Source organism: Chrysemys picta, chromosome 12, assembly GCF_011386835.1.
Source record: "Chrysemys picta bellii isolate R12L10 chromosome 12, ASM1138683v2, whole genome shotgun sequence".
Classification (NCBI taxonomy): domain Eukaryota; kingdom Metazoa; phylum Chordata; order Testudines; family Emydidae; genus Chrysemys; species Chrysemys picta.
The window spans coordinates 25,743,552-25,814,291 of NC_088802.1; the positions used below are offsets into that span (position 1 = coordinate 25,743,552).

Genomic DNA, 70,740 nt, shown 5'->3' on the forward strand with positions numbered 1-70,740 from the left:
AGGAGCCAGACACCTGGTGGGAAGCAAACGCCTAGGATGGAGTCCAGCCAGGATGTTTGAGAGCCCTTTAGCTGCTCTGTGTCCTCGGGGAATTGTCAAGATTCTGCCCAGGAGGAACTGGATTCCTCACTGAGCTGAAAGAGAGAATAGACACTGGAGATGCTGCTGGTGAGGAGACAAGCTGCTACCCCTCTGGAGGTGTCTGTGTATCCAGTCTTGTGCTAAGCTCCAGAACTGAGGAAATTCCCCAGGATGCCCAGGGAGATGAAGGGTTTGCAACAAATCTTTTATTCAGAAAAGCAGAAACCAATGTTGAAAAAACTTCAGTGTGAAATAAAGACTCAATCAAAATCTAAATGTCCAGAAACACAAGACCTCACCCCCACCATCCAGAGGCAAGGTGAATTCCCTCCCAGGGCAGTCATTTCAGGAATAATCATAATGTGTTCTGAGTCTCTGCTTGAAATCAGGGACAAGGGAATCCAGCTAAAACCCTTCAGCTCAGTAAAACACTCCCCTGACAGAGAGAGCTAGGGAAGAATGAGACAGTGGCAGAATAATAAAATACAGTAATAATAAAGAAACTTTCTAACTAAAGATGCCAATATTCATAAAAAGTAACAGAGTCCTGTGGCACCTTTAAGACTAACAGATGTATTGGAGCATAAGCTTTCGTGAGTGAATACGTGCATCTGACGAAGTGGGTATTCACCCATGAAAGCTTATGCTCCAATACATCTGTTAGTCTTAAAGGTGCCATAGGACTCTCTGTTGCTTTTTACAGATCCAGACTAACACGCTACCCCTCTGATACTTGACAATATTCATAGAATCACAGAACTGAAAGGGACCTCGAGAGGTCATCTAGTCCAGTCTCCTGCACTCAAGGCAGGACTAAGTATTATCTAGACCATTCCTGGCAGGTGTTTGTCTAACTTGCTCTTAAAAATCTCCAATGATGGAGATTTCACAACCTCCCTAGGCAATTTATTCCAGTGCTTAATCACCCTGACAGTTAGGAAGTTTTTCCTAATGTCCAACCTAAACCTCCCTTGCTGCAATTTAAGCCCATTGCTTCTTGTCCTATCCTCAGAGGTTTAGAAATGTTTTCTTCTTCCTCCTCCTTGTAACCTTTTACGTATTTGAAAACTGTTATCATGTCCCCTCTCAGTCTTCGCTTTTCCAGACTAAACAAACCCAGTTTTTTCAGTCTTCCCTCATAGGCCACGTTTTCTAGACCTTTCATCATTTTTATCACTTTTCTCTGGAATCTCTCCAATTTGTCCACATCCTTCCTGAAACGTGGTGCCCAAAACTGTACACAATACTCCAGTTGAGGCCTAATCAGCATGGAGTACAGTGGAAGAATTACTTCTTGTGTCTTGCTTACAACACTCCTGCTAATACATCCCAGAAGGATGTTCACTTTTTTTGCAACAGTGTTACACTGTTGACTCATATTTAGCTTGTGCTCCACTATGACCCACAGATCTCTTTCCGCAGTACTTCTGCCTACGCAGTCACTTCCCATTTTATATTATTGTCATGAGACACTTGATACTGTGTTGCTATTAGTGAAATCTGATGGGATGATGCACATGAATGGAATGCTAAAATCAATGGTTTTCACCTAGTCAGGAAAGATCAAGTGGACAAAAGGAAGGGGGAGTGGCACTCTGTCAAAATAGCATTACTTGTTTCTAAGTTACTGGTAACTAGGAATAAAATGATCTTGAATGCTTATGGATCAAGGTACTAACAGATAAAGCACAAGCTGGGGTACTAGTTGGTGTCTGCTACAGACCACCAAATCACACTAGGGAACAACAGGATGACTGACTCCTTAAGTATCTACCTTTAATATGTGTATGGAAAAAGCTACATGATCGGGAGACTTCAGTCTGAGTGACATATGTGGGAGGTCTCATGCAGCCACTAATAAAACATCCTTGGAGTGTCTAAATATTATAAATGACAACTTCCTAACTCAAAGTTTTGCATCCAACACAGGGGAATTCTATATTAGATCTTGTCATGACATACAAGGAGGAATTGATCACAGAACTAAAAATTTGTGATAGCTTAGGCACAAGTGATCATGACTCAATCACATGTGTTACATGCAAACATCATAAGTCCCAACCAATACTGTATATATTTGATGTTTTGAAAGGACAAATTTCACAAAGCTGAAAACAATGATGAGATAAATCAGCTGCGAGGAAGAATTTAAACAGAAAAATGTAAATGGTAACCAGGAATAAGAATACTTTACTAGATGTCCAAAATTCAACAACTGGTTAAAAAGCAACAACTTGGCTTCGAGGAGAAGTGAAGACAGCTATAAAAATAAGAAAACAATATATTAACAAATGGAAGAAATGGAAAGTTAATAATAATGAACATAAATCAGAAGCTAGAAATTGTTGAAAATTGAGAAGGGAATCAAAAAGACACAAGCAGAACTCCATGGCCAAACAAATTAAGGACAATAAGAAAGAGGTTTTTTTAAGTATATTAAGAACTAAGAGTCTTAACAATAGTACTAGTTCCTGACTAGATGGAAATAGCAGTATTATCAATAATAATGCAGAAAAGCAGATGTATTCAATAATTTCCGTTCTGTATGTGGGAACAAAAATGAAATAGATGATGTAGTTATATCGTATGACGGCAACACTCATAGACTCATAGACTTTAAGGTCAGAAGGGACCATTATGATCATCTGGTCTGACCCCCTGCATGCTGCAGGCCACAAAACCGTCCCTACCCTTTCCTTGACTCTGCTGATGAAGTCCCCAAATCCTGTTTTAGTGACTTCAATTGGCAGAGAACCCTCCTGCTAGAGATCCCTGCCCCATGCTGCGGAGGAAGGCGAAAAACCTCCAGGGCCTCAGCCAATCTACCCTGGAGGAAAATTCCTTCCCGACCCCAAATATGGCGATCAGTAAGACCCCGAGCATGTAGGCAAGAGTCTCCAGCCTGACCCTTGTTAGCCATTATACTATTTACCTACCATTGCTCGGTATTCCTCAGCTAATATGTTTTACCATTAAACCATTCCCTCCATAAACTTGTCTAACTTAATCTTAAAACCAGACAGGTCCCTCGCCCCCACCGTTTCCCTCGGAAGGCCGTTCCAATATTTCACCCCTCTGACGGTCAGAAACCTTCGTCTAATTTCAAGCCTAAACTCTTTCCATTCCAATTGTATCTTGTGCGGATATTAAATGGCAGCTACTAAAGTTAAGCAGTTTTACATCTGCATGTCCAGATAACTTGCATCCAAGAGTTTTAAAAGAATTAGCTGAGGAACTCTCTAGACCATTAATGTTGATTTTAAAGTAACTCTTGAAACACTGAGGAAGTTCCAAAAGACTGTAAGAAACCTAATGTTGTGCTTTGAAGGTTAATGGGATGACTTAGGCAATAGTAGGACTGCCAGCCTTACAGATCCTGGGAAAATTAATGGAGTAGCTGATATGGGACTTGATTAATAAAGAATTAAAGGAGGGTAATATAATGAATCCCCATTAACATGGGTTTATAGAAGACAGATCCTGTCAAACTAGCTTGATTTATTTTTAATGAAATTACAAGTCTGGTTGATAAAGGTAATAGTACTAATTGAATATACTTAGACTTCTGTAAGACATTCGACTTGGTACTGAATGATACTTTGATTAAAAAACTAGACTGATACATGGCTCACATTAAATGGGTTTAAATCAACATGGCACACATGAATGGATTTAAAACTGATTAACTGACAGGTCGCAAAATATAATTATAAACTGGGAATCATCAAGTGGGTGTTTCTCAGGGGGTCCTGCAGGGATCAGTTTTTTGTGGTATCCTTTTTAACCTTTTCATCAGTAACCTAGAGGAAAACATAAAATCATCACTGATAAAGTTTGCAGGTGACACACAGATTGGGGACTGTTATAAAGTTGGGTGCCAGCAAACCATACGCATTTCAGTATGGCCAAATATAAACTAACATAATTAGGAACAAAAAATGCAGGCCTTAGTTACAGGGATGAAGGACGGTATCCTGGGAAGCAGTGATTCCGAAAAAGACTTGGGGGTCATGATAGATAATCAGCTGAACGTGAGCTGCCAATAGCCCAAAGGGCAAATGTGCTCCTTGGATGTCTAAACAGGGAAATATTGAGTAGGAGTAGAGAGGTTTTATTACCCTCCATATTTGGCAATGGTGTGACAGCTACTTGAATACTGTGTCGAGTTCTGGTGTCCACAATTCAAGAAGGTTGTTGATAAACTGGAGATGGTTCAGAGAGGATCCACAAGAATGATTAAAGCCTTGGGAAACATGCCTTATAGTGAAAGACTCCAGGACCTTGATCTATTTACTTTAGCAAAGAGAAGATTAGGAGGTGACTTGATCACAGTCTCTAAGTAAGTATCTTGGTAACAAATATTTGACAATTGGCTCTTCAGTCTAGCAGACAAAGATCTAACAAGAGCCAATGGCTGGAATTTAAAGCTGGACAAATTCAGCCTAGAAATACTGCACAAACTTTTCAACGGTGGGACAACTTACCAAGGGTTGTGGTGGATTCTCCATCAGTGGCAATTGTTAAATCAAGACTGGATGTTTTTTAAAAAAAGTTCTGCTCTGGTTCAAACAGGAATTAATTCACAGAAGGCCTATGGCCTGCGCTATGCATGAGGTCAGGCTAGGGGAACACAGTGGTCCCTTGTGGCCTTAGACTCGAACACACAGTGATTAGTGACACCCCACAACTCTCCAGGGAGGTGGACGACTATTACTATCCCCAGGGCAGAGACGGAGGAACGGCACCACAGAGGGGGGAAGCGACTGATACGGGGTCACACAAAGAGAGTTGGCTACTGAACCGAGAAGTCCTAACTCCCACTTCCTTCACCCTGCTCTAGCCACCTGACCACACTCTCTTCTCAGAGCCAGGAGCCAAACCCAGGAGTGCTATGTCCCAAGTCCCCAGCTCTCACAGGGCAATCAAACCTCTCTGGGGAATCTCCCCCCTGGATTCCCCAATGTCCAGTGCATCTCTCTCCCCTCCTTCCCCCCAACGTCTACAGGGATGTTCAATACACCGAGACTTGCTCTGAAATCCTGTTACTTCAGAGCAGTAGCTCTCGGCTGCCTTATAACTACAGCCCCATACGGCTACTTGGTGCTGCCCTACAGAACATCCCAGCGCATCTGTTCTCAAGGCCTTAGGAGCTGCAAGGATGACTGGATGGCAACGGGAAATTTTTACCTCCCTGCTAAATTGGAACTTGCACAAATGTCTCCCCACTAATTCCATCGCCTGCTCCCCCAGACCCTGAAATGACTCATCTCCCCAATGCCCAGCATTTCCCCCTCCTCTGGCCCCACCAGCCGCCCTCACTGAAATCCAAACCATCCACCTGCCTGCTGCCCGCACTCAGCCCATCCTCAATTGCAGCAGGTTTACATTTTGCTTCAGGGGAGCACCGACCCATTGCCCCACAGGGAGAGCTCCCACTGCCTTCTATCCTGTGTGGAGTTTCTGGTGGGACATGAGGGAGACCTTTGCCTTGTAGCTTTTCCCACAGACAGAACATTTATAGGGTGTCTCTCCATTGTGCATTCTCTGGTGTCTAATAAGGTGCCATTTCTGAGCAAAACTTTTCCTGCACTCGGGGCAGTTATAGGGCCTCAGGCCAGTGTGGATTCTCCTGTGTCTAATAAAGGCCGAGCTGTGACCAAAGCTTTTCCCGCAATCTGAGCATTTATAGGGCTTCTCTCCTGTGTGGATTCTCCGATGCACAATAAGGTCAGAGCTATTACTGAAGCTTTTCTTGCAGTCGGGGCAGTTATAAGGTCTCTCTCCTGTGTGGATTCTCTGATGTGAAATAAGTTCTGAGCTCTGCTTGAAACTTTTCCCACAGACGGAACATTTATAGGGTGTCTCTCCTGTGTGGATTCTTTTATGTATAGTGAGGTCTGAGCTCCGAATGAAGCTTTTCCCGCACTCAGGACATCTAAAGGGTCTCTCTCCCGTGTGGGTTTTCTGGTGTGTAATGACATGAGCCTTCCGATTGAACCCCTTCCCACACTCAGGGCAGTAGAAGGGCCGCTCTCCCGTGTGGATTCTCTGATGAGTGATAAGGTGTGAACGCCGACTGAAGCTCTTCCCGCACTCAGGGCAGTTATAGAGTTTCTGTCCCGTGTGGATTCTCTGATGCTTAATGAGGTTTGAGCCATCACTGAAGGTTTTCCCACAGTCGGGGCAGTTATGGGGTTTCTCTCCCGTGTGGGTTCGTCGATGTGACAGAAGTTCTGAGCTGCGCTTGAAGCTCTTCCCACAGTCATGACACTCGTAGGGTTTTTCTCCCGTGTGGACTCTCTGATGTATAATCAGGGTAGAGCTCCGACTGAAGCTTTTCCCGCACTCGGGGCAGTTATAGGGTCTCTCCCCCGTGTGGTTTCTCTGATGTACAATAAGATGTGATCTCCAACTGAAGCTTTTCCCACACTCAGCACAATCATACGTTTTTTCTTTAGTGCAGATTCCTGGCTGGATCATGTCTTTGGGAAGGTCTTTCAAAACTCCTCCACGGTGAGTGGATTTACCCCGTGTCTTCCCTCGGTGGTTTCCCAGCTGCTTCTCTGGCCTGAGCTGACTCTTGCAGGTTGCTTCCTGGAGTCCTGAGCAGGGACTGTTCCCTTCAGCTCTTCCTGATCGCATCCCATGCAGTTCCACTTGCTCGAGACCTTCCTGCTGAGAATTCTCCGCCTCCTTCTCAGTCACCGTCCCACCACCTCCTGGGACAGAGGGAAAATTCAGACATGAATATCAACTTGATCTTGGATGAAAGGGAACCTCAGAAAGGAGAGTGCAAAGTGGGGAGCAAACCAAAATAACTGCTGGGAAGATTGAAAAAAGCAGGAGCTGAATGTCCCCTCCTCCAAAACCAATTCTGCCTCCACATCCATCCAATAACTCCAGGTGAAGGGAGCTACAGTCAGGTATCAGGCAGGGCGGGCGGGAAGCCATGAATCACATGACACCTCGTGGGAACAATCCTGACCTGGGTGAGATGGGGCAGAACTGGGGTAGCTCGTGGGGCCTTTGTGGGAATCCCAGCTGTTGACATCAATGGCGGGTGGTTTCTGCATCCATTTAACCAATTCCTCACCTATGTGGATGTTTTTCAGGATCTCTTTTTCCTTAGAGCCCTGGAGATCCAGGACCCATGGCTCTTTCCCCCGTTCCAGCTGGGAGATCACATCCGGTTTGGGAATGCGAAAACCTGCTCCAGGGAAAAGAAAACAGAAGAGAGAAGAATTTTACAGTTTCAGACATGCATCCGATGAAGTGAGCTGTAGCCCACGGAAGCTTATGCTACAATAAATTTGTTAGTCTCTAAGGTGCCACAAGTACTCCTGTTCTTTTTAAGAATTTTACAGTTATTCTGACCCAGAGATGGGTTGGGTAGGTGTCCTTGTATAAATTCAAAACATGGAAAAATGTTCCTGGAGATCCTTTGGGATGGTCAGATGGTTCCTGGGAGACCTGCAGTTCCTCCTGCAGGAAATTCAAGGATTTCCACCCCCTGGGGATTATATGACTCTGGCAAAGCACAGTTGTGCAACCTCTAACCCTTTTGTAACCCTGGTGAGACCAGAGACCTTTCCGGGTATAGAGCCAGTCCTGGGAAGGGAGGGACACACAACATCTTTCTGCGTACCAGTGTGTGCTCATATTTAAAAACACAGATAGGAACATACCACCCATCCTCTCTCTTGGACATGCTGGGGATGGGGATGTATTAGCACTCTACTGTGTCTCCATATCTCCTCTCCCATAGGAGGGGTCATAGAGGATGCAGATGCTTCCCCATGGGTTCTGGGGACAATGGGGCTGATCCTCCTGAAATCTAAGGGACCAGGGAAGAACCCTGAGCAGAACCCAACCCAGAATCTTCAGAGACTCCCCAGCTTCTAATAACCAAGGAGACAGGAATCCTTACCTAGAGATATCACAGTCTCATAGTTCTCCTGCATGATGTCCCTGTAGAGGGCTCTCTGACTGGGGTCCAGCAGAGCCCACTCCTCCTTGGTGAAATACACAGCCACCTCCTCGAAGGTCACCGGCCCCTGAAACAGCCAGAGTCCTCTACTCAGGACCTGTTCCCCCAAGCATAATCCCACCAGCTCAGTTGTGGGTAGGGCTGGAAAATCCCCCTCCCCACAGAGAGCATGGAACTGCCCTGGGGAAGGGGAAATTTCTCAAAGCTGTCATTAAAAACACAGTTTCTGTGGTGAAACCATGATGCCCAGAGCTTCCAACTCTGGTGATTTTATCATGAGTCTCACAATATTTAGTTGGAAGTTTTGGACATTCCCATGCTCTCCTAGGAATCTCATGATTCCTGGTACAGAACTCACACATGTTTGAACCCTTGTTCAACATGGTCCCATTACTTTGTAGGGGAGGGGGCTGGAGTCAAACTACCCTGATTCAAGATGGCCACCAATTCCCTGCAGTTTTGGCATGCGGAAGAGAGAGTGAGGCTGCCCTTGGTAAAGACAGCCACCAATTCACATTGAAAACAATTAGACTCAAGCCCTGCTCTCCTCAGGCACGGCTGTGACTCTGTGGTTAGGAGTCTGGACAGGAAACTATGAAGATAAATGGAAATGTGTGGGGGTCAGAAGGAAGCTGAGGGGGATTCAAGGGGATTTGTGGGGCCAGAGAGGCTGAGGAGCTGCAGGGGCATATGGGTTGCAGGTGTGAGAAACAGGAGACTGCAAAGGGAAAGATAGATGAATATAGGGCAGGTGGGGAAGAGACTGGAGACAGTGCGGGAAGACATTGGTTGGGGCAGAGTGGAGACAAAGTAATGGGAAGGGAAGGGGGTGAAGAGGGCCAGAAGGGCAGCTCCCCCTTCCCAGCAGTAGGGGAGGGTCAGTAGTTGGTGTCCCCCTGTGAGCAGCGGCAGGGAGGTTTAATTTTTGCACATGTACTGTTGCAGGTAGAGTTTTGTGGCTGCAATGCAATACACAAACACTGGGGGCCAGGCAGCTTAGCCCCTGGTGGTGGGAGGGAGGAGCCTTGCCCCAACACTGAAAACCCAGAAAGCAAATAAAATTGCTGCAAAATTTATTATTTTTTTATACTAGTGTTTTTTAAGGTGAACTGGAGAGGCAAACAGGGGACTTTTGGAGGGAGTGTGAGAGGTTTCTTCTAGGTACAGTTTTACATGGCCAGCAATGGAACAGTGGTTGTGACCTGCAACAGACGTGCCACATTTTCTTTCCTGAAGGAGGTCAGATCAAACTTCCTCTGGATGAAGTGCAAGTTGGTGGCTATGCTGGAAGAAAGATTAGTGGTTTGACAGGACAAGTACAGATACAGAGATGCTGAGGAGTTCTTGCAACCAAATTCAGGAAGCATCAGCACCCCAGATTCAAGAATGGAACTGGCCACCACAGAACCAGGGAGAGGAGCCATGGCAATTTGTAATCACTGAGGCGGGAGGACCAGGTGACATTCTCCGCAGCTGGAGGCATTTGAGGATTGGCAAACCGTGAACACCAGAGGGAAGAGGACCAGAAGGAACTCCACACAGCTAGAAGTATCCCATTGTTATGTTCTCAGTGTGGAAACTGCAGTATCTAGTTAACCAAATAGAATGGAGACCTGTACAGGACATACCTGAGGATGCCTGCCCAACCCACAAGACAATCAAGCATGCCTACAAAGAGATCTCCACCCATGCAAGGAAGGCAGACGATCCTTGTTGGGGATTCTGTGCTAAGAAGAATGGAAAGAACATTCTGCCAGGGACAGGCAGACAACAGGACGGAGCCCAGACATGAGGAGTCACTCTGAGATTGGATAGGGCTTCTGGAGTCAGTGGGCAAAGATCCAGTGGTGATGGTCCGTATTAACATTAATAACACTGTGTCATGGGGCAATTTCAGAGAAATTGGAAGGGTGATAAAGGAAAGGAACGTGAAAGTGATAGTCTCAGATGCTTCTTGTTCTGGGAGCGAAGGAAGGCAGAAGGTTCTGGAAGCGAACCACCGGCTAGGTAAGTAGTGGAGGGTTTTGGTTTTATGAAATATTGGACCATCTTCTAGGGGGAAGAGAGGGCTGTACAGGTTGGATGGCCTCCATATCTGTTGAAGGGAAACCAATCTGCTAGGGGAAAAGCTGGCTAGAGTAGTCAAGAGGACATTAAACTAAAAACAAAAGGAGAAAACAAATGAGGGAACAAATGAGTACTCAGACCAAATGATCAAGACGTCACAAAGAGTCACAAAGAGAAGAAATTCTTTAATTGTCTACACATTAGAAGCCTGGGTAAAAAACAAAAGAAATTGGAATTGCTTGTTAATGAGAAAAAATTCAACCTACTTGTTATTACTGAAACTTGGTGGGAAGATCGGCATGATTGGAATGTTAAAAAAATTAAATAATATAGTCTCATCATATGATGATAACTCCTTCCATTTCACTAGTATATCTGGAAGCTACTGATGTTAAACATTTTTAAATTAGCAGATCCAGCGAACTTGCATCCAAGAGTTTTAGAAGAGCTGGCTAAGGAGTAGCTGAAGAGTAGTTAATGTTGATTTTCAATAAATCTGGGAATACCGAGGAAATTCCAAAAGACTAGAGGAAAGCTAACGTTGTGCCAATTTTTAAAAAGGGTAAACAGGGTGACCTGAGTAATTATAGGCCTGTCAGCATGACATCAATCCTGGACAAGAGAATGGAGCAGCTGATGTGGGACTCGATTACTAAAGAATTAAAGGAAGGTTATGTAATTAAAGCAAATCAAGATGAATTTTTGGAAGACTAACTTTGTACCTTTTTTGAGATGACAAGTTTGGCTGATAAAGGTAATAGTGCTGATCATACTTAGCATTTTGAAAGGTGTTTGACTGGTACTGCACAACATTAGTTGAGTTAAAAAACTAAAATAATATCAAATTAAAATGGCAGAAATTAAATAGATTAAAAACTGGCGGGTCTCAAACTGTAACTGTAACCAGGGAATCGTCATCAAGTGGGTGTGTATCCAGCGGGGTCCCACAGGAATTGGTTTATGGCCCTGTTGCTATTTAACATTTTTATCAGTCACCTGGAAGAAAAAACAAGCTCATCGCTGATAAAGTTTGCAGATGACACAAAGATTGGAGATCTGGTAAATAATGAAGAGGACAGATCACCCTTATAGAGCGATCTGGATCATTTAGTAAGTTGGGTGTCAGTAAAGAATTTGCATTTCAATATGGCCAAACATAAAATCATACAATTAGGAAGAAAGAATGCAGGCCATAGACACAGAATGGGGGATTCTATCCTGGGAAGCAGTGAATAAGACTTGCAGGTTATGGTGGATAATCAGCTGAATATGAGCTCCCAGAATGATGGTACGGCCAAAAGGGCTAATGTAAACCTTGGATGAATAAACATGGGAATGTCGAGTAGGAGTAGAAAGGTTATACTAGTTCTGCGACAGCTACTTGAATACTGTGGCCAGTTCTGGTACCCACAATTCAAGAAGGGTGTTGAAAAATTGGAAAGGATTCAGAGAGGAGCCACAAGAATGATTAAAACATTGGAAAACATGCCTTGTAGTGAAAGACTCCAGGAGCGCAGTCTATTTAGCTTAACAAAGAGAAGGTTAAGGGGTGACTTAATCACAGTTTATAAGTATCTACACAGGGAACAGAAATTTGATAATGGGCTCTTCAATCTAGCAGATAAATATATAACAAGATCCAATAGCTGGAAGTTGAATGTCGATAAATTCAGATCCGAAATAAGGCACAAACTTTTTAACACTGAGAGTGATTAACCGCTGGAAAAACTTAGCATGGATTTTCCATTAGTGGCATTTTTTTTTTTCCAATTCAGTTTGGATGTTTTTTTAAAAGATATGCTCTAGTTCAAACAGGAACTAATTCAGGGGAGTCCTAAATCCTGTGTTATACAGGACATCAGACTAACTGATCACAATGGTCCATTCTGACTTCCTATGAATCTATGCCCATCTCCTGACTTTCCGGAGTGACTCACGGCTTCTGAGTTCTGCATTCTGGCTGTAGACTTTGGATATCAACATTTTTAGGCATTTGCTTTCTCAAGTATAGTAATTTACACTGGGCCTGTCCCACAAATTCAGGGCCCAAATTAAAGATGGTGTAGTGTATAAGGGTAGGTTAGTATCTCTTTAAATAATTTGTGAGCTCTCTAGTAGCGCTCACTGGGTGCTAGTTTTAGAAACCTCAAGAAATCAGTGCAGCAGTGTGTGTAGTTAGGCCTTGAGTGTCGGTGGGTATTTAGTAAATATGGCTATTTGAAACCCAACTCTGCCTGTGTGCTTTCTCCAAGTTCTTTGTGTTGTTTGAAGAGCAAAAGACCCAACTGGTAACGGGGATGGGATCTGAATCCAGAAACACAGTGGAATAGACAGTGACTGCAGATGCCCAGTGGAAATGGAACTCAAAGGAAACTGCTGCCTGTAGCCAGTGGGACTGTCAGTAAACTGCTCATTGAATGGGGACAAATAAAGGGTTAAAAAAAATAATCTCTGGCTGGGAAAAACGGACTTGTTTGATAGCTCAGCAGAGGGCTCGTCCTCTGGAGAGCTGGAACAGTATTTAATTACTAACACTGTCAACAGTGCAGGGGCACGCGCAATGGGGTGCAAGCAGGGGCACGGGCCCCCCCAATCACTGTGGGCACAGAACTCCTCCAGGGCCAGGGCAGGAAGAGTGAGCTCCTCTGGCCATAGGGCGGGGCGGGAAACGACAGCTCCTCCGGCTCTGGGGCGAGATCCAACTCCTCCAGCTGCCTGGGAAGAGCGAGCTCCTCTGGCCCCAGGGCTGTGGCTGGGAGCCCCAGGTCCTCCAACGCTGGGGCTACAAAGGGGAGAGCCAGCTCCTCCGGCCATGGGGGGCAGGCACAGAAAGTGCCCCTCCAAAAGCGGCCAAAATTTATTCCTGTGCACACCCCTGCAACAGTGAGACAAAGGTGGTGGGTTTATTGACTATAATAAGGGGCCCACAGAGTCTATTGGCCTTAAGCAAGGATTGGGGAATGGGGGGAGGGAAGAGAAGGAATAGGGCGGCTGTCACAAGGTGGACTGGGCCCTTTAAGAAAGAACAGGTCCAGCCCGCCTGTGCCTCATTAACAGCCTCACAACAGGGCATGATAGAGGGCTCTAGAAAGAGCCAGAGGAGAGGAGGAAACAGGAAGAGGAAGCTGTGGCCTGGTCTACACTACGACTTTAATTCGGATTTATCAGCTTTAATTCGAATTAACCCTGTAACCGTCCACACAACGACGCCATTTAATTCGATGTAAAGGGCCCTTTAAATCGATTTCTGTACTCCACCCCAACGAGCGGAGTAGCGCCAAAATCGATTTTAGCAATTCGAATTAGGGTTAGTGTGGCCGCAATTCGATGGTATTGGCCTCCGGGAGCTATCCCACAGTGCATCATTGTGACCGCTCTGGACAGCAATCCGAACTCGGATGCACTGGCCAGGTAGACAGGAAAAGCCCCGCGAACATTTGAACTTCATTTCCTGTTTGCCCAGCGTGGAGAGCACAGGTGACCACAGATACCTCATCAGCACAGGTAACCATGCAGGCTGATAATCGAAAAAGAGCACCAGCATGGACCGTGAGGGAGGTACTGGATCTGATCGCTGTATGGGGAGAGGATTCAGTGCTTGCAGAACTTCGTTCAAAAAGACGAAATGCAAAAACTTTTGAAAAAATTTCCAAGGGCATGATGGAGAGAGGCCACAATAGGGACTCTGAGCAGTGCCGCGTGAAGGTCAAGGAGCTCAGACAAGCCTATCAAAAAACAAAGGAGGCAAACGGTCGCTCCGGGTCAGAGCCGCGGACATGCCGCTACTACGCCGAGCTGCATGCAATTCTAGGGGGGGCTGCCACCACTACCCCACCTTTGTTCGTGGATTCTGGGTCGGGGATAGTCTCGACGCCTGAGGATTCTGCCGATGGGGTAGAGGAGGAGGAGGAGGAGGAGGAGGATGAGCTTGCAGAGAGCACACAGCACTCCATTCTCCCCAACAGCCAGGATCTTTTTATCACCCTGACTGAAGTACCCTCCCAAGCCAGTACCCAAGACTCTGACCCCATGGAAGGGACCTCAGGTGAGTTTACCTTTTAAAATATAAAACTTGTTTTAAAAGCAAACGGTTTTTAATGATTACTTTGTCTGACTTTGCATTCGCGGTCAGTTCAGCTACTGGAAAAGTCTGTAGCTACTGGAAAAGTCTGTTAACGTGTATGGGGATGGAGCGGAAATCCTCCAGGGACATCTCCATGAAGCTCTCCTGGAGGTACTCTGAAAGCCTTGCCAGAAGGTTTCTGGGCAGTGCATCCTTATTCCCTCCTCCATGGTAGGACACTTGACCACGCCATGCTTGCAGCAAGTAATCTGGTATCATTGCCTGACAAAGCCTGGCAGCGTATGGTCCCGGTGTTTGCTGGCATTCAAGCAACATCCGTTCTTTATCTTGTTGTGTAATCCTCAGGAGAGTGATATCACTCCTGGTAACCTGGTTGAAATACGGGAACTTAATTAAGGGGACAGAGGTGGCCGTTCCTACTGGGCTGTTTGCCTGTGGCGGAAAATAAATCCTTCCCTGCAGTTAGCCAAGCGCAGATGGGAAATTGGCCCTGAGTTTTTCGCGTTTGGCTAGCAGGGATCTTCCCTGTTACCAGCCACGCGGTGGGGGGAGGGTACCGTGATCATCCCAGAGAATTCATGGCGAGGGGGGGGGGGGGGTCGGCGGAGGGGGGGGGTAGTTTGGTGCCTGCAGGGATCTTCCCTGATACCAGCCACGCGGTGGGGGGAGGGTACCGTGATCATCCAGAGAATTCATGGCGAGAGGGGGGGGGTGGTTAGTTTGTTTTCTGGTGCTGCTGAATGTTAACAGAAAAACCGCAGCACTCTACTTGCCTGAAGGGGCCCAGACAAGCCCCACCACACTGCCCCCCCCCCAACTGGCTGAGATTGGCCAGGCTTCTGCAGCACTCTACAAGCTATGCTTGGTATGTGGGAAAGGAGGGTGCAGAAGCTGTAAAACAATGGCTTACCATGGCCGCATGCAAGCCGAATTCTGTTGCCCAGACCTGTGATCTCTAGCAGCAAAGCCACAGGCACTCAGCATTAAGAGGCAAAATGCGACCTTGCACAGAAATCACATGTGCTATGTAATGTGAACAGTGTTGGTCACCGTGAAAGAGTATAAGCATTGTTCTGCAAAATGTAGCTTTTAAAACAATTCTCTCTTTTTTCCCCTCCCTACAGCAGCTGCAAATTCCTCAAGCCTCCCTCCTCCATCCCGAAGGTTATCACAGATAAGGCGTCGTAAGAAGACGACGCGGGAGGACATGTTTTCTGAAATTATGCAATCCAGCAGGAGTGACAGAGCTCATCTGAATGAGTGGAAGGAAACAGTTTCAAAGTATAGGAAAGAAGTCAGTGATCGTGAGGAGAGGAGGGACCAACGTGAGGAGAGGAGGGACCAACGTGAGGAGAGGAGAGACGATCGAGATGAGAGATGGCGGCAGGAAGACCAGAGGATGAAGGATGCAACGCTGGGGCTGCTCCGGCGTCTGGTGGAGGTTCAGGAACGGCTGCTGGAAAACAGACTGCCGCTTCAGCCCCTGTTCCACCCTCCCCCCTCCCCATGTTCCGTATCCTCCTCACCCAGACGTGTAAGAACGCGGGGGGGGAGGCTCCGTACACCTTCCCATTCCACCCCAGTAGACAGCCCAAGCAAAAGGCTGTCATTTTTTTAACCTTTTCTTTGTGGCTTTTTCCTTCCCAGCAATCCTCCTCCCAAATCCCACCCGGGTTCCCGCCCTCTTTTTCTAATCTATTAATAAAGAATAAATGATTTTTAAATGATAGTGACTTTATTTGGTTTGAAAGAAAGCTGGGGGAAGGGGCAGGGTGGGTTCCTTACAGAAAATCAGTCAGTAAAGGGGGAGGGTTTTCATGAAGGAGAAACAAACAGATATTTCACACGGTAGCCTGGCCAGCCATGAAACTGGTTTTCAAAGCTTCTCTGATGCACAGCGCTTCATGGTGTGATCTTCTAATCGCCCTGGTGTCTGGCTGCGCGTAATCAGCAGCCAGGCGATTTGCCTCAGCCTCCCACCCCGCCATAAAGGTCTCCCCCTTACTTTCACAGAGATTGTGGAGCACACAGCAAGCAGAAATAACAATGGGGAGATTTCTTTGGCTGAGGTCAGAGCGAGTCAATAATGAACGCCAGCGACCTTTTAAACGGCCAAATGCACATTCTACCACCATTCTGCACTTGCTTAGCCTGTAGTTAAACAGCTCCTGACTCCTGTCCAGGCTGCCTGTGTATGGCTTCATAAGCCATGGCATTAAGGGGTAGGCTGGGTCCCCAAGAATAACTATGGGCATTTCAACATCCCCAACGGTTATTTTCTGGTCCGGAAAGTAAGTCCCTTGCTGCAGCCCTTTAAACAGAGTAGTGTTCCTGAAGACGCGAGCGTCATGAACCCTTCCCGCCCAGCCCGCGTTGATGTTGGTGAAACGTCCCTTGTGATCCACAAGTGCTTGCAGCACCATTGAAAAGTACCCCTTGCGGTTTATGTACTCGGTGGCTTGGTGCTCCGGTGCCAAGATAGGGATATGGGTTCCGTCTATCGCCCCACCACAGTTAGGGAATCCCATTGCAGCAAAACCATCCACTATAGCCTGCACATTTCCCAGAGTCACTAACTTTCGTAGCAGCACCTGAGTGATTGCTTTGGCTACTTGCATCACAGCAGCCCCCACAGTAGATTTGCCCACTCCAAATTGATTCCCGACTGACCGGTAGCTGTCTGGCGTTGCAAGCTTCCACAGGGCTATCGCCACGCGCTTCTCAACTGTGAGGGCTGCTCTCATCTTGGTATTCTGGCGTTTCAGGGCAGGGGACAGCAAGTCACAAAGTTCCATGAAAGTGCCCTTACGCATGCGAAAGTTCCGCAGCCACTGGGAATCGTCCCAGACCTGCAACACTATGCGGTCCCACCAGTCTGTGCTTGTTTCCCTTGCCCAGAATCGGCGTTCCATGGATAGAATCTGCCCCATTAACAACATGATCTCCAAAGCACCGGGGCCTGTGGTTTCACTGAATTCTGTGTCCGTGTCCGTGTCCATGTCCTCATCATGCTTGTCGCTGCGCTGCCGCCGCCGCTGCCTCCTCTCCTCGTTTTTCTGGTCCTGGCTGAGCATAAACTCCACGAGAACGCGCGAGGTGTTTGCAATATTCATGAGTGCTGTCTTGACCTCAGCGGGCTCCATGCTTGCCGTGGTATGGAGTCTGCAGTGTTCACCCACCCAGGAAAAAAGGCGCGAAAATGGTTGTCTGCCGTCCGTTGCTTTCATGCAGGGAGGGAGGGAGGGAGGAAGTGAGGCTATACCCAGAACCACCTGCGACGATGTTTTTTGTCCCATCAGGCACTGGGATCTTAACCCACAATCCCAATGGGCGCGGGAGACTGCGGGAACTATGGGATAGCTATGGAATTGCTACCCACAGTGCAACGGTGCAGAAATCGACGCTAGCCCCGGTACTTGGACGCACACCACCGAATTACTGTGCTAGTGTGGCCGCACTCATTTCGACTTTATACAACCTGTTTCTCAAATCCGAATTATCTAAATTCGGATTAATCCCGTAGTGTAGACATACCCTTAGACAAAGAATGAGAAAGGCTCCTGCAAGGAAGACCTTGGGAGTTTGGGGACAATATGTCAGGGAATTGACTGTGTGCAGTTTAAGGCTGGAGGGGTGGAAACGAAGATATTTTGGGGTTTATTTTGAACTTTTTGCTAATAAAACCGACCCTAAGGAGGGGTATTATTGAACAGAGAAAAGTCTTTTTGAGTTTATGGAGGAACCACGAGGGCAACTGAGGCAGGATACTTGCAGCGCAACCTCAGTCCATGACGGGGTGCTCAGGAGGTGGCTGCTCCTGTTACAGTGGCACATAGCTCTCCTGGCACAGGGGGAATGCAAGAATGGGAGACACGATATGTGGAAAGAGGGGAATTGGGGAGGACATGGGAGGAAGAATCAGGGATTCTGGCATGGGGAAGAGGGGACACGCAGACCCTTTGCATGAGGGAGTGGGTGGGGGGGGTTGCAGGGAGCCCCTAAAATAGGGATGGGAAGATGGCACACCTGTGGGGGCCAAGGGGAATGAAAAGATGCCAGGAGCCCCTGATGTGTACAATAAGTTTGGCCTACAGAAGCAACAAAGTGTGCAGTCTTCTAGTAATAGTAGTATTGATAGTAACATATTGCTAAGTTATTTTTTTAAATGTTCTCCTTCATCAAAGAGGCAGGAGTAGCCAGTGTGTAGGAAGTGGGTAATATCCCTTCAAACAGTTTGTGAGCCCTCTAGTGGCCCTCGCTGTGTTCCTTAGGAGCTGCCAGAAACCAGACCAAGTAAATGTATATAGGTGGCTAGGCCTTGCACTTAGAATCATAGAATATCAGGGTTGGAAGGGACCTCAGGAGGTCATCTAGTCCAACCCCCTGCTCAAAGCAGGACCAATTCCCAACTAAATCATCCCAGCCAGGGCTTTGTCAAGCGTAACCTTAAAAACCTCTAAGGAAGGAGATTCCACCACCTCCCTAGGTAACCCATTCCAGTGCTTCACCACCCTCCTAATGAAAAAGTTTTTCCTAATATCCAATCTAAACCTCCCCCACTGCAACTTGAGACCATTACTCCTTGTTCTGTCTTCTGGTACCACTGAGAACAGTCTAGATCCATCCTTTTTGGAACCCCCTTTCAGGTAGTTGAAAGCAGCTATCAAATCCCCCCTTATTCTTCTCTTCTGTAGACTAAACAATCCCAGTTCCCTCAGCCTCTCCTCATAAGTCACGTGTTCCAGCTCCCTAATCATTTTTGTTGCCCTCCAATTTTTCCACATCCTTCTTGTAGTGTGTGGCCCAGAACTGGACACAGTACTCCAGGTGAGGCCTCACCAATGTCGAATAGAGGGGAATGATCACGTCCCTCGATCTGCTGGCAATGCCCCTACTTATACAGCCCAAAATGCCGTTAGCCTTCTTGGCAACAAGAGCACACTGTTGACTCATATCCAGCTTCTCGTCCACTGTAATCCCCAGGTCCTTTTCTGCAGAACTGCTGCCTAGCCATTCGGTCCCCAGTCTGTAGCAGTGCATAGGATTCTTCCGTCCTAAGTGGAGGACTCTGCACTTGTCCTTGTTGAACCTCATCAGGTTTCTTTTGGCCCAATCCTCTAATTTGTCTAGGTCCCTCTGTATCCGATCCCTACCCTCCAGCGTAACTATCACTCCTCCCAGTTTAGTGTCATCTGCAAACTTGCAGTGTATAGTTAGAAAAACCCAACTGTGCCCCTGGGGTTTCTCTATATTGTGTGTTGTGTAAAGAGCAAACTATGCAACAGAAGGTTTTTCATTTCCAGTTTTTCCCCTCTGTCTGTATTTACTGTCCCTCCTCCATATGCAGGCCAACCCCACCACCTCCCTGAAAATCACTTACCTGCACTGTCTCCATTACAGTCCGTTCCCTTCCCTGTCCCCTGGGAGGATGGGACAACCTGGAGCAAGATGTGGACATTATTCTGCAGCCTGTCAAGGCGAGAAGGGCGATGGGGCAGGTTATAGAAGAGGTTTTAGTCCATTTCACACCGATTTCCCCAGGCTCTTTCTCTGCAGAAAGATACTTTAAATTTAGACTCTTTATGGCAGCATCGCCCAGCCCCACTCATTAGGACTAAACCCACTGAAACATGTTTAAACCCTCCAGTAACACAGTCTTTAAGCCAAACACTAGAAAAGAGCAGAATCAAAGGAGATGCTCTGGGGGATCCCTCCTGACACTGTCCCCAGGGCAGCACATCCCCGCAGCAGCGCAGGGACCAGACAGAGACAGGAACTGGCGTTTCCTCTCCCTGCCCCTCACCGTGTCCCAGGAAAGTCAGTCTGCCCCGGGGTGCTGCAGGGAATGGGGCTGGGCAGGGCTGGGTGCCGGGACCTCCCTCCTCACTGATTGCTCCTGCTGCCCCTGCCAGTCTCTGCCCCTGTCTCCCTCCTGCCCCCTCCTCTCGGGCTGGGAGACTCGGTCCCTGGCCCGGGGCGTTCGCTCTCCCGGAGCTGGCTCGGCTCCTGCAGGCGCTCAGGGGGGCAGAGCCTGGGGGGTCAGGGAGGGCAGCAGCTCTGGGACTCGCAACTCCCCCCCAGCAAAGCTAGGGCGAGGAGGGGCTGTTGGTGCAGAGTCACTTTCCTGCCCGGCCCCAGCCCTTTCCCCCGGGTCTCTCCCCTCACCTGCAGCCTCCGACTCAGGGGCTGGGGTCGGCAGAGCCCGTGGCTGCCTCAGGGGCTGGTTCCAGCCACTGCAGAAAGTCCCCCCTGGGAGGAACGGATGCAAAGGGAGGTCAGTGCAGGTCTCTCCCCGCACACACCCCGCTGGGGAGCAGCAGCAGCGGCTCAGCCCGGGCTCCCGACTCACAATGGAGGCGGCAGCAGCAGCAGCTTCTTCCAGTCGCTTTGATCACTGATCACTCAAATGCAGGAGCTGCGCGGTCTCTGTGACTATCATTAACGCCTCCTACCTACCTTGAACTCTCCCCCTTCCCTCCCCCCAGCGCCGGATACAACAGCTCTCAGCTGCTGCTCCCAGCCCTGCTTCCTGTGCCCCCTGGATAACAACCCGGGCTGCAGCCCTCCCTGGGACCGACTGTAACGAAAGCCGAGAGACTGTTGGCAGGGACACAGCCTGGGGGAATCAGGGTGTGAAATGGGCAAATCCCCTCTTGAGACCGCCCCAATCGCCCTCCTCGGCTGAAGCATAAGGACGAGTGTTTTGCTTCAGATTATTTCTGTTCGGGGAGGGAGGAGGAGATTTGGTACTTTGCTGTTACCCAGCTGAAACCTGAACTACAGACATGCTCAGTAACATGGGCTGAAGAAGCCTCTGCCCTCCCTTGCCATCAGAATCTGCTCGCTGGTATAAAAGGGGGCTAAAGCAGTGGCTCTCAACCTTTCCAGACTACTGTCCCCCTTTCAGGAGTCTGACTTGTCTTGTTTTACAACAGGCTACATAAAAAGCAGTAGCAAAATCAGTACAAACTCAAATTTCACAGACAGTGACTTGTTTATACTTCCCTATATACTACACACTGAAATGTAAGCGCAATATTTATATTCCAATTAATTTATTTTATATGGTAAAAATGCAAAAGTCAGCAATTTTTCAATAATAGTGGCCTTGGCACTGTTGTATTTTTATGTCTGATTTTTGTAAGCAAGTCATTTTTAGGTGAGGTGTAACTTGGGGATACACAAGACAGATCTGACTCCTGAAAAGGGTACAGTAGTCTGAAACGGCTGAGAGCCACTGGCTTAGAGAGACCACATGGGGGGAGTGAGAGGGAGTGACATAGTAGTTTGCCCTGTAATAGGGCAGCATTAAAGGCCAGAGCAGTTCTAGGGGGCTGTGTATGCAAGGGTGTCCCTACAGCATGGAGCAAGGCAGTGAGTCACTCACTCTGGGGAGACCCTGTCTGGATGTTTGGACCTAGTGTGGAAGCCCAGAGCCCTGAGTTACAGGGACCCAGGGATTCCTGTCTCATGACTCTATTTCCCATGGGCTTTCTTCTATTAATTAGACCACAATAAATGGATTGTGCCCTGTTAACTTCTGGAGGGAGGACTGTGTCTCTGGAGAGGGGGTGTCATTGGGGAATACAGGACTGTAAGGAATTGTGAATGTCCCGGGAGGGCTCCAAAATTAAAAGGCCCCAGGGATGCTGACCAAACCCCAGGATGACAGCAGAGGGCACATGTCTCTGGGACTCTGTTTCTGGTTCATTCACTCTGGAGGTTTCATGGAGGAGAAAAGGGTTGTGCCTGGATCCCTTCTGCACCATGTTTCGGGGTAGGGGTCTCACTGGCAGGTGGCTGAGGTTCTACAGCTTTGGGTCGGTTTGGAGATTGGGATGGACAGCTGAGTGCCTTGTCCTCAGCCAACCAGACTTTGGAGGGGTGGAACTAAGGATAGCAGCCCACCTTTGGGGACAGGAGGGAGACCCCAGTGTCCCTGGCCAAAACAGGAAAGGCCTGGGAGAGGGTGAGCTGTAAGTGGGGACAGGGCAGACCGGGGTTGGGGGAGCTGCAGCCCTGTAGGCTGGGGAAATCTCTGGTTGGATGTGTTCTTTGCAGGGCCCAGAGGGATTTGGCCCAGTTGTACCCAAAGGTTCTCTAGCGTTCCCCCACTGTGATGGGGGAGTCGTGCAATGCCCAGGAATTGGTTGATTCTGCTTAGTTTTACTTTAACGCATTCCCTGTATGACCCCAGGTCACAGAATGAACTCAACCCCAACATGTGGAGGGTCACTCTGGGGGGAAATCCTAAGTGTTAGGCACCTGCATGAGGGCTCAGTCAGTCAGGCACTGACAGTGCTTGTGTAACCCACTGGCCAGTGTGTGTGACATGTCTGCCCACCCCCATGCTCCGAGGAAATGTGGCTGTCACAGCCCAGCTACTGAGCCACGCTGAAGACACTCATGCATCCAGCTAGGGAAGTCACAGGTGCTGGCCAGGCTGTGCTGTGACACTCTGCTGATGCTGTGACCTGTGCCAGCTCTGAGAGATGCCCCCTTTTGGATTCTATCGATAACACCCTCTGGGGTTCTGGCCTAATGACCCCAATATCACAACCACTGATTTACACCAGTGAGGCACCTGTCCCACTGTTGTGTAATTCCCATGTGTCAAGTGGCTCCGTGAACTGAAGGAAGAACTGGGCTGAGCTTTGGTCTGGAGAGGGCTCTCTAGAGGGAATCTCTCCTCCTGCCTGGGGAGGGCACGCTCTGCCCCTGGTAGGGCGGCTGGTGTGGCAGTGGCTCTCCCTGTCCCCAGAGTCATATCCAGAGGGAGCTCTGCCCCAAGTGGAATGTCTGATGAGGGAGGAGTGCCTAGGGGTCTCTCTGCCCTCTGGGGAGGCTCTGGTGCCTGGTGTGAGTAGATGTGTTCCCAAAGGTTCTTGCTGCTTCACTCACACTGGTAGGGCCTGGACTGGCTGTGTGGGTGCTGGATGTGGGGACCCTGGCAGGGTATCTCCCTGGTGGCTGTGCGGGTGCAGGGTGAGCGCTGGGGACCCTCACAGGGCGTCTCCCTGGGTGGCTGTGCAGTTGAGTGACATCTGCCATAAAGATACAACATCGGCTGGGCACAATGGGCAAGATAAGGCAGAACTGAAGGAACCTGCAGGGCCTTTAAAAAAATCCCAGCTACTTATGCCAATGATGGATAGTTTCTGTGGGACCATTTAACCAATTCCTCACCAGTGTGGATGTTTCTCAGGACCTGCCTTTCCTCAGAGCCCTGGAGGTCCAGGACCCACAGCTCTTCCCCCAATTCTCAGCTGGGAAATTATGTTCAGTTTGGGAATTGGAAAACCTGTTGTGAGAAAACAGGTAAGATGAGGGTTTTACAGTTGTCCTGAGACAGAGCTGTTGCCAGATGGGCTGGGTGGGTCCTTGTATAAACGAAACAGATGGGAAAATTTTCCTGCAGACTCTTTGGGGAGCTCAGGTGGTTTCTGGTGTGACATTGGCAAACCAGGTGCCACTTTATGCCAAGATCCCTGTGCCTCACTTAGATACTGAAAAACAACCAGCACCAGTCTGGTTCACCTGTATGTTAGTACTGGTCAAATAGGTGGTAGAGTTATAAAAACGTGCTTAGTGTTTTGACTTTTTTGAATGCTTGTAAGTGCTGCGTACCTTAATCTCACGTATAACATCTGCATCCCATATTGTAAGGTAATAGTTGAGCATTTGCATTGTGAGCCTCTGTAATTGTGTAAACCACCAGACAAGAGAGAAATATTAACTAGCGTGACATACTCGTCTCCAACAAGGGTTATATCCAGCCCGAAAGAACAAGCTCATTGACACCAGACAAACTGGGAGACATGATGCGAGTGAATTCCTCCCAACAGTTGAACTTGCAACTCAAAGCAGAGGGGGGAGGGAATAAGAACCCTTAACAAGGAGGAACTGTATCTTCATGCTGCTTGGATTCTGAGGGGCAAGGATTACTGAGCATACACTAAAGATACCCCATAAAGATACTCTGTTTCGCTGCAGCTCAGATGGCCCAGGGCTGCTTCAAACACCCGCACTGAGATGCCTAGGCTGACAATTTCAGACAGCAACAAACACATGGGGGTGTTTCGTCTGGTGGCTGCAATTGGTCACTCCCCTCTAGGTCCAGGGCAGGGGTTGTGATCAGAGCCCTGATGTTGGGGTTCAATGGCCCCAGGTACAGCACAGAGCTGGGGTCTGGGACCAAGAATGGGACATCAGAGTATAGGGGAGGGGAAGACTCAGAGACTGAGATCAGAGGCACTTAGATCTGCAAGAGCAAAGACATGGAGGCGCTAGATATCCCTTTTAAAGCAGGATGGACAGACACATCAGTGAAAGGGGCTGGATAGGGGGAATGAGAGATTCCTGCTGAGGGGGAGTGAATAAGAATGGCCATACAGGGTCAGACCAATGGTCCATCATTCTACCCCATGGTCCTGACTTCTACAGTGGCCAAGGCTAGGAGGGAATAAACAGAACAGGGCAATTTTCGAGTGATCCAGCCCGTTGTCCAACCCTACAGCTTTTGGCAGTGAGATGCTTAGGGACACCCAGAGCATGGGGTTCCATCCCTGAATGTTTTGGCTTGAGCTTATCTAATTCTTTTTGAAGTTATACTTTTGTCCTTCAAAACATCCCCAGGCAATGAATTCCACAGGCTTGTGTGAAGAAACACTTCCTTTTGTTAGTTTTTACCTGCTGCCTATTCATTTCATTGGATACCTGGCTCTTGTGTTATATGAAGGGGTAAATAACACTTCCTTATTTACTTTCTTCACACCATTCATGATGTTACAGACCTCTATCATAACCCCCACTTAGTTGTCTCTTTTCCAACCTGAACAGTCCCAGTCTTTTTCACTGCTCCTCATATGAAGCTGTTCCATACCCCTAATCATGTCTGTTACCCTTGTCTGTAACCCTTGTCTCTACCTTTTCCATTTCTAACATATCTTTTTTGAGATGGGGAGACCAGAACTGCAAGCCATATTCAAGGAGTGTATGCTTACCATGGATTTATATAGTTACATTATGAGATTTTCTGTCTTGTTATCTATCCCTTTCCAAATGATTCCAAACATTCTGGTAGCCTTTTTTGACTGCCACTGCACACTGAGTGGATGATTTCAGAGACCTATCCACAATGACTCCAAGATCTCTTTCTGGAGTGGTAACAGCTCATTTAGACCCCATCATTTTATATGTATAGTTGGGATTATGTTTTCCAATGCGCGTTACTTTGAATTGATCAACATTGAATTCATGAGGGGGAACTTACCCAATCTGGGGCACTTTGCCCTGCACCCGTTCAGCTCAAGAACAGAGGAAATGTCTGAGATTCCCTGGGAGACGGTGGATTTGCAACAAACATTTTATTAGGAATTTATTTGGAAAAAACAGAAACCAATCAAAGTAAAAACTTCAATGAGAAATAAAGATGAATCTGAAATCTGATTTTCTAGAAACAAGAGACCCTCCCCTCTCCCACCATCCCAAAACAAGGAGAAAAATTCCTCACAAGGCACTTATTTCAGGAAAAATCCCATGTGCGATGTCCGCTGAGCCCCTGCCTGAAAACAGGGATGAGGAAATCCTGCTGAAACCCTTCCCATAGGTTCAGTCACTCACTCCGCTGACACAGTGATCCAGGAAGGGGCAGACGAGGGTCAGCACCTCTGGCTTCCTGAGTCACTTCTCACAGAAGAATTAGTGACACCCCATGACTCCCTGTGAAGGGGAGCAACTATTATCCCCATCAGAGACTGGAGAAGAGGAGGCTGCACAGAGAGGAGGGGGAGTGACTGGCACAAGATCACACCAGGAGACACTAGCACGGAGCGTTATTGAACCCAGGGGTCCTGTCTGCCCATCTCTCCACTGCCACCCCACCCCTCCCACCTCTAACTGTGGGTATGCACAGAAGATGCTCTGGTATGGGCATAAGTCTAGCTCTAGCTGTGGGTATGCCAGAGAAGAGGCTCTGTTATTGGCATAATTCGCCCAGTCATCACCTCAAAGAGCGTGTGATCTGTGGAGGCAGCTGGAGTTGTCCTGAGGGCCATTAAAATGAGTGGAATCAGGGTGTCCCGATAGTATCCATTGGCACCTACCACCTTCCGGAGCATTCGTTTGATGGCGTGATTTGACACACTCCCCTCTCAGAACTGGGAACTGAACCTAGGAGTCCCAGGGTCCCAGCCTCCACTGCTTTAACTGACTAGCCCTTACTCCCATACAAGAGCTGAGAATAGAACCCAGGAGTCCTGAGTCCCAATTCCTCCTGCTGTCACTGTTACACCATACTGTCCTCCCAGAAACAGTGCAACTCCAAATGACAATAGCTGTTTGGGGAATCTCCACCATTCATTCCCTTCTCAGTCGCTCCTCACATCCCACAGCTGCAGAGATGTTCAATACACTGAGCATTGCTCTGAAATCCTGTTGCTTCAGCTTAGTAGCACCATCTGCCTTATAACCACAGCCCCATGGGGCCTCTCGCTGCTTCTCTGAGGAACGTCCTTCTGCCCCTGTCCTGAGAGGCCTGAGGAGCTGCAGACACAAATGGCAACAGGGCATTTTTACCTCTTCTCTACATTGGTAAGTGTGTGTGGAACCCACAGAAACATCTCGCTACTAATCTCATCATCTGCTTCACCCAGAAACAACACAGCTCCCCAGTATCCAGCGTTCCTGCCTCTTCTGGGCCCCATCAACCATTGCCCACTAAAACCCCAAACCTTGTGCCCACCTGCTGCTCCTGCCCAGACCCCCCTCAAATGAAGCACATTTACACTTTGCTTCAAGAGGACACGACCATAGGGAGAACTCTCAACACCTTCTACCTTGTGTGCAGTTTCTGGTGGGATATTAGCGAGGTCTTCACCTTGTAGCTTTTCCCACAGACAGAACATGTATATGGTTTATTTCCGGTGTGCATTCTCTGATGGACAATAAGGGCTGAGCTCTGGGTAAAGTTCTTTCCGCACTCCGAGCATTTATAAGGTCTCTGTCCTGTGTGAATTCTCTGATGCCTAATAAGTTGCGATCTCTGACAGAAACTTTTCCCACATTCGGAGCACTTAAAGGGTTTCTCTCCCGTGTGGATTCTCTGATGCGAAATTAGTACGGACCTCCGCTTGAAGCTTTTTCCGCACTCAGGGCAGTTATGGGGTTTCTCTCCCATGTGAATTTTCTGATGTGAAATAAGCTCTGAGTTGCGCCTGTAGCTTTTCCCGCACTTGGGGCAGTTATAGGGTCTTGCTGCCGTGTGGATTTTCTGATGTACGTTGAGGTTTGATCTCTGGCTGAAGCTCTTTCCACAGACAGAGCATTTATAAGGTCTCTCTCCTGTGTGAATTCGTCTGTGTGAAATAAGGTCCGAGCTCTGTTTGAAGCTTTTCCCACAGTCGGGGCATTTATAGGGTCTCTCTCCCGTGTGGATTCCCCGATGTGAAATCAGGTAAGAGAAATTGGAAAAACGTTTCCCACACTCCAGGCAGTTATAGGGTCTCTCTCCTGTGTGGATTCTCTGGTGTTTAAGGAGGTTTGAACTCTGGCTGAAGCGTTTCCCACAGTCGGGGCATTTATAGGGTCTCTCTGCCACATGGATTCTCTGATGTACACTAAGGTCTGATCTCTGCTTGAAGCTTTTCCCGCACTTAAGACAGCTATAGGGTGCCTCTCCTGTGTGGATTCTCTGATGGATAATAAGGGTACCTTTCTGACGGAAGGTTTTCCCGCAGTCGAGGCACATATAGGGTCTCTCTCCTGTGTGGATTCTCCGGTGTGAAATCAGGGATGAGAAATAAGCAAAATATTTCCCACACTCAAGACAGTTATGGGATTTCTCTCCCGTATGGATTGTGTGATGTGAAATAAGGACTGAGCTCTGCCTGAAGCTCTTCCCACAGTCTGCGCATTTATATGGTCTCTCCCCTGTGTGAATTCTCTGGTGTGAAACAAGGTCTGAACTGTGCTTGAAACTTTTCTCACAGTCAAGGCATTTATAGGGTCTCTCTCCTGTATGGATTCTCTGATGTACAATAAGGTGTGATATCTGACTGAAGCACTTCCCACAGCTGGGGCAGTTATAGGGTTTTTCACCAGTGTGGACTCTTTGATGTCTAACAAGGTAGGATCTCCGGTTGAAACTTCTCCCACACTCAGCACAGTCATATGGTTCCTCTTTACTGAAGACTCTTGGCAGGATCGTGGTTTTCTTAAGGTCCTTCAGACCTCCCACTTGGTAAGTGGATTTACCCAGTTTCATCCCTGGGTTATTTCCTTGCTGTCTGTCACAGGCTTCTCTCTGCTCAGGACTCTGGGAAACGTCCTCTTCCGTTTTTCCTGATAGATTTCCGTGTTGTTCCACTTGTTCAGGAACTTTCTGCTGAGGATTCTCCTCCTCGCTCTCACCCAACATCCCATCATCTGCTGGGACAGAGAGATAATCCAGACAGGAGTCATTCCCTGTGCCTGAGGGGAAAGGGAACCTCAAAAAGTGAATGGGTTGGCAGGAAATAAACCAAATATCTGCTGGGGAGATGGAAATATCAGGAGCCAAATCCCTCCCCCCAAAACCCTTCCCCAGAAAGGAGAGAGGAGGGGACCAGTTCTGCCTCCACATCCCAAGTGAACACCCAGTGGGGAGGGAGCTACTGCTAGGTGTCAGTCAGGATGGGTGGGAAGCCCTGAGTTGCATCTGACATGAGGATACGACACCAGCTAGTCACAATCCTGACCTGGGTGAGATGAAGCAGAAGTGGGGGAGCTCACGGGCCCTTTGTGGGAATCCCAGCTGATTATGCCAATGCCGGGTGGTTTCTGTGTCTATTTAATCACTTGCTCACCTGTGTGGATGTTTCTCAGGATGTCCCTTTCCTCAAAGCTGGGGAGATCTGGCACCCACGGCTCTTCCCCTCGTTCCAGCTGGAATATTATGTTGGGTTTGGCAATTGGAAATCCTGCTCCGGGGAAAGAAAGCAGGTGAGACCAGGATTTTACAATTATTCTGAGACACGGCGGTTTCCAGATGTGCTGGATGAGCGGGTGCCCTTGTATTCTTCACAGAGTTTAAGGGCATCTAGTCTGACCTAATGTGTATCACAGCCGATGTACCCGCTATATTAAGCCCAGAGACTTTAGTTGAAAACATTTCAGTCCCCAGGAGAGTAAACTGTGTGGCACAGGGAGAGACAGGAGAGCTCAACATGCTACTAATGTCTGAGGCCCCTGCACTGGCAGGGCATTGATTTGGCAAGATATGCTCAGATGATCCCAGGAGGTGAGCTAGGCCCAATGCTGCAGACTCAGGAAAGCTGACCCCCTCCCACACCAAGGTTCCAGCCAATCGGAGTTGCAGGAAAACTGATTTCTAACCCCAAATTAGGCGATCAGTCTGACCCTGAGCATGTGAGTAAGACACACCAGCCAGGAATCTAGAAAGAGGGTTTTCTGTACCACCTCAAAGTACTGGTCCACCCCATCTGGTGTCCTGTCTTCAACTGTGGCCAATCTCTTATGCTTCAGCGGAGGAAAACATACAAACAAAGACCCCATCCTAGAACACAACTAGCCATTTGTACATCAGGGTAAAATATTCTTTTCTGACCACCGTAAACGACTAACTAAACCGCAAAAAATTATTATAATCATTATTCAATGACGAAACAGAAAAAACACGTAATAAATTCAGTGACACCCAAACCTCCAAAAACCCAGGAAATACAGAATTAAAGTATTTCAAACTCAAACTTCTGAAAAACCAGGAAATTGTATTGGTATGGCAGTGCCACTATAGTGAAGGTTGCATCATGACTTCTGTTGAAAGGTTCCTCTTTCTAAGTCCTCTAAAATTGACATCCTTTGTCAGACGGGTGTAGGGTACAGTTAGTGACCCAAACTTGGGGTCATTTGAGCTAGAGGTGCCAGAGATATAAGACCTGAAAAAAACAGCCATTTATAAAGAGTTTCTAGTTTGTTTGTTTTTTTGCATAGAGCTAGAGATCTAACTATTGATGTGACGCTGGTCTCAATAGTTTTACCCAAAATAGTGCATGGCACCCCCTAAATCTTTGGGGGATCCAGACTGAGAATGGGATTTAAGAAAATGTACACTTTTTACAGTACGCACGCACCAATACAGAAAAACATTTAGTGGGTTTCCATTCCTGCCATTTTGTAGGCTTTAAAGCTCAACTCTTGTAAGTGCTCTAAAATCTGAATGGTTACTCAGATCATTTTGCATTTTGTGTGCCTCCTTGAGGTGTGGGGTCTTTTGAGGGGTTCTCGAGTTACAGGTCCCCTCAAAAATGTCCCTCTACTGAGAGGTACTAGTGACTCAGACCTTGCTGAGACTGATAGCTGTGAACTCACCCTTCAATTATGCTTCAGGATTTCAGCCAGCTACCAGCAGGGATCAGAAAAGGATCCCCCCAATATATTCTGGGAGGGTTTTTTTTTTTTTGTATTTCCTTCCTATGAAGCATCAGGGATGATCATGGCTGGAAATGGGGCAGTGGGCGGGGTGGGCCAGGGCTCTTATGTTGCACCGAGGATTCTCTCGCTCAGGTACTTGGCTGGCTGTTTCTTGCTCACAACATTGGGGACGAACTGATCGCTGTACGTGAGGTTGGACAGGAATTTCCCCAGGTCACATTGGCAGTGACCTTGGGGGTTTGTTCACCTTGTTGTCTTCTGCAGCATGTGGGTGCGGGTCACTTGCCAGGATTCTGTGGGTGTATCTCACTTAATCATTTCCCTGCCATTGTTGGGGCCTCAGACTCTGTGCACCTTGGTTCCTCTTATTCGCTGCCTGCTGCACATAATGGTCTAGTCTCCTGAGATCTGTAATACTTCGGTCTAATTTTGGTTGTGCGGTTGTGTGCAGGTGTTGATTGCCTGTGATATACAGGAGGTCAGACTAGATAACCTGGTGGTCGCTTCTGGCCTTAAAACTCAGTGACTCTAATGACCTTCTCTTAAATCAGTCATTTCTAAGACAGAGGCCTGGTCTACACTTACAATTTAGGCTGATGTAGCTACAGCGCTCAGCTACACTGCCGTAGCTGTGCCATCCTAGCCTTTGGTGTAGACACAGCCAGATGGACAGAAGAATGATTCGTCAAGATAGTTACTAAAACAACAAGGAGTCCGGTGGCACCTTAACGACTAACAGATTTATTTGGGCATAAGCTTTCGTGGGTAAAAATCCTCATTTCTTCAGATGCAAGAAGTGAGGTTTTTTACCCACGAAAGTGTATGCCCAAATAAATCTGTTAATCGTTAAGGTGCCACCGGACTCCTTGTTGTTTTTGTGGATACAGACTAACACGGCTACCCCGATACTTGACACCATGCAAGATAGTCATTCAGGGAGGTTGTGTTCCTACAGTGACTGAAACCCCCCTTCCATTGTTGTAGGCTACATCTATGGGGTTATGCCAGCGCAGCTACAGTGCAGTAGCTATGCTGCTCTAGCCTCCATAGCGTAGCCAAGCCCAGAATTTTTCATGCTGTAGATATAATCTGAATTCTTGTTTTCTCAGACGTATTACCTTGCATTTGGCCGTACAGGTACTAAAACACATTTTATTGGATTATGACCATTTAAGCAGGAAATTCAGATCACTTGGTAACAATAACCTGTCCTCATTATTGATACCCCACTAATCTTTGTGTCGTCCGCAAACCTTACCAGCAAAGATTTTACATCATCATGAAGACTGTTGATAAAAATATTAAGTAGTGTTGGACCAAGAACTGATCCCTAGGGCACCCACTAGAAACAGCCCTGCTCATTGACTTCTCCCCATTAACAAAAACATTTTGAGATCCGTAAATTAGCCAGTTGTGAATCCATCTACTGTGTGGTCTTGTTCATTCCATATAACACAAGCTTTTTAAATCAAAATGTCATGTGGTACCAAGTCAAATGCCCTGAAGAAATCCAAGTATATGATATCAACACAGCTGCCTTCATCAACCAAAGCTGCATAAACCAAAGAGATGTTCCTGAAGACACTGTGGGGAGGTCAGATGGTTCTTGGGAGGTGTACAGCTCCCTCTGCAGGAGGTTCAGCAATCTCCACACACTGGGGGTTTTTATGACTTTGGCACAAGACAGTTGTGCAACCTCTTACTCCTTCCTAGCCCTGCTGAGACCACAGCCCTTTCCAGCCATGGAGATAGTCCTGGGAAAGGATGGAGAGGAGACATCTCTGTGTGAGTGAGCCCGTGTTTAGAAACACAGAGTGCTACATACAGCCCATCCCCTCCCTTGGAAGTTCTGGGGATGAGCTTCTCCACTATGTCTCTGAATCTCCTCTCCCCTGGGAGGGGTATCAGGAGGGAACAGTCTCTCTCACATGGTTTCGGGGGCTGATCCTCCTGAAATCTAAGGGACCGGGGAAGAACCTGAGTAGAAGCCAACCCGCATGCTTCAGAGAACCCCACTCCTTCTAATACCCGAGGGGACAGGAATCCTTACCCAGTGAGGTCACATTCTCATAGTTCTGCTGCATGACGTCCCTGTAGAGGGCTCTCTGACGGGGGTCCAGCAGAGCCCATTGCTCTTCAGTAAAATACACAGCCACCTCCTCGAAGGTCACCAGCCCCTGAAACAGCCAGAGTCCCCTCTCAGAACCTGCTGCCCCAGCCACAATCCCACCAGCTCAGTCACAGGCAAGGCTGCAAAATCCCTCACCCCCACCCCACAGAGAGCAGGAAATTTTCCCTGGGGAAGGGGAAATTTCTCAAAGCTGTCATTAAAAACACACTGTTTTTATGGTGAAACCGTGATGCCAAGAGCTGCCAACTCCGGTGATTTTATCATGAGTCTCACAATATTTAATTGGATTTTGGGGCATTTTCCATGATCTCATAATTCCTCGCACAGAACTCACACATTCTCCCTTGTTCTACATGGCCACCACCTCCCATTACTTTCAGGGGGGTAGAGTCAAACTACCCTTATTCAAAATGGCCACCATTTCCCTACAGTTTGTAAACCCACCTCCAGAGTTACTCTTGGCTTCTGAGTGCTGTAGGATGGCAACAGAGCTTTGGTATCAACACATTCGGGGGGTTGTTTCCTCACAAAGGAGTATTTCCACCCTATCCCTACAATCCAGGCCCTACCTTAAGAAGATGTAGTGTATAAGGTTAGATTAGTATTTCTTAAAATGGTTTATGAGCTCTTTAGTGGAACTCACTATATTCTAGGTTTTAGAAGCCTCCAGATCCAGTCAGAGCAGCAGTGTGTATGTAGCTAGGCCTTGGGTGTCTGTGTAAATTTACTAAACGTGATTATTTGGAACCCAACTATGCCTGTGTGGTTTCATCGAGTTCTTCGGCACATTACACAGTAAAAAGACACAACAATTTGCACTGAGGACATGGTCCAAATCCGGGAATACAGTGGAATAGACAGTGACTGTAGAGGGCCAGTAAAAGTGAATCTACAAAGAAATTGCTACCTGCAGCCAGTTGGACTGTTTATTAAATCAGGGTGGAAGAGGGAAGGGTTAAAAGTGCCTGGTATTTGGAGAAAACGGGCTTGTACAATAGCTCAGTAGAGGACTGTCCCACCGATATCGAGAGACAACATGGAGCCCAGTGAGAATATGTCTTTGCTGCAGAGTTAACTCCAGTTTATGAGCTACTCCTCATAAATTAGCCCTAGCTTGAGTGAGAGAGGCCACACAGCAAAATAACACCTGAGTTACTGTGTCCACACTGGTGTTATTCTCACTTGTGTGTGTTGCTAAGACTTTTGAGGGCACATTCTACGATTCTTCACTCTGCAGGCAGCTGAGCTGCTCTCAAGTTAAGGGTTTTGTGTGTGGACGTGACTCAAGTTAGGGGCAGCACTCGAGCTATAACTAGAGTTAACTTTGCAGTCATGACAAGCCCCGGGACAGTTATAGCATCTCCAGAACTGTTACATTTAGAAGAAAACAAAATGCTGTTTGGAATTCTTTACAATGTAGATGAAGTTAGACTTGAAATGAAGCTTGATACAGGGTTTGCTCTGTCCTATTTCATAGCAGGATTATCAGAGGCTACTTACAGAAGTAACGTTGTGGAAAACCTCAGTGCTACTAAAAACATACAATGGACATCCTCTCTCCCTGAGGTCTTATTAAAGTGAAGGTAACATAAATAAAGAACATATGCTGAACCTGTATGTTGTGGAGTGAAAGGATCCAGTACTAAATAATAGAGAATGACATGGATTCAACTGGACTGACAGAGCATAAAAGCCCTTCATTTTTGTTATTATTATTGATTCTGATACAAAACAGATTAGCTGAATTTATGCCCAAGAAAGCTGATGTCTTTCACTGAATGTCTGCCTAAACCAGCTTTTAAGCACAAGTTTAGCAGGATTTCCTACCCCAGTGATGCCTATTAAAAACACCTATCCTACAGTACAGCCACAGACATTGACTTGTGTCAGCACCACTGAGACTTGCGTCCTTGTTTCCACTACAAGTGACCCTAGCGTCACATAGCGGAAAGATATGGCTGACACAGCTAGGCCAGAAAATACAGATTCTGCCTAGCTGCTGTTGTGATGCCAGTGCAATGGTCTTCCGAGAGAAGTTGTAAAACAACTCAAATTGAATTTGTAGCATGCTGGATTCTTAACCATGGTCAATTTGACAGTAATGTGTTGGTGAGATTCCCCCCCCCCCCCCAATAGTTTTTTACATTAAAGAGGGAGGAGTCCATAGCATGCAGGAATTGGGTAATATCCCAGTCACCCGGGTTAATGGGTCTGATGAAAAGGGGAGCCAAGCAAGTTGCTGGGTAATGAGAAATGGGGAGGACTGCAGTGTGCTAACCTCATCAAGGGTGTTGAGCATTGTGATTGGGTGAACCCTAGAGGATGGAAGGCTGGGTAAGCCAATCGGAGGGGGGATAAGAGGAGGACAGACTATCTCCTCCTTCCTGAGGGAAATGTGGGCGATGCCCCGACTGCCTCCTCCCACCAGAGGGGAGCGTGGGCGATGCCCCGACTGTCTCCTCCCACCAGAGGGGAACGCGGGCGATCCCCCCGACTGTCTCCCTCCCCGCCTGAGGGAAACGCGGGCGATCCCCCCGACTGTCTCCCTCCCCGCCTGAGGGAAACGCGGGCGATCCCCCGACTGTCTCCCCCCTGTCTGAGGGAGCACAGGCGATCCCCCGACTGTCTCCCCACACCTGAGGGGAATGTGAGCGATCCGCCGACTGTCACCCCCTGCCTCAGGGAAACGCGGGCGATTCCCCGACTGTCACCCCGCCGACTGAGGGGAACGCGGGCGATGCCCCGACTGTCTCCCCGCCGACTGAGGGGAACGCGGGCGATGCCCCGACTGTCTCCCCCCTGTCTGAGGGGAGCGTGGGCGATGCCCCGACTGTCTCCCCCCTGTCTGAGGGGAGCGTGGGCGATGCCCCGACTGTCTCCCCCCTGTCTGAGGGGAGCATGGGCGATGCCCCGACTGTCTCCCCCCTGTCTGAGGGGAGTGCAGGTGATCTGTCTCCCTCTGCCCGATGTGTTGCCGCTTTTGCCCTCAAATTGCGTTGCCGAACTCTGGCAGACGCAACTGGCCTGGGAAACGCTGAGGAGCCTCCCTGTGCTGTGGGGACTTTTTCCACTGTGAATAACGCCTATTGCTGCCACAGAGAGGTTAGACCCCTGGGTGAATCTGAACTCTTATCACCTCACCACACTCCAGCAGCTTCAGGCCTACAACATCTCATCAGGGTACATGGGGTCCTCCACCTTATGAAGCCCACTAGTGTGGAATAAACTGGACTCGTCAATCCCGGGCAATCCACCCTAGGGGTTTTGTTACTTGCGAGTTGTATAGAGTTACTGAAGTATCGACTGCAAGTCCATCTTTCCCTTCCCTTTATAGGCTTCCTGTGTATTTCCCCTTCTAAATAACGTATACATTGATTGTTGGTTCATCCATTACGGAAGGTATGAATGGAGGCATCAGGCTAGTCCTGGGGGTAAGGACCGGGTCAGGGATAACTGAAGCTGCATAGGGAGGTAGGGTAGGGTTCCTGGCTCCCTTCAACAGTCAGGTGAGGGCAATACCAGCTAGTAGCTGGTTGAAAGCCACTGTGGCCGAAGCAGAGGGACACGGTAAGGGCTCCCGTTGATGATTAGCTGCCTTTAGAGATAAAGCAATCCATAAAACCCCATTACATCCCTTTAAGCATTTTGTGAGCTATCGGGTGGCTCACTATGTTCTATGGTTTAGAAGCTGCCAAGGACTAATCTAAGCAGTAGTGTAAATACGTGGCTGGGCCTTGCATGTCTGTGTAGTTACTAAACACGGTTATTTGGGACCTAACTGTGTCCATGTGGCGTCTCCATATTGTGTTTGTTCTGTAAAGAGCAAAGGACTCAACAGAGGTTTTTCATTCCTCATTCAACTTTCCTCCTGTATTTCCTGTCCCTCCCCCACGTCCAGACCAACCCCACCCTCCCCACCGGCTCCCTGCCAATCACTTACCTGAGCCAGCACCACTGCAGCAGCCATGTCTCTTCCTTGTGCCCCGGGAGGATGGAAGGATCTGGAGCAAGATGTGGGTGTCATTCTGCAGCCTGTCAAGGCAAGAAGGGCCATTGGGCAGGTATCAGAAAACGTTTTAGTCCATTTTACACCCCAGTTTCCCCCAGGCTCTTTACCTGAAGCCAGATTCTAGATTCTGCCAGGCTGCAAAAACACTTGGTCACTTTATTGCAGCGCAGATCCAGCCCCTCCCACCAGGACTAAACCCACTGAGACATTTTTAAAGTCTCTGAACCAAATTTTAGGGCAGGTTCACACTTACAATGCTGCAGCAGCACAGCTACATCTTCAGTAAAGATGCTACCTACGCTAACGGGAAGGCTTCTCCTGTCGAGGTAGGTACTCCACCTCCCAGAAGGCAGTAGCTATGTCCACGGGAGAATTCTCCTGTCAATCTAGCACTGTCTACACCAGGGATTAGATGGTTTAACTGTGTTGCTTTTCTTGGGGTGTGGATTTTTCACAGTAATTATAGTTACACTGGTAGTTATACTGACCTAATTTCCTAGTGTGAACTTGGCCTTAGAAAAGAGCAGAATCAAAGGAACCGGTTTCGGGGATCCCCCTTGATACTGTTCCCAAGGCACTCGCAGACCCCCGCCCCGGAGCAGAGCTGGGGCGAGGAGGAGCCGTTGGTGCAGAGTCACTTTCCTGCCCGGCACCAGCCCTTTCCCCCGGGTCTCTCCCCTCACCTGCAGGCTCCGGCTCAGGGGCTGGTGTCGGCATAGCTCGGGCTGGTTCCAGCCACCGCAGAAAGTCCCACCTGGGAGGAACGGATACAAAGGGAGGTCAGTGCAGGTCTCTCCCCGCACACACCCCGCTGGGGAGCAGCAGCGGCTCAGCCCGGGCTCCCGGCTCACAATGGAGGCAGCAGCTTCTTCCAGCCGCCTTGATCACTGATCACTCAAATGCATGAGCTGTGCGGTCTCTGGCTCTCTGTGACTATCATTAACGCCTCCTACCTACCTTGAACTCTCCCCCTTCCCTCCCCCCAGCGCCGGATACAACAGCTCTCAGCTGCTGCTCCCAGCCCTGTTTCCTGTGCCCCCTGGATAACAACCCGGGCTGCAGCCCTCCCTGGGACCGACTGTAACGAAAGCCCAGAGTCTGTCGGCAGGGACACAGCCCGGGGGAATCAGGGTGTGAAATGGGCAAATCCCCTCTTGAGACCTCCCCAATCGCCCTCCTCGGCTGAAGCATAAGGACGAGTGTTTTGCTTCAGATTATTTCTGATGGGGGAGGGAGGAGGAGATTTGGTACTTTGCTGTTGTTACCCAGCTGCCTGAATTAGCCAGACATGCTCAGTAACATGGGCTGAAGAAGCCTCTGCCCTCCCTTGCCATCAGAATCTGCTCCCTGGTATAAAAGGGGGCTAAAGCAGTGGCTCTCAACCTTTCCACCCTACTGTCCCACTTTCAGGAGTCTTGATTTGTTTTGTGTACCCCCAAGTTTCACCTCTTAAAAATGACTTGCTCACAAAATCAGATGTAAAAATACGTAAGTGTCATAGGACAGATTTACTGAAGAAGTGCTGACTTTCTCGTTTTTACCCTATAATTATAAAATAAACCGATGGGAATATAAATATTGTACTTACAGTTCAGTGTATAGCAGGGTTCTCAAACTTCATTGCACCACGACACCCTTCTGACAACACAAACTACTACATGGCCCCTGGAGGGGGGACCACAGCTTGAGCCCATCCGAGCCCCACCTGTGTGTGTGTGTGTGTGTAGGGGGAACACAAGCCCCACCGCCCTGGGGCGCAGGAGCCAAAGTACAAGGGCTTCAGCCCCCGGTGGGGGGCTTGTAACCTGAGCCCTACCACCCAGGGCTGCAGCCCTCTGGGTTTGACTTCAGCCTTGGGCCGGTGGGGCTTGGGCTTTGGGCCCAGGTGGTGGGGCTTGGGCTTCCCCTTCAGCCCCGGGTCCCAGCAAGTCTAACACCAGCTCTGGTGCCCCCATTAAAAAGGGGTCATGACCCACTTTGGGGTCCTGACTCACAGTTTGAGAAGTCCTGGCATATAGTATATAGAGCAGTATAAACAAGTCATTGTATGAAATTTGAATTTGTACTGACTTCACTAGTGCTTTTTATGTAGCCTGCTGTAAAACTAGGCAAATATCTAGAGTAGATGGTATAACTGTTGGAAGATCTCTGAGTACCCCTGGTTGAGAACCACTGGGCTAAAGGATTTGAGGGGGCAAATCAGATGAGAGGGATGGGCAGAACTTGTGCAGGGGCCACAGTGTGTTCAGAGGAGGGTGACACTGGTGAGGAAAAGGAAGAGAGGCATTTTGGCAAAATCAGGAACATCGAGCGGGAGCTGGGGATCAGAACTGGGGAGATGTGCTACCACACAGTGGCAGAGGGGATAAAAGTTACCAGAGAGGGAGTGATTCATCTGCGGGGATTGCCAGAAGAGGGTGTGGATGGCAGAGAGGCTGGTGGTCCTTGCTGGAAGGTTCATCTCAGCATCTCCTATCCAGGGCTGTGATGTTAAAGGCACAAAGCATCCCAGTGCACAGCTACAGCGGCTCTACTCTGTCTGAAATGATGTATTGAGCTGCCAGAGGAAACTTGATTCGGTATCCAACCCCTTTGGGCTTGTCTACACTGGAAATTGTTGCCAGTTATAAGGGTGTAGTAATACCAGGAAACCCCCCATGTGGAAATGCCTATTCTGGTATAATAGTGGCTTCCCCCCCCCCAATTTAGTTAAACCCCTTCCCAAGCGACATCAGCTAAACCAAAAAATCCCACTGCTGTACCAGACTGGCAGTGTCCATATAGGGATTCATACCAATATGACAAGATCTGCTTAAACTCGCACCTTAGGGTATGTCTACACTACGAAATTAGTTCGAATTTATAGAAGCCGGTTTTATTGAAACCGGTTGTATACAGCCGATTGTGTGTGTCCCCACATAAAATGCTCTAGGTGCTCTAGTCGGCGGACCGCGTCCACAGTACGAGGCTAGCGTCGACTTCCGGAGCATTGCAGTATGGGTAGCTATCCCACAGCTATCCCACAGTTCCCGCAGTCTCCGCCGCCCCTTGGAATTCTGGGTTGAGATCCCAATGCCCGGATGATGCAAAAACAGTGTCGCGGGCGGTTCTGGGTACATGTCGTCAGGCCCCTCCCCCCCCGTCACAGCAATGGCAGACAATAGATTCGCGCCTTTTTACCTGGGTTACCTGTGCAGACAACATACCACGGCAAGCATGGAGCCCGCTGAGCTCAGCTGAGCTCACCGTCACCATATGTCCTCTGGGTGCCGGCAGACGTGGGACTGCATTGCTACACAGCAGCAGCTGCTAACTGCCTTTTGGCGGTAGACGGTGCAGTAGACTGGTAGCCTTCATCGGCGATCTGGGTGCTGGCAGCCGTGGGGCTTGCCTTTTGGCAGTAGATGGTGTATTACGACTGTTAACCGTCCTATTACAAGTTGGGTCATCGCACATTAGCAGAGTCTTCCCCGAGCAGCCGATCATGCAATAGGCCTGAAGACTATCGTCATATACTAACTGCCAAGCGCCCAGTATTTGCTGCCAAGCACCCAGAAAGATGCCGAGGGCTATCAGTCACGCTGCACCGTCGTCTTAAGATGTAAAAAATAGATTTGCTCTGTATTCATTTGCTTCCCCCTCCCTCCGTCAAATCAACGGCCTGCTAAACCCAGGGTTTTCAGTTTAATCTTTGGGGGGGACCATTCTGTGTGACAGTTGTTTGTGTTTCTCCCTGATGCACAGCCACCGTTCTTGATTTTAATTCCCTGTACCTGTACACCATGTCGTCACTCGGCCCGCCCTCCCTCCTTCCCCTAGTCCGTCAGATACTACTTTCGCGCCTTTTCTTTGAATTCTGGGTTGAGATCCCAATGCCCGGATGATGCAAAACAGTGTCGCGGGTGGTTCTGGGTACATGTCGTCAGGCCCCTCCCCCCTCGTCACAGCAACGGCAGACAATAGATTCGCGCCTTTTTACCTGGGTTACCTGGGCAGACAACATACCACGGCAAGCATGGAGCCCGCTCAGCTCAGCTGAGCTCACCGTCACCATATGTCCTCTGGGTGCCGGCAGACGTGGGACTGCGTTGCTACACAGCAGCAGCTGCTAACTGCCTTTTGGCGGTAGACGGTGTAGCATGAGTGATAGCCGTAGGGCTGCATTGCACCAGCCCCTTGCCCTTTGGTAGGCGATGGTATATTATGACTGGTACCCATCCTCGTCATACTGGAGTGGCTGTCAATCATGGCCACCTGGGCAGACATGCTACTGTTTCGATGATGATGGCTACCAGTTGTAGTATACTATTTTCTGCCAATTGCCCAGTATTGTCTGCTAAGCACCCAGAAGAGGCTGAGGGCGATGCTGGGTGCTGGCGGACGTGGGGCTGGCAGACGTGGGGCTGCATTGCTACACAGCAGCAGCCCCTTGCAGACGATGGTATATTATGATTGGTATCCGTCATTGTCATACTGGAGAGGCTATCACTCATGCTGCACCGTCGGCTGCCAGCTTAAGATGTAAAAAATAGATTTGTTCTGTATTCATTTGCTTCCCCTTCCTCCGTGAAATCAACGGCCTGCTAAACCCAGGGTTTTCAGTTTAATCTTTGGGGGGACCATTCTGTGTGACAGTTGTTTGTGTTTCTCCCTGATGCACAGCCACCTTTCTTGATTTTAATTCCCTGTTCCTGTACCTGTACGCCATGTCGTCACTCGGCCCTCCCTCCCGCCCTCCCTCCTTCTCCTGGTCCATCAGATACTACTTTCGCGCCTTTTTTCTGACCAGGCGCCATAGCTAGCACTGGGATCATGGAGCCCGCTCAGATCACCGCGGCAATTATGAGCACTATGAACACCACACGCATTGTCCTGGAGTATATGCAGAGCCAGGACATGCCAAGGCGAAACCCGGACCACCTGAGGAGGCGATTGCAGTGCGGCGAAGAGAGTGATGAGGAAATTGACATGGACATAGACCTCTCACAAGGCACAGGCCCCAGCAATGTGGAATTCATGGTGTCACTGGGGCAGGTTCATGCTGTGGAACGCCGATTCTGGGCCCGGGAAACAAGCACAGACTGGTGGGACCGCATCGTGCTGCAGGTATGGGACGATTCCCAGTGGCTGCGAAACTTTCGCATGCGTAAGGGCACTTTCATGGAACTTTGTGACTTGCTTTCCCCTGCCCTGAAACGCCAGGATACGATGAGAGCAGCCCTCACAGTTGAGAAGCGAGTGGCGATAGCCCTGTGGAAGCTTGCAACGCCAGACAGCTACCGGTCAGTCGGGAATCAATTTGGAGTGGGTAAATCTACGGTGGGGGCTGCTGTGATCCAATTTGCCAGGGCAATGAAAGACCTGGTGATATCAAGGGTAGTGACTCTGGGCAATGTGCAGTCAATAGTGGATGGTTTTGCTGAAATGGGATTCCCAAACTGTGGCGGGGCCATAGACGGAACCCATATCCCTATCTTGTCACCGGAGCACCAAGCCACCGACTACGTAAACCGCAAGGGGTACTTTTCAATGCTGCTGCAAGCCCTGGTGGATCACAAGGGACGTTTCACCAACATCAACGTGGGATGGCTGGGAAAGGTACATGATGCTCGCGTCTTCAGGAACTCTGCTCTGTTTCGAAAGCTGGAGGAAGGGACTTTCTTCCCGGACCAGAAAGTAACAGTTGGGGATGTTGAAATGCCTATCGTGATCCTTGGGGACCCAGCCTACCCCTTAATGCCATGGCTCATGAAGCCGTACAAAGGCAGCCTGGACAGGAGTCAGGACCTGTTCAACTACAGGCTGAGCAAGTGCCGAATGGTGGTGGAATGTGCATTTGGACGTTTAAAAGCGTGCTGGCGCAGCTTACTGACTCGCTCAGACCTCAGCGAAAAGAATATCCCCATTGTTATTGCTGCTTGCTGTGCGCTCCACAATATCTGTGAGAGTAAGGGGGAGACATTTATGGCGGGGTGGGAGGTTGAGGCAACTCGCCTGGCCGCTGATTACGCGCAGCCAGACACCAGGGCGGTTAGAGGAGCACAGCAGGGCGCGGTGCGCATCAGAGAAGCTTTGAAAACGAGTTTTGTGACTGGCCAGGCTACTGTGTGAAACTTCTGTTTGTTTCTCCTTGATGAACCCTCCAAACCCCCCACCCCCGACCCGGTTCACTCTACTTCCCTGTAAACCAACCACCCCACCCCACCCTCCCCTCCCGCTTGCAGAGGCAATAAAGTCATTGTTTTTTCACATTCATGCATTCTTTATTAGTTCCTCACAGAAGTAGGGGGATAATTGCCAAGGTAGCCTGGGATGGGTGGGGGAGGAGGGATGGAAAAGGACACACTGCATTTTAAAACTTTAACTCTTATTGAAGGCCAGCCTTCTGATGCTTGGGCGATCATCTGGGGTGGAGTGACTGTGTGGACGGAGGCTCCCCCACCGTGTTCTTGGGCGTCTGGGTGAGGAGGCTATGGAACTTGGGGAGGAGGGCTGTTGGTTACACAGGGGCTGTAGCGGCGGTCTCTGCTCCTGCTGCCTTTCCTGCAGTTCAACCATACGCTCGAGCATATCAGTTTGATGCTCCAGCAGACGGAGCATTGCCTCTTGCCGTCTGTCTGCAAGCTGACGTCACGTATCGTCTTCAGCCCGCCACTTGCTCTTTTCATCCCGCCATTCAGCCCGCCACCTCTCCTCTCGTTCATATTGTGCTTTTCTCATCTCCGACATTGACTGCCTCCACGCATTCTGCTGTGCTCTATCAGCGTGGGAGGACATCTGCATCTCCGTGAACATATCGTCCCTCGTCCTACGTTTTCTCTTTCTAATGTTCACTAGCCTCTGCGAAGGAGAAACATTTGCAGATGGTGGAGGAGAAGGGAGAGGTGGTTAAAAAAGACACATTTTAGAGAACAATGGGTACACTCTTTCATTACAAGGTCGCATATTTCGGCTTGCAGGCAGCCATGGTAGTCCACAGTGTTTTGGCTTTTTTAACCTTCTTAACATGCGGGAAAGGTTGCAAACAGCAGCGCATTTCCCATATCAAGGATGAATTGGGTTGTCCATTTAAAATGGGTTTTCAATGTAAAAGGAGGGGCTGCGGTTTCCCGGTTAACATGCGGCACAAACACAAGTAAACCACCCCCCCACACACACACGATTCTCTGGGATGATTACTTCACCCCTCCCCTCCACCGCGTGGTTAACAGCGGGGAACATTTCTGTTCAGAAGAGCAGGAACGGGCGCCTCTGAATGTCCCCTTAATAAAATCACCCCATTTCAACCAGGTGACCGTGAATGATATCACTCTCCTGAGGATAACAAAGAGAGATAAGGAATGGATATTGTCTGCATGCCAGCAGACACTGGGACCATACGCTGCCATGCTTTGTTATGCAATGATTCCAGACTACGTGCTACTGGCCTGGCGTGGTAAAGTGTCCTACCATGGCGGACGGGATAAGGCAGCCCTCCCCAGAAACCTTTTGCAAAGGCTTTGGGAGTACATAAAGGAGAGCTTTCTGGAGATGTCCCTGGAGGATTTCCGCTCCATCCCCATACACGTTAACAGACTTTTCCAGTAGATGTACTGGCTGCGATTGCCAGGGCAAATTAATCATTAAACACGCTTGCTTTTGTGTGTGTAATGTTTACAAATATTTACAAAGGTACACTCACCAGAGGTCTCCTGTGTGCCCTGAGGGTCTTGGGTGAGTTCGGGGGTTACTGGTTCCAGGTCCAGGGTCACAAACATATCCTGGCTGTTGGGGAAACTGGTTTCTCCGCTTCCTTGCTGCTGTGAGCTACCTACAGTACCTCCATCCTCATCTTCCTCGTTCCCCGAACCGTCTTCCCTGTGTGTTTCTCCAGTGAGAGAGTCATAGCACACAGTTGGGGTAGTGGTGGCTGCACCCCCTAGGATCGCATGCAGCTCCGCGTAGTAGCGGCAAGTTTGTGGCTCTGCCCCGGACCTTCCGTTTGCTTCTCTGGCTTTGTGGTAAGCTTGCCGTAGCTCCTTAATTTTCACGCGGCACTGCTGTGTGTCCCTGTTATGGCCTCGGTCCTTCATGGCCTTGGAGATCTTTTCTAATACTTTTCCATTTCTTTTACTGCTACGGAGTTCAGCTATCACTGTTTCATCTCCCCATATGGCGAGCAGATCCCGTACCTCCCGTTCGGTCCATGCTGGAGCTCTTTTGCGATCCTGGGACTCCATCACGGTTACCTGTGCTGATGAGCTCTGCGTGGTCACCTGTGCTCTCCACGCTGAGCAAACAGGAAATGAAATTCAAACCTTCGCAGGTCTTTTCCTGTCTACCTGGTCAGTGCATCTGAGTTGAGAGTGCTGTTCAGAGCGGTCACAATGAAGCACTGTGGGATAGCTCCCGGAGGCCAATAACGTCGAATTCCGTCCACACTACCCCAATTCCGACCCGCAAAGGCCGGTTTTATCGCTAATCCCCTCGTCGGAGGTGGTGTAAAGAAACCGGTTTAAAGGACCCTTTAAGTCGAAAGAAAGGGCTTCGTCGTGTGGACGTGTCCAAGCTTAATTCGATTTAACGCTGCTAAAGTCGACCTAAACCCGTAGTGTAGACCAGGCCTTAGCTTACACCAGTATAACATGCCTGTGTAGACGAGCCATTAGTGCTTTTTCACGCACCACTAATTGTTGCAGAATTTACTTCCCGCAAATATTCACAAATGCACTGTTCTATCATATTATTTAGATCCTCCCAAACTGAATTTTGTACTGTAATTTTTAGTAAGCAAAGAGATCTGTGAATTTGCTACCTAGACACAACTGACATTGATATCAGTGGCAATACTTGGATGTAGTACTTGCCAGACATGCAATGCAATGTAAACTCTGCCTCCTGGAGCTGGCAAAAGCCACTGGGAAAGGTTCAGTAAGGACAGTGCTGTAATAAGTAGACAGAAGGAACATCTAAGACAGGGGTCGGCAACCTTTCAGAAGTGGTGTGCCGAGTCTTCATTTATTCACTCTAATTTAAGGTTTCGCGTGCTGGTAATACATTTTAACATTTTTAGAAGGTCTCTTTCTATAAGTCTATATTATATAACTAAACTATTGTATGTAAAGTAAACAAGGTTTTCAAAATGTTTAAGAAGCGTCATTTAAAATTAAATTAAAATGCTGATCTTATGCCACCAGCCTGCTCAGCTCGCTGCCAGCCTGGGGTGCTGTTCACCTAGGCCGGCAGAGGGCTGATCAGGGCCTGTGGCCGGGACCCCAGACCTGGGTGTGTGTGTGTGTTTCAGGGGTCAGGGCAGAGGGCTGGGGGAGGGGGTTCAGGGCAGAAGGCTGGGGGTATGGGGGGTGCAAGGCAGAAGGCTGTGTGTGTGTTGGGGTGTGAGGGGTTCAGGGCAGAGGGATGGGGCTGTGGGGGTGCAGTGCAGAAGGCTGGGTGTGTGTTGGGGTGTGTGGGTTCAGGGCAGAGGGATGGGGGGTGCAGGGCAGAAGGCTGGGGTGCTCGGCTCATGGGGGTGCTCCCAGCCCCCTGCCCTGAGCGGCTCAGGGCAGGGGGCTGGAAGGGATATGCCCTGTTCCACCCCCTTCCCCCAGGCTCCGTCCCTACCTATCTCTGTGTCCTCTACGGAGCTGTGTGCACGCTGCCGCTCTTCCCCCTCCCCCTTGCTAGGGCCATCAGCTGATTGGCACAGGGAAGGAGAGGAGGAGGGGCCGGAAAGCACCATGCTGGGGGAAGAAGCGGGGGAGGGGGGAAGCTTGGCTGCCACAGAACCAAGCTTCTGCCTCCTGCCCCCGCAGGGGAGAGCGGTGGATGGGGGGTCTAAGTGGGGCTGGGGGCTGGGGCCACGGCAGGGAGCTGCGTGCCACCCTAAATCGGCTCGCGTGCCGTAGGTTGCTGACCCCTGATCTAAGAGAACATGCCATAACTGTGCAGTGCTCCACAGATCTGAATTCTGGTATTTATCTGCATGCACTCCCACTGCCTTCACTGTGTTAGGGGTAGCTGTGGAGGGATTAGAATGGCTTGGCAAAGCTGTTTCTGTGATATGAGGAGAGGAGGGACATCTGAACTCGAAGAATCAATTGTCTTTCAGCAGTGAATTTTGCAGGTTGTGACAGCAGAAGTGCATAAGGTGTGACTTTGGCATAGGGATTGTCATGCGGTCTGGTGGCACATATGACTGATCTCCTGGGTTTAGTGAGGGGTAAGTGAAGGCTATGTCTCAGATGGAATCCTCAGGGCAAGGGTGAAGGGGAATTAACATTTAGCAAGTCTGGAGTGATTTGATTAGCGTAGACTGGGGTGGTTTGTTTGGAGGGGAAAGTGGATCATTGGGAGGTTTCTCCTTCTTCCTCTCCCTCCATCTGGCAGCTGTTTTCCCTTCAAACCCAGAAGTTCTCGCCATGTTCAGTTTGGGAATTGGAAAACCGGCTGTGAGAAAACAGGTGAGATGAGGGTTTTAGAATTGTCCTGAGACAGAGCTGTTGCCAGATGGGCTGGGTGGGTGAGTCCTTGTATAAACGAAACAGATGGGGAGCTCAGGTGGTTCCTGGTGTGACATTGGCAAACCAGGTGCCACTTTATGCCAAGGCCACTATGCCTCACTTAGATACTGAAAAACAACCAGAACCAGTCTGGTTCACCTGTGTGTTAATACTGGTCAAATAGGTGGTAGAGTTATAAAAACATGCTTAGTGTTTAGACTTTTTTGAATGCTTGTAAGTGCTGCATACCTTAATCTCATGTATAACATCTGCATCCCATATTGTAAGGTAATAGTAGAGCATTTGCATTGTGCATTGTGAGCCTCTGTAATTGTGTAAACCACCACACAAGAGAGAAATATTAACTAGCGTGTCATACTAGTATCCAACAAGGGTTATGTCCAGCCCGACAAAGCAAGTCCATTGACACCAGACAAACTAGGAGACATGATGCGAGTGAATTCCTCCCAACAGTTGAACTTGCAACTCAGAGCAGAAGGGGGGAGGGAATAAAAAGCCTTAACAAGGAGGAATTGTATCTTCATGCTGCTTGGATTCGGAGGGGCAAGGATTACTGAGCATAAACTAAAGATACCCCGTAAAGATACTCTGTTTCCCTGCAGCTCAGATGATGGCCCAGGGCTGCTTCAAACACCCGCACTGCGATGTCTGGGCTGACAATTTCAGACAGCAACAAACACGTGGGGGTGTTTTGTCTGGTGGCTGCAATTGGTCACTGCCCTCTAGGTCCAGGGCAGGAGTTGTGATCAGAGCCCTGATGTTGGGGTTCAATGGCCCCAGGTACAGCACAGAGCAATGGAGCTGGGGTCTGGGACTGAGAATGGGACAACAGAGTATAGGGGAGAGGGGGTTTATCCCCCTGGACAGAGATGCAGTTACCACAGTAGGGAGACAGTGCCACAGAAACCACCAGGAAACTGGGAGCGGGATCCAGGAACCCAGTGGGAAGTGAATGGCTGGGATGGAGTCCGGGCAGGATGAGGGCCCTGCAGCTGCTCTGTGTCCAAGGGGAAATGTCACGATTCTGCCTGAGTCACTTGATTCCTCAGTGAGCTGGGTATGGAGCAGAGAGAGAGGACAGACATTGGAGATGCTGCCGGGCAGAAGGAGATGGCTGCTCCCCATGGGAAGTGTCCATGTATCCAGCTTCCCAGGGACCAGCTGCTCTAGCTCTGAGCGACCAATTAAATTCCTAGGCTATGGGAAGTGAAGACCCAGAGACTGAGCCCAGAGGCACTTAGAGCTGCAAGAGCAAAGACATGGAGGTGCCAGATATCCCTTTTAAAGCAGGATGGGCAGACACATCAGTGAAAGGGTCTGGATGGGGGAGTGAGAGATTCCTGCTGAGGGGGACTGAATAAGAACGGCTATACAGAGTCAGACCTATGGTCCATCTAGCCCATGGTCCTGTCTTCTGACATTGGCGAATGCTACCTGATTCAGAGGGAATAAACAACAGGGCAATTTTTGAGTGATCCATCCCGTCGTCCAACCCCAGAGCTTCTGGCAGTGAGATGCTTAGGGACACCCAGAGCATGGGGGTTCCATCCGGAAACATCTTGGCTAATAGCCATTAATAGACCTATCCTCCATGAGCTTATCTAATTTTTTTGAAGTTATACTTTTGTTCTTCACAACATCACCAGGCAATGAGTTCCACAGGCTTATTGTGTGTTGTATGAAGAAATACTTCCTTTTGTTAGTTTTTACCTGCTGCCTATTAATTTCATTGGGTGACACCTGGCTCTTGTGTTATATGAAGGGGTAAATAACACTTCCTTATTTACTTTCTCCACTCCATTCATGATGTTACAGACCTCTATCATAACCCCCACTTAGTTGTCTCTTATCCAACCTGAACAGTCCCAGTCTTTTTCACCGCTCCTCATATGAAGCTGTTCCATTCCCCTAATCATGTCTGTTACCCTTGTCTGTACCTTTTCCATTTGTAACGTATCTTTTTTGAGATGGGGAGACCAGAACTGCAAGCCATATTCAAGGAGTGTGTGCATACCATGGATTTATAGAGTTGCATTATGAAATTTTCTGTCTTGTTATCTATCCCTTTCCTAATGATTCTCAACATTCTGGTAGCCTTTTTGACTTTTTGCACACTGAGTGGATGTTTTCAGAGACCTATCCACAATGACGCCAAGATCTCGTTCTTGAGTGGTAACAGCTCATTTAGTTGGGATTATGTTTTCCAATGTGCATTACTTTGGATTTATCAACATTGAATTCATGAGGGGGAATTTACCCAATCTGGGGTACTTTGTCCTGCATCCGTACAGCTCAAGTACAGAGGAAATGTTTGAGATTCCCTGGAAGACGATGGATTTGCAACAAACATTTTATTAGGAATTTATTTGAAAAAAACAGAAACCAATCAAAGTAAAAACTTCAATGAGAAATAAAGATGAATCTGAAATCTGATTTTCCAGAAACAAGTAACCCTCCCCATGGCCACCATCCTGAAACAAGGAGAAAAATTCCTCACGGGGCAGTGATTTCAGGAAAAATCCCATGTGTGCTGTCAGCTGAGCCCCACTTTGCTTCAAGAGGACACAGACCGATTGTCCCTGAGGGAGAGCTCAAATGAAGCACATTTACACTTTGCTTCAAGAGGACACAGACCACAGGGAGAGCTCCCAACACCTTCTACCTTGTGTGCAGTTTCTGGAGGGATATTAGGGAGACCTTTGCCTTGTAGCTTTTCCCACAGACAGAACATGTATATAAACCATATATAAACCATTTCCGGTGTGCATTCTCTGATGGACAATAAGGGCTGAGCTCTGGGTAAAGTTCTTTCTGCATTCAGAGCAGTTAAAGGGTTTCTGTCCTGTGTGAATTCTCTGATGCCTAATAAGGTGCGATCTCTGACAGAAACTTTTCCCACATTCGGAGCACTTAAAGGGTTTGTCTCCCGTGTGGATTCTCTGATGTGAAATTAGTTCTGACCTCCGCTTGAAGCTTTTTCCACACTCAGGGCAGTTATGGGGTTTCTCTCCCATGTGGATTTTCTGATGTGAAATGAGGTCTGAGCTCGCTTGCAGCTTTTCCCACACTCAGGGCAGTTATGGGGTCTCACTGCCATGTGGATTATCTGATGTACGGTGAGGTTTGACCTCTGGCTGAAGGTCTTTCCACAGACAGAGCATTTATAAGGTCTCTCTCCTGTGTGAATTATCTCATGCCTAATAAGGTGTGATCTCTGACAGAAACGTTTCCCACATTCGGAACAGTTAAAGGGTTTCTCTCCCATGTGGATTCTCTGATGCAAAATTAGTTCTGAGCTGCGCTTGCAGCTTTTCCCACACTCGGGGCAGTTATAGGGTCTTGCTGTTATGTGGATTTTCTGAAGTACGGTGAGGTTTGATCTCTGGCTGAAACTCTTTCCACAGGCAAAACATTTATAAGGTCTCTCTGCCATGTGAATTCATCTATGTGAAATAAGGTCCGAGCTCTGCTTGAAGCTTTGCCCACAGTTGGCCCATTTATAGGATGCCTCTCCTGTGTGGATTCTCTGGTGTGAAATCAGGTTTGAGCTCAGAGCAAAGCTTTTCCCACAGAAAGAACATTTATAGGGTGTCTCTCCTGTGTGGAGTCTCCGATGCTTACTAAGGTCCGAGCTCTGCCTGAAGCTTTTCCCACAGTCGGGGCACTTATAGGGTCTCTCTCCTGTGTGGATTCTCCGATGTGAAATCAGGTATGAGAAATTAGAAAAATGTTTCCCACACTCCAGGCAGTTATAGAGTCTCTCTCCCGTGTGGACTCTCTGGTGTTTAAGGAGGTTTGAACTCTGGCTGAAGCGTTTCCCACAGTCGGGGCATTTATAGGGTCTCTCTGCCACATGGATTCTCTGATGTACACTAAGGTCTGATCTCTGCTTGAAGCTTTTCCTGCACTCAGGACAGCTATAGGGTGCCTCTCCTGTGTGGATTCTCTGATGGACAATAAAGTACGCTTTCTGACGGAAGGTTTTCCCGCAGTCATGGCATGTATAGGGTCTCTCTCCTGTGTGGATTCTCCGGTGTGAAATCAGGGATGAGAAATAAGCAAAATATTTCCCACACTCAAGACAGTTATGGGATTTCTCTCCCGTATGGATTGTGCGATGTGAAATAAGGACTGAGCTCTCCTTGAAGCTCTTTCCACAGTCTGGGCATTTATATGGTCTCTCCCCTGTGTGAATTCTCTGGTGTGAAACAAGATCTGAACTGTGCTTGAAACTTTTCTCACAGTCAAGGCATTTATAGGGTCTCTCTCCTGTATGGATTCTCTGATGTACAATAAGGTTTGATATCTGACTGAAGCACTTTCCACAGCTGGGGCAGTTATAGGGTTTTTCGCCAGTGAGGACTCTTTGATGTCTAACAAGGTTGGATTTCCGGTTGAAACGTCTCCCACACTCAGCACAGTCATATGGTTCCTCTTTACTGAAGACTCTTGGCTGGATTGTGGTTTCCTTAAGGTCCGTCAGACCTCCCACTTGGTAAGTGGATTTACCCAGTTTCATCCCTGGGTTGTTTCCTTGCTGTCTGTCACAGGCTTCTCTCTGCTCAGGACTCTGGGAAACGTCCTCTTCCATTTTTCCTGATAGATTTCCGTGTTTGTTCCACTTGCTCAGGAGCTTCCTGCTGAGGAGTCTCCTCCTCGCTCTCACCCACTATCCCATCATCTGCTGGGACAGAGAGATAATCCAGACAGGAGTCATTCCCTGTGCCCAAGGGGAAAGGGAACCTCAAAAAAGTGAATGGGATGGCAGGAAATAAACCAAATACCTGCTGGGGAGATGGAAAAATCAGGAGCCAAATCCCTCCCCCCAAAACCCTTCCCAGAAAGGAGAGAGGAGGGGACCAGTTCTGCCTCCACATCCCAAGTGAACACCCAGTGGGGAGGGAGCTACTGCTAGGTGTCATTCAGGATGGTTGGGAAGCCCTGACTTGCATCTGACATGAGGATACGACACCAGCTAGTCACAATACTGACCTGGGTGAGATGAAGCAGAAGTGGGGGAGCTCATGGTCCCTTTGTGGGAATCCCAGCTGATTATGCCAATGCTGGGTGGTTTCTGTGTCCATTTAATCACTTGCTCACCTGTGCGGATGTTTCTCAGGATGCCCCTTTCCTCAAAGCTGGAGAGATCTGGCACCCACGGCTCTTTCCCTCGTTCCAACTGGGATATTATGTTGGGTTTGGCAATTGGAAATCCTGCTCCAGGGAAAGAAAGCAGGTGAGACCAGGATTTTGCAATTATTCGGAGACACAGCTGTTTTCAGATGTGCCGGGTGAGTGGGTGCCCTTGTATTCTTCACAGAGTTTAAGGGCAGAAGGGACCAATAGATCATCTAGTCTGACCTAATGTGTATCACAGGGCCTTTCATTTTCACAAGGTACCCCTTATATTAAGCCCAGAGACTTTAGTTGAAAACATTTCAGTCCCAGGAGAGTAAACTGTGTGGCACAGGGAGAGAACAGGAGAGACCAACATGCTACTAATGTCTGAGGCCCCTGCACTGGTAGGGTATTGATTTGGTAAGTTATGCTCAGATGATCCCAGCAGGTGAGCCAGACCCAATGCTGCAGACTCAGGAAATCTAACCCCCTCCCACACCAAGGTTCCAGCCATTTGGAGCTGCAGGAAAATTGATTCCTAATCCCAAATCAGGTGATCCGTTTGACCCTGAGCATGTGAGTAAGACACACCAGCCAAGAATCTAGAAAGAGGGTTTTCTGTACCACCTCGAAGTACTGGTCCACCCCATCTGGTGTCCTCTCTTCAACTGTGGCCAATCTCTTATGCTTCAGAGGAGGAAAACATACAAACAAAGACCCCATCCTAGAACACAACTAGCCATTTGTACATTGGGGAAAAATATTCTTTCCTGACCAGGGCCAGCTCCAGCTTTTTTTACCGCTCCAAGCAGCGAAGCAAAAAAATAAAAAAAAATGCCGCGATCGGTGGCACTTCTGCGGCAGCTCTACCGGCACGGCAGCACTTCTGCGGCAGGCTCTACCGGCACGGCAGCACTTCTGCGGCAGCTCTACCGGCTTTCATTCTTCGGCAGCAATTCGGCGGCGAGTCCTTCCCTCCGAGAGGGAGTGAGGGACCCGCCAACTAATTGCAGCCGAGGACCCGGACGTGCCACCCCTCTCCATTGGCCACCCCAAGCACCTGCTTTCTCTGCTGGTGCCTGGAGCCGGCCCAGTTCCTGACCACTATAAATGACCAACCGAAGCCACAAAAAAATTATTATAATCATTATTCAATGACAAAACAAACAAAATAACCTTTAATAAATTCAGTGACACCCAAAACCTCCAAAAAACCCAGGAAATACAGAGTTAAAGTATTTCAAACTCAAACTTCTGAAAAACCAGGAAATTGTACTGGCATGGCAGTGCCACTATCAGTGACGGTTGAATGACGACTTCTGTTAAAAGGTTGACTTTTCTAAGTCCTCTAAAATTAACATCCTTTGTCAGACTCCTTTAAAATTTGGTGCAGGGTTTTGGAGGGTGTTGGGTGCAGTTAGTGACCCAAACTTGGGTCATTTGAGCTAGAGGTGCAAGAGATATAAGGCCTGAGAAAAATAGCCATTTTTTAAAGGAGTTTCTACATTTATTTATTTATTTATTTATTTATTTATCTTTTTGCATAGGGCTAGAGATCAAACTATTGAAGTGATGCAGGGCAGAATGATCGCAATCTGTTGAGTTTTACCCAAAATAGTGCAATGGCACCCCTAAATCTTTGGGGGATGCAGACTGAGAATGTGATTAAGAACATGTGCATTTTTTACAGTATGTATGCACCAATACAGAAAAACAGTTAGCGGGTTTCCATTCCTGCCATTTTATAGGCTTTAAAGCTCAACTCTTGTAAGTGCTCTAAAAACTGAATGGTTACTCAGATCACTTTGCATTTTGTGTGCCTCTTTGGATGTTGGGTAGCATTAGTGACCCAAATTGGGGGTCTTTTGAGGGGTTCTCGAGTTACAGGTCCCCTCAAAAATGTCCTTCTGCTGCCTTCTTCTGCTGCCTTGTAATGTTGAACTGAGAGGTACTAGTGACTGGATGAATCACAGACCTCGCTGAGACTGATCGCTATGAATTCACCCTTCAATTAGTATAACTAAGGATAAGTTAATCATAAGCCCCCATCTAAGACAAAATAAGTTTTGGACTGAGTGGCCAGAGGTTGCTACAATTTGTGAATCATGGGTGACAATTTCATTTTGGGGAGAATGTAATCAAAATCTTTGGGGGTAGGGAGAAACAGACATGTGAATGCCTCCTGGGAGGGAAGAGATACCAGGGGGCAGAGGAGTGGGGGAATAAGGGAAGAGGGGTATAAATGGGGTTGATGATTGGGGAGGGAAGAGAGGTTGGGGGCTCAGGTGAGGGCGGCACTGAGGTTGCGGGGAGTGGAGGGGTGGGACTCTGAGTTCCACTACAACCATCTACCCTGCCTCAGCCCAGGCCACAAAACATCCCCCAGAAACTGGATTAAAGCATTTTTTTTTAAGAGAGAAATAATTTCACTTTAAAGACTCAAAGCGATGATGAGTCCCCTACCCCCCTTGGTAAGATGGTGCCAATGTTTAATTAGCCTCACTGCTGGGAAATTGCATCTTATTTTAAGGAAGAATTTGTGTAACTTCAGCTTCCAGCCACTGCTTCAAGTTATTCCTTCCTGAGCAAGGCTTAAAAGCCCTCCCCCCCCCCGCCACCTGCCATTATCAAATCTATTTTCCATGTGTAAGTACCTATACACACTGATCAAGTCCACTCTCAACCTTCTCTTCAATAAGCTGGATACGTTGAGCTCCTCCAATGGAAAGGACTGTCTTCCAGCCCCAGGGTCGTTGTTGTGTTCCTCCTTTGAACTCTCTCCAATGTTCCCACATCCATCTTGAAGTGTGGACACCAGAACTGGAGGCAGTATTCCAGCAGTGGTCTCACCAATGCTGCGTATACAGGCACGATCTCTTCCTCGCTTCTGCCGAATACTCCCCTTTTTATACACCCAAGGATTGCATGAGTCCTTTTTGCCACAGCGCTGCATGATTATCTACAATGTCGACAGTTTCTTCATCAAATGGTCACCAAACCAACAGAGTTGATGCAATTGTAGACTTGGTTTTAGTAAGTAGTGAGGACATCATAGAAGGTCGTAGGAAATAACCTTGGCTCTAGTCACAGGTTGATTCAGTTTAAATTAAAAGGAAAGAAAATGAAACCCAGGTCATCAACTATGATTTTTTTATTTCAGAAGGTCAGATTTGGCTACATCTATGGGGTTATGCCAGCGCAGCTACAGTGCAGTAGCTATGCTGCTCTAGCCTCTGTAGAGTAGCCAAGCCCAGAATTTTTCATGCTATAGGTATAATCTGAATTCTTGTTTTCTCAGATGTATTACCTTGCATTTGGCTGTACAGGTACTAAAACACATTTTATTGGATTATGACCATTTAAGCAGGAAATTCAGATCACTTGGTAACGATAACCTGTCCTCCTTGTTATTGATACTCCACTAATTTTTGTGTCATCCACAAAACTTACCAGCAAAGATTTTACATCATCATGAATGTAACCCTTCTGCCCATCTAAGTTGGCAGCAACAAGGGCCGGGTTCTGTATCTAGGGGTTCCGCTTCAATAACGCAATGCAAAACCGGCTCAAGCCCCCACCCAGTGACCTGGGACAATTACATACCACCCCCTGGGTGCCTCTAAGAGGCAATACTTCCCCTCTCGCAAGCACGGAGTCTGAGTGTAGCAGAAAATGTAAAAATCCAACAACCCCCCAAAGTCTCTGTCCCTGGTCAATGCAGCCCCAGAGTTCAAAGGGGGGGGCATGCAGGGTGTTAAGGGGCACCTTATGTGATCCGAGGCCGACCGGCTGCCTCTCCGTGGGGTTCCACCGCAGCCTTCAACACAAGCCGCTCCACTCCACCAGCTGTCCCATGAGCCGCTCCTGCCGTCCCACAAACTGCTCCGGCAGCTGCTCCACTCCTCTCACCAACCTGTGAGCTGCTCAGCTCTGCTCCACTTCAGCCGTCCCTTGGGCCGCTCCCACAAGGCTCCGCGCTGCTCTGCTAGCTGCTCCTCCAGCCGCTCCGCTCACCGACCTGTGAGCCGCTCAGCTCCGCTCCGCTCCAACCATCCTGGGGAGGCTCCACTCTACTAGCTGCTCCGCCAGCCGCTTAGCAATATAGCGTCAGGCTCCCCCACTAGTTAACATAGCCTCAGTGATCTCAGCTCTTGGTAACTGTAGCTCTTTTGTGATTTCAGCTCTTAGCAATTTCAGCTCATAGTAGGGAGCTCCAGTGCTAGTGCACCATTGGCCCAAAGTGAATTCAGCTCAGCAGCCTGTAACTAGACTCCAAAGTTAGCTCTGACATTCAACAGTGGAGAGAGGAGGTAGTGCAATTGGTGTTTCAAACCCTCAAAGAGAGCCCATACTATCAAGTACAAATACCTATCCCCATCCTCTCTCAATTCACTGGGTTTTGTAACCCATGCCTCTTGTCAAGCAAGTGCTTCTTAGATAATGGAGAAGGACTCACTCAGTCCTTCTGTCATACAACAGTTCCACTGGCCTTGATTCACAGAATCAGGATAACAAAACTTTATTCTTCCTGCCCCAATAACAGAGAAACTGGGGATCCCACACCAGCCAAAGTAACCACTTTGAGTTGCTGTTGTTTCATGCCAGGCGAGTGGGTGTGCCTATGCAAACAAGATCAGCCCTTGGAGTTCTTTTCCACACTCGCCATAATTCACCACCAGATGTCAGGGTAGAGCTCATCCTGACTCTGCTTACATGAAGATTGTTGATGAAAATATTAAGTAGTGTTGGACCAAGAACTGATCCCTAGAGCACCCACTAGAAACAGCCCTGCTCATTGACTTCTCCCCATTAACAAAAACATTTTGAGATCCGTAAATGAGCCAGCTGTGAATCCATCTACTGTGTGATCTTGTTTATTCCATATAAGACAAGCTTTTTAAATCAAAATGTCATGTGGTACCAAGTCAAATGCCCTGAAGAAATCCAAGTATACTATATCAACACAGCTGCCTTCATCAACCAGAGCTGCATAAGCCAAACAGATGTTCCTGAAGACCCTTTGGGGAGGTCAGATGGTTCTTGGGAGGTGTACAGCTCCCCCTGCAGGAGGTTCAGCGATCTCCACACACACGGTTTTTTATGACTTTGGCACAACACAGTTGTGCAGCCTCTTACTCCTTCCTAGCCCTGCTGAGACCACAAGCCCTTTCCAGCCATGGAGATAGTTCTGGGAAAGGATGGAGAGGAGACATCTCTCTGTGTGTGAGCCCGTGTTTAGAAACACAGAGTGCTACATACAGCCCATCCCCTCCCTTGGAAGTTCTGGGGATGAGCTTCTCCACTATGTCTCTGAATCTCCTCTCCCCTGAGAGGGGTATCAGGAGGGAACAGTCTCTCTCACATGGTTTCTGGGGCTGATCCTCCTGAAATCTAAGGGACCGGGGATGAACCCTGAGCAGAAGCCGACCCGGATGCGGATGCTTCAGAGACCCTCCTCCACTCCTTCTAATACCCAAGGGGACAGGAATCCTTACCCAGCGAGGTCACATTCTCATAGTTCTGCTGCATGACGTCCCTGTAGAGGGCTCTCTGACTGGGGTCCAGCAGAGCCCATTGCTCTTCAGTAAAATACACAGCCACCTCCTCGAAGGTCACCAGCCCCTGAAACAGCCAGAGTCCCCCTCTCAGAACCTGATGCCAGGGTAACAATCCCACCAGCTCAGTCACAGGCAGGGCTGCAAAATCCCTCACCCCACCCCACAGAGAGCAGGAAATTTTCCCTGGGGAAGGGGACATTTCTCAAAGCTGTCATTAAAAACACACTATTTTTATGGTGAAACCGTGATGCCAAGAGCTGCCAACTCCGGTGATTTTATCATGAGTCTCACAATATTTAGTTGGGATTCTTGGACATTTCACATGATTCCTGACACAGAACTCACACATTCTCCCTTGTTTTATATGGCCACCACCTCCCATTACTTTCAGGGGGGTAGAGTCAAACTGCCCTTATTCAAAATGGCCACCATTTCCAGCCAGGGCCGTCCTTAGCTATAGGCAGAATAGGCAGCCGCTTAGGGCACCACTCTGCCTGGGAGCACCACTCTGGGAAGCAGTGGAGATGTAAGAACAGGGCTGCTCCTAGAGAGAGCCAAATGCAGCAGAGTCTGAGGGAGGGGATTGGCTGCTGGGGTGTCTGGGAAGGGGAGGGGGTAGGGGTGGGGCAAGGAACTCACCTGTGAGTGTGACTTTCCCCCGGCATGAGGTGAGGCAGTCTCGGCGGCTCTGGCAGTATCCTTTGTTGCCCCCCCCCAACGTCCATTCTTCTCCCCCTCCCACAGAGCACCCCTCCTCTCCCCCCCCCCACGGAGCACCCCTCTCTCTCCACCTTATGGAGCCCACTAGTGTGGAATAAACTGGACTCGTCAATCCAAGGCAATCCACTCTAGGGGTTGTGTTACTTGCGAGTTGTATGGTGTTACTGATGTATCTACTTCAAGTCCATCTTTCCCTTCCCTTTATAGGCTTCCTGTATATTTCCCCTTCTAAATAACGTGTACATTGATTGTTGGTTCATCCATTATGGAAGGTATGTACGGAGGCATCAGCTAGTCCTGGGGGTAAGGACTGGGTCAGGCATAACTGAAGCTGCATAGGGAGGTAGGGTAGGGTTCCTGGCTCCCTTGAACAGTCAGGTGGGGGCACTACCAGCTAGTAGCTGAGAACCCAGGCAGTTGAAACCCACTGTGGCCGAAGCAGAGGGACATGGTAAGGGCTCCTGTTGATGATTAGCTGCCCTTAAGGACCAAGCAATCCATAAAACCCCATTACATCCTTTTAAGCATTTTGTGAGCTGTCTGGTGGCTCACTATGTTCTATGGTTTAGAAGCTGCCAAGGACTAATCTAAGCAGTAGTGTAAATACGAGGCTGGGTCTTGCATGTCTGTGTAGTTACTAAACACGGTTATTTGGGACCTAACTGTGTCCATGTGGCTTCTCCATATTGTGTTTGTTCTGTAAAGAACAAAGGACACAACAGAGGTTTTTCATTTCCCATTCAACTTTCCTCCTGTATTTCCTGTCCCTCCCCCACGTCCAGACCAACCCCACCCTCCCCCACCGGCTCCCTGCCAATCACTTACCTGAGCCAGCACCACTGCAGCAGCCATGTCTCTTCCCTGTGCCCTGGGAGGATGGCAGGATCTGGAGCAAGATGTGGATGTCATTCTGCAGCCTGTCAAGGCAAGAAGGACCATTGGGCAGGTATCAGAAAACGTTTTAGTCCATTTTACACCCCAGTTTCCCCAGGCTCTTTACCTGAAGCCAGATTCTAGATTCTGCCAGGCTGCAAAAACACTTGGTCACTTTATTGCAGTGCAGATCCAGCCCCTCCCACCAGGACTAAACCCACTGAGGGTATGTCTACACTACGAAATTAGGTCGATTTAATATGTCGATTTTTTAGAAAACGATTTGATACAGTCGATTGTGTGTGTCCCCACTTAAGACCATTAAGACCATTAAGTCGGCGGAGTGCGTCCACAGCACCAAGGCTAGCATCAACTTTCGGAGCGTTGCACTGTGGGTAGCTATCCCACAGTTCCCCAAGTCTCCGGCGCCCATTGGAATTCTGGGTTGAGCTCCCAATACCTGATGGGGCAAAAACTTTGTCGCGGGTGGTTCTGGGTACATGTCGTCAACCCCCTCACCCCCCCCCTGTGAAAGCAACGGTAGACAATCGTTTTGCGCCTTTTTTCTGGGGTCCCGTCCACCTGACCTGCTCAACCCACTGCCTGCCTGGATGATCGGAACCCCAGGCAGGCAGTGGGCTGAGCAGGGCCGGCGGACGGAGCCGCAGACCAGCAGCGGCGTAAGCGGCTCAGCCCGCTGCTGGTTTGGGGCTCCGTCTGCCGGCTCCTGCCAGCCGAGGTCCCGCTCAGCCCCGCTCAGCTGGCAGACCTCAGTAAGGTCGATCAGGGGTGCCTGGACAGACATGGGTATCCTCCTCTTAGAGCACCGAATGGGAGTGACTGCAGGTCATTCTCTTCTTTAAGTTTCGTCTCATGGAGATTCAGTCCTGACTGGAATATCATGTGAGCTGGAGGCCAGCCAGCAGCACCGCGCGGTCGCACCTACCCCAGCCTGCCCCTTGCTCCCATGGCTCATGAAGCCTGGACAGTAGTAAGGAGCAGTTCAACTTGTGGAATGGCAAATCCAGAACAAAGGATTGCACTCTATGGGCCATGTTAAGATTATTAGTCCCTATAAAAGGCTTCATGAAAATTTTCCCCCACCCCTAACAAAAATGTTAATTTATCAGAGCAGCTGAAAGGGTAAGGAACCCGGGACTATAACTTACAGAGAGCTTCCATATTATTTAACTCATAATTGATATAATTCAAAGTAAAATTTCACAGCGCGGTCTGTTCTAAGACTAAAAATGCAGGAGGGGAGTCAAAAAAGGAACAGTGACCTGTTTCAAACCAGGGACGTGTCGTGTGTTAGGTGAACGTGATAACCTCTACACTACAGGGCTTTTGTGTGAACGTGATAACCACTATACTACGGGGCCTTTCTTTTTTTTGCCACAGATTTTGCCGAATGCACAGGAATGTTTTCTCTAGCTACAGAAGCTACCTAATGCAATGTCTATATCTATGGCCTTCCTGCTCACAAAGCGGTCATGCCCCCGCCCAAGGCTGACACAGCACGGAGTGCATGTGACACAGCGACCTGGCTCGGGCAGGATCGCTAGCGAGGCATGATACTTTTGCCGTTAAGCAAATGTAGAAACATTCTGGGGGGGACTGCATGGGTCCTGTGCTGCTGAGTGCTGCTGAGTTTGCCACGCTGGCCAAACAGGAAATGAAATTAAAAAGTTCCCGGGGCTTTTCCTGTGTACCTGGCTAGTGCATCTGAGTTCAAAGTGCTGTCCAGAGCAGTCACAATGGAGCACTCTGGGATAGTTCCTGGAGGCCAATACCGTCGAATTGCATCCACACTACCCCAAATTCGACCCGGAAATGTCGATTTCAGCACTAATCCCCTCGTTGGAGAGGAGTACAGAAATCGATTTTAAGAGCCCTTTAAGTCGACAAAAATGGCTTCGTCGTGTGGACGGGTGCAGGGTTAAATCGACCTAACGCTGCTAAATTTGACCTAAACTCGTAGTGTAGACCAGGACTGAGACATTTTTAAAAGTCTCTGAACCAAATTTTAGGGCAGGTTCACACTTACAATGCTGCAGCAGCACAGCTGCATCTTCAGTAAAGATGCTACCTACGCCAACAGGAAGGCTTCTCCTGTCGAGGTAGGTACTCCACCTCCCACAAGGCAGTAGCTATGTCCATGGGAGAATTCTTCTGTCAATCTAGCACTGTCTACATGAGCCTGAGAAGGAGCCAGAATTTACCAATGTACATTGCCAAAGAGCCACAGTAATACGTCAGCAGCCCCCCATGAGCTCCTCCCGCCCCACTCCCAACGCCTCCTACCCACCAGCAGCCCTGCTGATCAGTGCCTCCCCCGATCAGCTGTTTTGTGGCATGCAGGAGGCTCTGGGGGAGAGGGGGAGGAGCGAGGGCATGGCAGACTCAGGGGAGAGGGCAGGAAGGGGTGGAGTGGGGGCAGGGCCCTGCGGCAGAGCCAGGGGTTGAGCAGTGAGCACCCCCTGGCACATTGAAAAGTTGGCACCTGTAGCTCCAGCCCCGGAGTCGGTGCCTGTACAAGGAGCCACATATTAACTTCTGAAGAGTCACATCATTAATGTGGCTCTGGAGCCACAGGTTCATAGAATCATAGAATATCAGGGTTGGAAGGGACCTCAGGAGGTCATCTAGTCCAACTCCCCTGCTCAAAGCAGGACCAATTCCCAACTAAATCATCCCAGCCAGGGCTTTGTCAAGCCTGACCTTAAAAATCTCTAAGGAAGGAGATTCCACCACCTCCCTAGGTAACCCATTCCAGTGCTTCACCACCCTCCTAGTGAAAAAGTTTTTCCTAATATCCAACTTAAACCTCCCCCACTGCAACTGGAGACCATTACTCCTTGTTCTGTCATCTGCTACCACTGAGAACAGTGTAGATCCATCCTCTTTGGAACCCCCTTTCAGGTAGTTGAAAGCAGCTATCAAATCCCCCCTCATTCTTCTCTTCTGCAGACTAAATAATCCAAGTTCCCTCAGCCTCTCCTCATAAGCTCCAGCCCCCTAATCTTTTTTTTTGCCCTCTGCTGGACTCTTTCCAATTTTTCCACATCCTTCTTGTAGTGTGGGGCCCAAAACTGGACACAGTACTCCAGATGAGGCCCCACCAATGCTGAATAGAAGGGAATGATCACGTCCCTCGATTTGCTGGCAATGCTCCTACTTATACAGCCCCAAATGCTGTTAGCCTTCTTGGCAACAAGGGCACACAGATGACTCATATCCAGCTTCTCGTCCACTGTAACCCCTAGGTCCTTCTCTGCAGAACTGCTGCCTAGCCATTCGCTCCCTAGTCTGTAGCAGTGCATGGGATTCTTCCGTCCTAAGTGCAGGATTCTGCACTTGTCCTTGTTGAAGCTCATCAGTTTTCTTTTGGCCCAATCCTCTAATTTGTCTCTGTATCCTATCCCTACCCTCCAGCATATCTACCACGCCTCCCAGTTTAGTGTCATCTGCAAACTTGCTGAGGGTGCAGTCCACGCCATCCTCCAGATCATTAATGAAGATATTGAACAAAACCGGCCCCAAGACCGACCCTTGGGGCACTCCGCTTGAAACTGGCTGCCAACTAGACATGGAGCCATTGATCACTACCCGTTGAGCCCGATGATCTAGCCAGCTTTCTATCCACCTTATAGTTCATTCATCCAGTTCATACTTCTGTAAGCAGAGTCAGGATGAGCTCTACCCTGACATCTGGTGGTGAATTATGGCGAGTGTGGAAAAGAACTCCAGGGGCTGATCTTGTTTGCATAGGCACACCCACTCGCCTGGCATGAAACCACAGCAACTCAAAGTGGTTACTTTGGCTGGTGTGGGATCCCCAGTTTCTCTGTTATTGGGGCAGGAAGAATAAAGTTTTGTTACCCTGATTCTGTGAATCAAGGCCAGTGGAACTGTTGTATGACAGAAGGACTGAGTGAGTCCTTCACCATTACCTAAGTAGCACTTGCTTGACAGGGGGCATGGGTTACAAAACCCAGTGAATTGAGAGAGGATGGGGACAGGTATTGGTACCTGATGGTGTGGGTCCCTTTTGTGGGCCTGAAACACCAATTGCACCTCCTCCTTCTCTCTCTCCCTCTCCACTGTTGAATATCAGAGCTAACTTTGATTCCCTTAAGAGTCTAGTTACAGACTGCTGAGCTGAGTTCACTTTGGGCCAATAGTGCACCAGCACTGGGGCTCCCCTACTACTAGCTGAAATCACAAAAGAGCTAAAGCTATTTAAGAGCTGAGATCACTGAGGCTATGTTAACTAGTGGGGGAGCCTGAAGCTATTGCTAAGCTAACTTAGCTTAGCGGGGGTGAGCGGAGCGGCTGGAGGAGCAGCTAGCAGAGCAGAGCCTTGTGGGAGCGGCCCAAGGGACGGCTGGAGGGGGAGCGGAGCGGCGTGGCTCGGCTCACAGGTCGGTGAGCGGAGTGGCACGGCTCACAGGTCGGTGAGCGGAGCGGAGCGGCGCGGCTCACAGGTCGGTGAGCGGAGCAGCTGCCAGAGCAGTTCGGGGGACGGCAGGAGTGGGACTGCAGGTGGAATGGAGCAGTTCGTGGTGAAGGCTGCGGTGGAACCCCACGGAGAAGCAGCCGGTTGGCCTCGGATCACGTAAGGTGCCCCTTAACACCCTGCTCACCCCCCCCCCTTTTTGAACTCTGGGGCTGCACTGATCATGGACAGAGACTTTGGGGGGTTGTCGGACTTTTGGGACTTTTGTGATTCTTGGGTTGCTGGACCCAAGAGACTTTGGGATTGGTGGACTTTTGGGACTTTGGTGATTCTTGGGTCGCTGGTTTCAAGAACCAATGGGAGAGGACACGGCCCAATTTGCTGGGGTGGGTCTTCGCTCATGGTTTGGTCTAAGAACTATAGTTCTGGTGTTTTTCCAATTTAATGCTGATGTTGTTTACCTCATGTTATTAAACATTTTCTGTTACACTCAGACTCCGTGCTTGCGAGAGGGGAAGTATTGCCTCTTAGAGGCGCCCAGGGGGTGGTATGTAATTGTCCCAGGTCACTGGGTGGGGGCTCGAGCCGGTTTTGCATTGTGTTATTGAAACGGAACCCCTAGATACAGAACCCGGCCCTTGTTGCTGCCAACTTAGATGGGCAGAAGGGTTACACTTCTTTAACTTGTTGGCAAGAACACTGTGGGAGACCGTATCAAAGGCTTTGCTAAAGTCAAGGAATAACACGTCCACTGCTTTCCACTCATCCACAGAGCCAGTTATCTCCTCATAGAAGGCAATTAGGTTAGTCGTGCATGACTTGCCCTTGGTGAATCCATGCTGACTGTTGCTGATCACTTTCCTCTCCTCTAAGTGCTTCAGAAGGTTGGTCATCCCTGGTCTACACCAGGGATTAGGTCAGTTTAACTGTGTTACTTTTCTTGGGGTGTGGATTTTTCACACCCCTGAGTGAGGTAGTTATACTGACCTAATTTCCTAGTGTGGACCTGGCCTTAGAAAAGAGTAGAATCAAAGGAGCCAGTTTTGGGGATCCCCCCTGACACTGTCCCCGAGGGCAGCACATTCCCTCAGCAGTGCAGGGACCAGGCGGAGGCAGTAACTGGTTTTCCTCTCCCTGCTCCCGACCTTGTCCCCAGAAAAGTCAATCTGCCCCGGGGTGCTGCAGGGAATGGAGCTGGGCAGGGCTGGGAGCCGGGAACCTCCCTCTGCAATAAACTCCTGCCACCCCTTCCAGACTGTTTTTCCCCATCTCCTTCCCCCTCTGCCCAGGAGCCTTGGTCAGTGTGCTGGGGACATTCACTCTCCTAGCTGGATCGGCTCCTGCTAGTGCTAACGAGAGCCTGGTGTGTGTGCGTGTGTGTGTGTGTGTATGTCACGGAAGGCAGTAGCTCTGGGACTCGCAGACCCCGCCCGGGAGTAGTGATGGGGCGAGGAGGGGCCCTTTGTGCAGAGTCACTTTCCTGCCCGGTCCCAGCCCTTCCGCCGGGGTCTCTCCCCTCACCTGCAGGCTCCGGCTCAGGGGCTGGTATCGGCAGAGCCCGGGGCTGCCCCAGGAGGCTGGTTCCACCCCCTGCAGAAAGTCCCCACCTGGGCCGGGGGGCACAGAGGGGTCTTGGACAGACCCCACTGGGGAGCAGCAGCTGCTCAGCCCAGGCTCCCAGATCACACTGTAGGTGGCAGCAGCAGCAGCCTCTAACCCAGGAAGCGCAGCCCCTGAGAGGGAAGGGGCGGAGGAGAGGAATTTTCCCACGTTGCTGAGCTGTCACTGAGCAGGCTCGAGTGATCTGAACGAGCTCGGGAACATTCGCTGAAGCCGTTGCCCCCACTTGCCATCAGAATCTCCTCCCAGCTGAAGAGCTGCAGAGGGGCTGGGCCAAAATGTGTCCAGAAGGGGGTGGAACAGCTGGTGGAGGCAGGGGAATGGGGGGCGGGGGCAGGTCGACAGAATCAGGGAGAGGGTGCAGGAACTGGGGTTAGGATAGGGAGAGATGCACTGCCAGACAGGGGCAGAGGGGGAAACCCTGGGATAGCAAGGGGCAGAGGCAGGGCCGGTTCTAACTTTTTTGCCGCCCCAGGCAAAAAAGAAGAGCGCCACCCCGCCGTACCCCCACCCCCGCGAATGCCACGCAACCGAACCCCCCCCAGCACCGCGCCGCCGAAATCTCTGCCCTCCCGAGCACCACGCTGCCCGAAGCCCTGCCCCCGAGCACCGCGCAAGCCCCCGCCCCCCAAACTCTGTGCCGCCTGAAGCCCCTGCCCTCCCTCCAAGCGCCACACTGTGCCAGCCCCCGCCCACCCCTCCAAGCGCCGTGCCGCCCCAACCCCCCCATCCGAGCACCGCGCCAACCCCCGCCCCTCCTCCGAGCGCTGCGCCAACCCCCGACCCCCCTCCGAGCACCGTGCCGCGCCAACCCCCCCCATCCCAGCGCCGCGCCGCCCGAAGCCCCACCCTCCGAGCGCCAGGCTGCGGAAACAAAAAAACCCTCCAGCGCTGCCCCTACAAACCAAAAATAAATAAATAAATAAATAAATACCCGAGCGCCGCGCCGCCCCAAGGTGCCGCCCCAAGGACATGCTTGGTGGGCTGGTGCCTGGGGTCGGCCCTGGGCAGAGGGGATAAAAGTTATCACAATGAGGTGAGCCCTGTGCAGTGGTTGCCAAAATAGCACATGGGTGGTAGAGAGGCTTGTGTTCCTTGCTGGCCCATCTCAGCAGCCCCTCTCCAGGGCTGTGGTGTTAAAGCACATTACCGTATATGTCTTTGTTACATAAAATAATTCATTGTCACTTTATGGGGGTCCTATCTACTGTTCCGATGCCTGACAGTTCCTCTGTTTCCTCTAAACCACTGTAAATGCAATTTCACTCCAGTTTATTTCTGTATTTTGAATTCCTGTTTAAAAGCAGTGTTTCGGTTACTCCTGTTTTCCTTAGCAGGCCTTGGTTACATTGTGCAGATGGATGTCACTGTGCTGCTTAGTGTAAGGTCCTAACAATAAATAATCACAGAAAATAGTAACTGAGGCTAGTATTTAAGCAATCACATACTGTGTTCGTAGCAGAACATTTCCTTTGTTCTCATCAGGATTTTGTAATTTACAATTGTTATTTCACAATTTGTTCTTTTTATTTTTCCTCTAGCACAAGCTTATTCTTTATCACATACCTCATAGGAATCATAGACCTGTACGGCTGGAAGGGACCTCAAGAAGCCATCGAGTTCATCTCTCTGTGCTGTGGCAGATTCAGTAGAGACCACCCCTGACAGGTGTTTGTCTAACCTGCTTAGGTATTTTGGAAATCCTACAGGCATCTATTTGCATCTTGAGATGCCTAAACACTTTTGAAAATTTATCCTAAAGAATGTAGGCCCTATCTACAGAATGGGGGACTGTATCCTGGAAAGCAGTGTCCCTGGAAAGGATTTAGGGGTCCTAGTGGACAAGTGCAATGCTGGAGCAAAAAGGGCTAATGTGATCCTTGGATGTATAAAGAGGGCTGTAGGGAGTAGGAGTAGGAGTAGGGAGCTGAATGTACCTCTGCATATGACATTGGTGAGACTGATACTAGAATACTGTGTAGAGTTCAGGTATCAGAGCACAGTTCAGGAAATGGAAAATTACAAGAAGGTCATAGGAGCAGCAAGAAGGATAACATGGGAGAATTAACCCAGTGTCTTAGATGTCTATACACAAACGCAAGGAGTATAGAGAATGAACTGTAAGTATTAGTACATGAGCTAAATTATGACTTAATTGGCATCACAGAGACTTGGTGGGATAAATCTCATGATGGGATATTGGTATAGAGGGGTATAGCTTGTTCATGAAGGTTAGGCAGAGAAAAAAGGGATGAGGTGTTATGCTATACACCAAGAATATATTCACTTGTTCTGAGTTCTAGAAGGAGGTGAGAGGCACACCAGCTGAAAGTCTATGGGTGTAAGGACCGAGGGACTAGAATGTGAGTCTGTAGAGCCTTGGGCAGCTACTAATCCCACAATGCCACTGGAAGGCCCTGCAGAGGTACAGCCAGGGAACACTATGGAGAATAGGCACTGCTGGAAGCACCACCCACGAGACCTAGAGTGACAGTAGCCTGCAGCCCTCTGATTGGCTAAGTGCCCTTACTTAACCCAGGAGTTGCCCCAGGAAGATATCTGGGCAATCACACAGATCTTGGTTGGCTACTACTATGCTGCATCTCTTAATCAGTGATTCTAGCTTGACTTTGACCCTTACTCATGATCCTAACCTGGACTGTCTCTGTTCTCTGACTTGGCCTGACTCTGACCCTCACCCTTGTTTACAGAACCTGGCATTGTAATTTCCCTAACTCTGACCCAGTGACTCCCTTCCCTGGTGGGCAGACCTCAGCCCAACTGTGACTGCTAGGCAAAACTGCCCATGTCCTTGGCACTTACAATGGGTTAAGATAAAAGGGGGAAAAACAGAGGCTATGTCATGATATGGGTCTACTATAAACCCCCAAATCAGGATGTGGCATTTCCAGAACAAATAACAGAAATATCCAAAACACAAGACCTGGTAGTAACGGGAGACTTTAGCTACCCAGACATTTGTTGGAAAAGCAATACAGTATGGCAAAATACAAAAGGTTCCAATGAGTTTTTGGAATGTATTAGGGACCACCTTTTGTTTCAGAGGTGGAGGAAGTAACCGGGGGAAGTAGCCATTTTAGACGTGATTCTGACTAATGGGGTCAAAGGAATTGGTTGTGAATCTGATGGTTGAAGGCAATTTGAGTGAAAGTGACCATGAAATGATAGATTTCATGATTCTAAAGAAAGGAAAGAGTGAGAGTAGCAGAATAAGGAAAATGGACTTTGAAAGCCGACTTTAACAAATGCAGAGAACTGGCAGCTAAGGTCCCATGGGAAGAAAATCTACAGGAAAAAGGAGTCCAGGAGAGCTGGCAGTTTGTCAAAGAGACACTACTAAAGGTGCAACAGCAAGCTATCCAGATGCAAAGAAAAGATTGGAAGAACAGTAAGAGGCTCCATTAGGAGCTTTTTAATGACCTGAAAATCAAAAGGGAATCCTAGAAAAAGTGGTAACATGGACAAGTTGCTAAGAATGAGTACAGGAGACTAGCACAAGCACGTAGGTATAAAATGAAAAAGGCTAAGTCAGAAATTTAGCTACACCTAGCTAGGGACAAAAAAAAGGCAAGAAGAAGAAGTTCTATAAATATGTTAGGACTCAGAGCAAGAAAAGAGGTGAAGGAAAGTGTAGGCCCTCCACTTAGCAAAGAAGGAGAGCTAATAACTGACAACCTCCAGAAGGCAGAGTGTCAGGAATCAGGGCCTGCAGCAGAGACAGTCTCTGGGAAACCTAATGAGCACAACTGGCCTGTATTAGGCTGCTTGACTGGCTACACCACCTGATTGGTTGGAAGAGTCAGCAGACCAGCTCTTAAGCCCAGCAGCAGCTTAATGGCTGCTTAAAGCATCACCCATGGCTGTGATAGTGCCTGCATCTGTTTGTCCCAGCCCTGCTCCTCATTTTGCCTCATTCCAGCTAACCCAATTCTGACCCCTTGACTCAGATTCCTGATCTTTGACATTAGCTCTGACCCCTGGCTCTGGTATCAAGTCTCTGACTCCTGCTGTGACCACTAGGCATGATTGCCCATGTCCCAGTCACTGACACTGAGGTGTTTAATGCCTATTTTGCTTCAATCTTCACTAAAAAGATTTGTTGTGACCAGATATTCAACACAATATTAACAGCAAGGGGGAAGGAATGCCAGCCAAAATAGGGAAAGAACAGGCTAAAGAATATTTAGATAAGTTAGATGTATTCAAGTTGGTGGAGCCTGATGAAATTCACCTGCGGGCACTTAAGGAACTGGCTGAAGCAATCTCAGAACTGTTAATGATTGTCTCTGAGAACTCATGGAGGAGGGATGAGGAGACTGGAGAAGGGCAAACATTGAACCTATCTTTAAAAAGGGGAACAAAAGGGACCCAGGGAATTATAGATCAGTCAGCCTAACTTCAGTACCTGGAAGGATGCTGGAACAAATTATTAGAGAGCTCCCCTAAGAGGAGGGGGAGACCCCAGTTCAAGTCCTTTCTCTCCTGCACACAGAGGGGACTTGAAACTGGGTATCTCTTCATATTGCAGGTGAGTGCTCTAATCACTGGCTGGCACCTCCTCCTCTGGACAGATTTTGAATGGGACCTGATCTGCTGGTCCGCATCTGAACAGACCTGCTGAATTGGGCCCTGAAGGCAAGATAAACGGAGGAACACCTATTTTCCCTAGATTCAGGGTCATGCTAGGGATCGGGCAGGAGACAGGTGTGTGGGTGCCTAGTGGGGGGCAGCAGCGCACATGTGTAGAGGCAGATACACAGGCCATTAGGGGACTATTACTGCAAAAATGTAGGCACCAAGTGAATGTAGGTTTTTGCTACTGGTAGCAAATTCCGATGGGAAGCAGTTCCTGACACACTGACCAGCTTCAGCTGCCTGGATCTCAGCCCCTTTCCCACCTGGGCTCTAGTGATGGAGTCTCCCCTCCCTTGCTCAGACCCCCTTCTCGAATTCCACCCCCTGCTGTATGAAATGTGGAGCAATAATATATGAGACAGCCAGGGGTGAAAGTAACTTACAGGACTTACCGGTACTGCCGGAGTCCTGAAGGGGGCGTGCCCTCATCTGGAAGAGGCGTAGCCT

At 49.0% G+C, this 70,740-nt stretch overlaps 2 protein-coding genes across 13 annotated transcripts; both read right to left on the bottom strand.

Moving 5' to 3' along the window:
* Positions 1-270: 270 nt before the first annotated feature.
* LOC101953392 (zinc finger protein 436-like) lies at positions 271-38,283 on the bottom strand. 12 transcript variants are annotated; one of them, XM_065562343.1, is made up of 6 exons: positions 37,715-38,280; positions 20,385-20,545; positions 19,600-19,688; positions 8,009-8,135; positions 7,175-7,288; positions 271-6,800 (listed from the first exon to the last, which is right to left on the bottom strand). In XM_065562343.1, exons 3-6 carry the CDS (start codon positions 19,675-19,677, stop codon positions 5,524-5,526), a joined length of 1,596 nt encoding a protein of 531 aa, XP_065418415.1. In that variant the 5' UTR covers positions 19,678-19,688; positions 20,385-20,545; positions 37,715-38,280; the 3' UTR covers positions 271-5,523. The 12 variants fall into 12 exon arrangements, with proteins under 12 accessions (XP_065418415.1, XP_065418406.1, XP_065418416.1 ...); XM_065562334.1 differs by lacking the exon at positions 20,385-20,545 and having other exon boundaries at positions 19,600-19,769; positions 37,474-38,283; XM_065562344.1 differs by lacking the exons at positions 20,385-20,545; positions 37,715-38,280 and adding an exon at positions 20,676-20,805 and having other exon boundaries at positions 19,600-19,769.
* An 11,342-nt stretch (positions 38,284-49,625) lies between these two features.
* Positions 49,626-65,679, bottom strand: LOC103307251 (zinc finger protein 641-like). Its single transcript, XM_065562656.1, has 5 exons — positions 65,539-65,679; positions 59,511-59,602; positions 57,903-58,029; positions 52,390-52,503; positions 49,626-51,970 (listed from the first exon to the last, which is right to left on the bottom strand). The coding sequence occupies exons 2-5, from the start codon at positions 59,592-59,594 to the stop codon at positions 51,852-51,854; spliced, it is 444 nt and encodes a 147-aa protein (XP_065418728.1). The 5' UTR covers positions 59,595-59,602; positions 65,539-65,679; the 3' UTR covers positions 49,626-51,851.
* Positions 65,680-70,740: the final 5,061 nt, after the last annotated feature.

Excerpts from the sequence above, each read along its gene's own strand:
- LOC101953392 (XM_065562332.1), bottom strand. The coding sequence starts at position 37,507 with ATGCCGACACCAGCCCCTGAGCCGGAGCCTGCAG. Across the intron at positions 29,177-32,700 it reads TGAGAATGTGACCTCACTGG|GATTTCCAATTGCCAAACCC; the intron begins GTAAGGATTCCT and ends TCCCCGGAGCAG. Across the intron at positions 28,647-29,062 it reads CCTGAGAAACATCCACACAG|CAGATGATGGGATGTTGGGT; the intron begins GTGAGCAAGTGA and ends TCTCTGTCCCAG.
- LOC103307251 (XM_065562656.1), bottom strand. The coding sequence starts at position 59,594 with ATGACATCCACATCTTGCTCCAGATCCTGCCATCCTCCCAGGGCACAG. Across the intron at positions 58,030-59,510 it reads CTGCAGTGGTGCTGGCTCAG|GGGCTGGTGACCTTCGAGGA; the intron begins GTAAGTGATTGG and ends TGGCTGTTTCAG. Across the intron at positions 52,504-57,902 it reads TGAGAATGTGACCTCGCTGG|GATTTCCAATTGCCAAACCC; the intron begins GTAAGGATTCCT and ends TCCCTGGAGCAG.